This window comes from Hemitrygon akajei, chromosome 17, assembly GCF_048418815.1.
Source record: "Hemitrygon akajei chromosome 17, sHemAka1.3, whole genome shotgun sequence".
In the NCBI taxonomy this organism is placed as follows: Eukaryota; Metazoa; Chordata; class Chondrichthyes; order Myliobatiformes; family Dasyatidae; genus Hemitrygon; species Hemitrygon akajei.
The window spans coordinates 86249991-86312374 of NC_133140.1; the positions used below are offsets into that span (position 1 = coordinate 86249991).

The 62384-nt window shown below is 49.6% G+C and overlaps 1 protein-coding gene across 1 annotated transcript; it reads left to right on the plus strand.

Moving 5' to 3' along the window:
• Positions 1-16007: 16007 nt before the first annotated feature.
• gpib (glucose-6-phosphate isomerase b) lies at positions 16008-60453 on the plus strand. Its single transcript, XM_073070477.1, has 18 exons — positions 16008-16234; positions 22752-22842; positions 24129-24197; positions 26850-26969; positions 33929-34012; positions 36260-36406; positions 36673-36744; positions 40455-40499; positions 42413-42466; positions 44094-44154; positions 44967-45010; positions 46066-46218; positions 49910-50039; positions 51950-52026; positions 55559-55687; positions 57937-58012; positions 59163-59229; positions 60030-60453. The coding sequence occupies exons 1-18, from the start codon at positions 16110-16112 to the stop codon at positions 60151-60153; spliced, it is 1668 nt and encodes a 555-aa protein (XP_072926578.1). The 5' UTR covers positions 16008-16109; the 3' UTR covers positions 60154-60453.
• Positions 60454-62384: the final 1931 nt, after the last annotated feature.

Consider the following 62384-nt stretch of genomic DNA (forward strand, 5'->3'; position numbering starts at 1 on the left):
GGGAGCTCTGAGGATTCCTGGTCCCAGTGGGTCTCTGAAACCGTATCCACCAGCACTGGGTTCAGTAAGGTGGGAGTGTGCAGGTTAATGGAACGTCAAACAGTACAGCACAGGTACAGGCCCTTCAGCCCACAATGTCTGTGCTGACCATGATGCCAAATGAATCTAATCCCACCTGCCTACATGAGATCTGTATCCCTCCATTCCCCATGTCCATATGTCTCTCTCTCTATGCCTTTTAAACCTCATATTCATATCTGTCTCTGCTACCACCCTGCAGTCCATACTGGGCACGCATCATTCTCACTGTAAAAAAACTTGCCCCACACACCTACTCAGAACTTGCCCTCTCTCACCATAAGTACATGTTCTCTGCTGTTGCCCTTTCTAGGCTGGAAAAAAGAACTCCTACCGTAATACCCTGTATTACTTTACTAACCTCTATCACAGGGGTGCTGATAGTGTGTGCCCAAAATGCTAATAATCCTCTAAAAATTCATTTTGTCAAGGTAATTTTGAGCAGAGATTATAATTGATGACTAAACTTGAACTTAATTCATTGTCATCTGATGGTACATGTACACAACCATACGAAAGAAAGTTCCTCCGGATCACAGTGCACCCACAAAACGTATATCACACACAGCACATCAAACAAAACTTTCCCATAAATAAATCAATATGGGTGGCAGGGTGGAGATATGCCTCTACCAAAGGAGGTGTGAGGTGCTGCTACCCTGCAGGTCACCCTTGGGCAAGGTGAGGCAGCTGCTTAGACCCTCCCCCCTCCCCCAGATCAGGGTCATCTCAATCCACGGGAGTGGGTGGTGGATGGTCGTATGAGCAGCTGGTGCATGTCACAAGTCCTGGTTATGTGACCAGTGATGCCAGGCAGACAAGCTCTGGCAATGGCAAAATACTTATGTAGAAAAATTTACCGAGAAGAATTGCAGTCTGGAAAGACCATGAACACCCACGTCATACACATAACAAATGAACAAAGGTAATAAATATAATTCAAAATGAATAAATGAACAGGTAAAGGGTAAACACCTTGCTGCCGTAGTGACGAGACCTCAGTAGTGGCAAGATATTCAATACGTAACAATAATTTGTCACACCTTGAACTGGCCACCAGAGGGAGGCAGAGATGATGAGGCCAACCCCTCCTGCTCACTTCCATATTAAGCTAATTATTAGTCCATTGTTACTATCTGTGCCTTATTGTAACCCTATAGAAGTTCCTTGTCCCCTTGTTTCTTTGCTCATTCGGAGTTGTCTGCATCGGAGGGGCCACTGTGTCGGAGATGTTACTGAAATTCTGAGATTTATGGCTGGACTAGATCATCGAGGCTGCTTTCAGCTCTGTTTTTTTGTGTTTCTTGTGGATTGGCGGGCTGGGGTTTGGGCGATCTGTTTTTTGTGCAAGGGAGGGGTGGGGTGTTTGGGGTTTGTGAGTTTCATCTCTTTTTCTTTTCGAGGGGGGATTGATGCCTTTCAACTACTTGTATGGTTTTCTGTATTCCTTGGCTGTCTGGAGAAGAGACAAGTTTCAGAGTGGTATTCTGCATAGATCTTTGATTTTTTGTAAGTGAAGCTTTGCCTTTGTTTGTAGGAATCTCTAGTTTCTGAAATTTTAGTTCATGCTTTTTAAATTAATTTTGACTTTGCCTGTGAGTTTGTTTGGACCTTCTGCCCGTACCTTGTCTGCCAAGGAATCCAGTGAATCCTCATTGAATTTTTTCCTCGAATTTTGTGTGACTTTTCTCAGCAATTGGGTTCACGCTGTCCAGTGTGAGGGAAGTTAAAAAGTGAAGGAGCTACCTAGTCAGCTGTGACAGAGGTATAGGTTTTTTAAGGAAAAAGGATGATCCCTGTTGTTTATTTATTCATATTCATTGTTTTACTGTTAATAAAAATAAAACAGACATTGAAATAAATAAAGCATTTTAGAAAACCTGTTCTAAACTTAATAGTCATCTTTTTAAAAGATAGTTATTGTTCATGGAGGTGCTGAACTACACACAGTATTTGCTGTTATGACCACATTGTTGTACACTATCCTCACATCCTGCCCCATACTTTGTAATTGGCAGGGTCTGTCCTGTGTGCGTCTAATGTGCTTATCCACATCTCGTGTGTGTGTCTTGCTGTTACTGTCCATCCACTCTCCTCCGGTGACTCATACCCTCTTAGATGAATGGCCGTTTCTCACCTTTTTCATTCTTCACTCCTGATGTTTTTTGCCCTCCCACTTTCCTCTTCTTCAGTTCCCCACTCTGGCCTTTCACCTCTTCTCCTCACCTGTCCTATCAGGTTCCTTCTTCTCCAACCTTTTATCTTTCCCGCCGATCACCTCCTAGATTTTCACTTCATTCGCTCCACCTGGTGATACTTATCACCTTCTAAATTGTCCTCTTTCCTCTCCCCCCCCCCCCCACACATCCCCACTCCTTCTTGGCCAGGGTTCTGTCTTCTTCCTTTCCTGTCCTGATGAACGTGAAACGTTCACTGTTTATTCCTCTCCATAGATCCTGCCTGATTTACTCCAGAATGTGTTGTGTTGCTCTGGATTTCCAGCACCTATTGTGTTCAAGTCGGGAACTGTGTTGGGCCGTTTCCCGAGCTTTGCCCCACCTGCCCTCAGCCTGTAATAGCTGCCATGCCCACCAGATGGCAGTGTCAGCCAGCAGCAGGGGTAGGGTGTTGTGTGAGTGCAAATGCCCACCAGCCTCAGCTGCTTGGCTTATTTATCTTATTTTTCTTACAAATAAATCTTATTATGAATCTTCTCCATGGATTGACACCTTGTTGTGGTGGAGAAGCTTGTGTAGTCCTGAGATCCCGAGAGCGATGCCGTCTGGAGATATGCCCCTGGTAGGGTCACCCATGGCGGTAAGGTCGAGGGTGAGGTCCCTGACAAAGAACAATCAACCAAGACCTCAACGGTGGAACAAGCCGACCAAGACCTCAATGGTGGAACAGGCGAACGAAGTTACTTCAAACTCAACGGCTGTGAAGGCGGATGAAGGCTGCAACAAATCCATCAGCTCCAATCGTCGTGGTTTCCATGCCATTGGAATCAGTTGGTTGATTTGTGAAGTATCGTGTACTTCTTGGAGTGTGACATCGAGTACACGTTAAACAAATACACACACAGGCGTCTTCACTCTGTGGAAACGGAACAAAGACCATCATCCTTGACCTCGAGGGATAGCCACGACGACAATTTATGAATCAGCACACTTTAGAGCGTTGACCCACAACAAAGAATCCTAAAGTTCCACACCACCAGGTTCAAGAACAGTATTTCCCTTCAACTGTCCAGTTCTTGAACCATCCAGCACAACTCTCATCACTACAGATCAGCAACACTATCTGCTTTGTCCATCTTGACCTAAAATAAACATTATTGTTCTAACTGTGTTTTCTTGTCAAAACCGTCTATAATTTATGTTTAATATATATTTTTCTGAATGCTGCTCAAGTGAAATATATGCTTACTGATGCAATTACAAAGAAGGCACAACAGCAGCTATATTTCATTAGGAGTTTGAGGAGATTTGCTATGTCACCAAAGACTCTCACAAATTTCTGTAGAAGTACCGTGGAGAACATTCTAACGGGTTGCATCACCATCTGGTAAGCGGGGGGTGGGGGGGTCACTGCATGGGCTTGGGAAAAGCTGCAGAAGGTCGTAAACTCAGCCAGCTCCATCATGGGCACTAGCCTCCCAGCATCGAGGACATCTGCAAAGGGCAATGCCTCAAAAAGGCGGCGTCTGTCATTAAGGACTCCCATCACCCAGGACATGTCCTCTTCACATTGCTACCATCAGGGAGGAGACACAGGAGCCTGAAGACACACACTCAATGATTCAGGAACAGCTTCTTCCCCTCTGCTGTCAGAACAGACAATGAATTCATGTACTCTACCTCACTACCGTTGTCTTTTAGGCTCTTCTTGCACTACTTTTTAAAATTATACTATATATATGTTTCTTACTGTAATTACCAGTTTTTATGTTTATGTACAGTATTGCAATGCACTGCTGCCACAAAACAACAAATTCCACGACAAGTGTCTGTGATATTAAACCCAATTCTGATTCTGATGCCTGTTTTTCATTAGACGGACAAACACATGGAAACGTATTTGTATATCTGACAATAACCGTGACTGTAATCCACTGTATACAGCAGGGATTGTATTAGGGCCCAGCTATTCACAGTGCACATTGGATGAGGGAACAGATTTGAATGTTTTACTCCTGTTGAAGGGTCATCGTTGTTCATTCCTCTCCATACAAGCTGCCTCCTCCAAGAGGACCACAACCCTAAGCCTAACCCTGATGTATGGTTTAGGGGCATGTGCCCCAATGACCCAGAGAGCTATGTTGGCTGGAGTCAGGGCTTGATGCTCTGGCTCTTAGTAAGGTCACCCATGCCAAACAGGTGAAAGGGTAGAGGCCAGACTAAGAGGGGTTCACCGGTCTTGCAGGATTGGGGATTCAGTTCAAGGCTCACAACCCTGACTGGCCAAGGACAGATAAAGTTGGAGGACCTTCATTGCTGCCCTAAAGATCAGAGAAATAACAGGGAATGAATTAATAATAGATGCTGCCTGACCTGCTGAGTTTCTCCAGCATTTTGTATGCGTTGCTCTGGATTTCCAGCATTTGCAGAATCTCCTGTTTTTGTAACTTTGGCTTTGAAATGTTGAACATTTTTTCTTTTCACACTGTCTGGGTTGTACTGTTATCAAGTCACCTCTCACAGAAGCTTCTGTCCCAGGGTGATAAGATGGACTCGTGAGCTCTCAATCTACCTCGTAGTGATCTTGCACCTTCATCATAGGCTCATAATGTCAGATAATAAATACAAAAGACAGCAATCCAGAGTGTAAATTTTATTTAATTTTTGTTATTCTTTTCAATGTTGCTTATCAAATGTCACACACACAAACTGCTGGAGGAACTCAGCAGGTCAGGCAGCATCTATGGAGAGGAATAAACAGTCCATGTTTAGAGCTGAGACAAATCCTGATGAAGTGGCCAAAATGACAACTCTGGTCCTCCAGGGACTCGAATCAGGTTTGTCTGATGAAATCTCTGTCCAATTATCATCAGCATATCACTTACAGCACCAGGGGTCCCAACACACTCAATAACTGCTAAACTACCATAAGAAATGCCTACCTTTCAATCCCTGGACTGCATTTTTGGGAAAACTCATCATTTGGCTGACCTCCTCCTAGGTGCATACAGGCAGAGGCTAAAGAGCAAGGCTCCTGAGATTAGGACAACAAGAAGGTGGTCATGAGGGGCAAAGGAACATGGGACTACTTTGAGTCAGTGGACTGGGCTGCATTCAAGAACTCATCCAAAGGCTCTAAACAGAAACCAGGAAATTGTAGGCTGGGGAGTGTGACATCAGTTGTGGGAAAACTATTGGAAGGGATCAGATACTTGGATAGATATGGGTTGATTAAGGATAGTCAGCATAGCTTTGTGTGTGATAGGTCATGTCTAACCAATCTCATAGTTCTTCAAAGAAGTTATGGAAAGTGGATGAAGGCAAGGCAATGGATGTTGTCTTCATGGGCTTTAGTAAGACACCTGACAAGGTCCCACATGGGAGGCTGGTCAAGAAGGTTCAGGTGCTCACACTGAGGATGGGTTAGTTAATTGGATTAGACATTGGCTTTGTGGGGGAGGTCAGAGAGTGGCAGAGGGTTGCTTCTTTGACTGGAGCCTGTGACTAGTGGTGTACTGCAGGGTCTGGTGCTGGGTCCTTTGTTGTTTGTCGTCTATATCAATGATCTGGATGACAACAGGATCAGCAAATTTGCAGATGACAAGACTGGGGGTGTGGTGGACAGTGGTGAAGGCTATCATGGATTGCAATGGGATCTGCATCAGCTGGAAAAATGGGCTGAAAAATGACAGATGGAATTTACTGCAGACAAGTGTGAGGCTTTGCAATTTGGTAGGAGCAACCAGGGTAGGTCTTACACAGTGAACGGTCTGGCACTGAGGAGTGCCGTAGAGAAAGGGATCTTGGAATACAGGTACATAATTCATCACAGGTAGATAGGGTCGTAAACAAAGCTTTCTGCATATTCGCCTCCATAAATCGATGTACTGAGTACAGGAGATGGAATGTCATGTTGAAGTTGTGTAAGACATTGGTGAGGCCTAATTTGGAGTATTGTGTGCAGTTTTGGTCAGTTTTGTTTACAGGAAAGATGTAAACAAGGTTGAAAGAGTGCTGAGAAAATTTAAAAGGATGTTGCTGGGTCTGGAGGCCCTGAGTCATATAAAAAGACTGAACAGGTTAGGACCGTATTCCTTGGAACATAGAAGGTTGAGAGGAGATTTGACAGAGGTATACAAAATTGAGGGGTATAGATAGGGTAAATGCAAACAGGTTTTTTCCACTGTGGTTGGGTGGGACTACAACCAGAGGTCATGGGTTAAGGGTGAAAAGTGAGATGTTGAAGAGGAACATGAGGGGAAACCTCTTCACACAAAGGGTTGTGAGAGTGTGGAATAACCTGCCAGCACAAGTGAGCTCGATTTCAACGTTTGGTTAGGTACATGAATAGTAGGGATGTGAAGGGCTGTGGTCCCAGGGCAGGTCAATGGGAGTAGCAGTTTAAGTGCTTTTCAGCATGGTCTAGATGGGCCAAAGGGACTGTTCCTGTGTTGTACTTCTCTATGACTCTATCAGAGGATCTGAATGAACACACCACAGTTGTCACAGACTTTATTAAAACAGTCATTGATGAGTCTGTCCCCACCTTCTGAATCCAGAGCCTCTGGATGAACTCAGTGTGCTGGGGGCCAGATCAGTGGTGTTCAGGTCTGGCGACCAGAAAGCCATTTAGCATACAAATTGACAATTCTGGACCAAACTTGATCACAGCTGTGACAGGGCCTAAAAGTTATCAGTGAAAGCAGGCGATAGTGGTGACTCCCAGGTGAGCTCAACGCCTTTTTTACTCGCTTTGACTCAAAACGTGGAGGCAATGAGCCTGTGATTTCCGTCTCTGAGGCCGATGTGAGAGCATCCCACCCTGTCAATGTACCTGGCCAAGTACTAATGACCTGTGCTGACCAACTGTCCGGGGTGTTCACCTCTCATTCCAGCAGTCTGAGACACTCACCGGCTTCCAGCAGGCCCAAGAGAAATGGTAACCTACCTCAATGACTCAACCAGTAGCACTTACATCCACAGTGATGAAGTGTTTTGAGCAGTCGGTGATGAAACATATCAGCTCCTATCTGAGAATGACTTGGATCTGCTCCCACTGGAGGAAAATACAGCGGGGATGGCAGATGTAGATGTTTTTAAACAGAGTGGTGGGTGTGTGAATCACTCTGCCAAGGGTGGTGGTAGAGGCAGAAACTAACTGAACCGTTCACACAACCTATGGATTCACTTTCAAAGACTCTTCATCTCATTTTCTTAATGTTTATTATTATGATTTACTTTTTTTTTCTTATCTGCTTTGATGGACATCTGATGAAGAGTTTCAGCCTAATACATTGACCATTTCCTTTTTTTCATGGATGCTGCCTGGCCTGCTGAGTTCATCCAGCATCTTGTGTGTGCTGCTTTCCTTTTTGTTTACCTGGATGGCATACTTGTCACCAGTGCATCCAAATCGGAACACGTATCCCATCTCCGCACACACCGCACTTAAACCAACACGGGTCGATTATTAACCCTACTAAATGCCAGCTTGGGTTGTCAACCGTTGACTTTCTCAGCCATCTGCAGAAGATGCGAAACCCCTCCCAACAAAAGTAGCTGCTATTATGGATTTCCCACCGCCTTACACCTTTAAAAAAAACTGCAGGAGTTTTGAGACATGGTGAATTTCTATCACTGCTTCATTCTGCAAGCTGCTGAACTTATGCTTCCCCTGTTTTGTGCGCTTGAAGGCAACACCCCTAATCACATGCTTGACTGGTCAGTGGGCATGACCGGGGCATTTGCTGACACCAAACGAGCTTTCTCTGGTGCACCCGCTCCGCAGTGACCCACAGCCGTTACTACTGACGCTTCAGACTCTGCTGTGGGTGCTGTGCACGAACAGAGGCTCGGAGGTGGGTGGCAGCACTCGCCTTCTTCAGCCGGCAGCTCCGGCCCCAAGGAATTGCAGCATATTTGACCGTGAGCTTCTTGGTCTCTATCTGGCTCCACCATTTTCATTTTCTTTTAGAGGGTTGCCATTTCCCAGCGTTGGTCGACCCAAACCCCTCGTGCATGCGATGGCCAAAATATCGGACCTTTGGTATGCAGAGCAGCAATAGCAAATGGCCAATGTATCAGAGTTCACAACTGATATACAACACATCAAGGGGAAAAATAATGCCGTGGTTGATTGTCTCTCACGGCCAGCCATTGACACCATACCCACGGGGGCTGTCAATGTCGGCACAGCATCCGACCAAGCTACTGACCCGGAGGTCCAGGCTCACCGGACAGTAGTCACGGGCCCGTGGTTGGCTGACATTAAGTTCAGGGAAGCAGGGGTTTCTCTCCTGTACAATGTCCCAACTGGTTACCATCGCCCCATCATTCCCGCAAACTGGAGACGGACAGTTTTTGACTCCACACATGGCCTCTTGCATCCAGGCCAGAAGGCCTCACGCAGACTGGTACTCTAAAGTTTGTGTGACACAGCCTTCGAAAGGACGTGCACGATGGACTGCAGCCTGTGTGGAGTGCCAGCGGGCACAAACAAACCATCATGTTCAGGTGCTATTGGCACCTTTTGAGGTCCCTGAGCAACAGTGTAGGGCAGGTGTAGCACTTACACGATAAGTGCCAGGAGGTAGATCAGGTGGATGTACAAGAGAGTCAGATACGAAGAAATCCCTGCAGAAAGTGGGGTGGGCGGAAAGATGTGCTTGGTGGTGGGATCCCATTGGAGATCGCAAAAGTATGGAGAATTATGTGCTGGACGTGGAGGTTGGTGGGGTGGTAGGTGAGGACAAGAGGAGTCCTACCTCATCTTTTTTTTCCAATCTTGATGAAGGGTCCTGGCCTGGAACATTGACTGTTTATTCTTTTCCATAGATGCTGAGTCCTACATCATTTTGTGTGTGTTGCTAAGAAATAATGTGCTAGCATTGGAGAGGGTCCAGAGGAGGTTTATGAGAATGATCCCAGGAATGAAAGGGTGAGGAGCCTTTGAAGGCTCTGGGCCTGTACTTGCTGGAGTTTAAAAGAATGAGGGGGATCTCAATGAAACCTATCAAATATTGAAAGGTCTAGATTGAGTGGATGTGGAGAGGATGTTTCCTATAGTGCAAGAGTCCAGGACCAAAAAGCACAACCTCAGAATAGAAGGATATCCCTTCAGAACAGAGAGCAGGAGGAATTTCTTTGGCCAGAGGGTGGTGAATCAGGAATTCATTGTCACAGACAGCTGTGAAGCCCAAATCATTGGATATATTTAAATCAAAGATTGATAGGCTTTTGATTAGTAAGGGCATCAAAGGTTACGGGGAGAAGGCAGGAGAATGGAGTTGGGAGGAACAATGGATCAGCAATGATGAAATGTCAGAGCAGACTAGATGGGCCAAATGGCCTAGTTCAGCTCCTATGTCTTATGGTCAATAAGATGGACTCTTGACCTCACAATGACCTTGCATTTTCTCTATAACTGGAACAATTACTTCTGCATTCTTATTTTCCCTCGTACTCCCTCAATGCACTGTTGTAAGACAGTGAAAAGCACAAAGTTCCTTGGTGTACACATAACAGATGATCTAACCTGGAGTCACACCACTCACTAGTCAAGAAGGCACAGCAGCTTCTACACTTAATAAGCACAAGAGATACTGCAGATGCTGGAAATCCAGAGCAACACACACACAAAATGCTGGAGGAACTCAGCAGGCCAGGCAGCATCTACGGAAATGAATAAACAGTCAACGTTTCGGGCTGAGCCTGGAAAGGAAGGGGACAGAAGCCAGAATGAGGTGGGAGGGGAAGGAGGACAGCTGAGAGTGATAGGTGAAGCCAGGTGGGTGGGAAAGGCAAAGGGGTGGAAGGGAAGGAATCTGATAGGAGAGGAGAGTGGACCGTGGGAGAAAGGGAAGGAGGGAAGGAGGAGACCCGGGGGGAGGTGATAGGTAGGTGAGAAAAGGTAACAGGCCAGAGAGGGGATTAGAGGAAGAGGGGAGGGATATTTTTTACTGGAAGGAGAAATCAATATTTATGCCATCAGGTTAGAGGCTACCCAGATGGAATATAAGGTGTTGCTCCTCCACCCTGAGTGTGTCCTCATCTTGGCACAAGAGGAGGCCATGGACTGACATGTTGTAAAGGATATGTGAATGGGATTTAAATTGTTTGGCCACCAGGAAGTTCCACTTTTGGTGGATGGACACTTTATGAGGAGATTGAGGCTTGCAAAGCACCCATTCTAACAACTTTCTACAGGAGCACCATCGAGAGCATCCCGTTTGGCTGCATCTTTGTTTTGTACAGAAGCTGCAAGGCATCGGACTGTAGACCCGACCCGATGGTAAAAACCACTGGGGTCTTCCTTCCCCCTATTAGTGACATTTACCGGAAGCTTTGTATGCAAAGGGCTGGAGCATTGTTAAGGATCCCCACCATCCATCCCACAGTCTCTTTGACCCACCACCATCAGGAAGGAGGTACAGGAGCATCAGGACTGGGACTGCCAGACTGGGGAACAGCTTCTTCCCTCAGGCTGTGAGACTAATGAATACCCTGCCACCACTGAGGTCTCGTCTATAGGACTGTGAGCTGTTTACTGTTTACCTGTGCTACACGCTACATGTATTTTGAATTATTTTTATTATTTGTGGTAATCTTTTGTTCTATGTATTGTGTGTGTTATATGTTTTGAGGCTCATCATGGACTGGGGGAATGTTGTTTGATTTGCTTGTGTCTGTGTACAGTCAGATCACAATAAACTTGAACTTAATGAATTGTTCTGTGTGAACAGAATGCACAAACAGTTTTTCATTGTACCTCAGTTCATGTGACAATTATGAACCAATTCCAATATCTGGAGCACAGAAGAGGCTGAGTGCCCATCCCTGCTGAGGAATGTGCTTATAGAACAGTGCACACCAAGCCCCGGACACTGTCAGATTGATGGATGTGAGTTGCCTCATGGTCGAACGGTCAGTCCAAACTGTCTGGCTGATTGGAGAGGTCAGGGAGTACCAGCTCTGCAGGATGTTAAAATGTTTGCAGGGCATGGACAGGAACGTGTGGAATGTTAATTTCTGCCAGAAACTAGTGAGGCTTGCAAGCAACACAGCCCTGTTCAGTCAGGAGCAGGCTTGGTCACCTGTGGGAATTCTGCAACTCTGGCTGACACTTAAATCTTCACAATCAGAATCAGGTTTCATATCACCGGCATGTCTTGTGAAATGTGTTCTTTTGCAACAGTACTACTTTGCAATACATAATAGTAAAAACTGTAAATTACAGTAAGAAACAATATAATTGTTCATTTATTTATTGAGAAAAATTATCCAATATTACATGTATTTGTTGGAAAAAGTACATGAACCTTTGCTTTCTGTAACTGGTGTGACCCCCTTGTACATCAGTAACTTCAACCAAATGTTTCCGGTAACTGTTAATCAGTCCTGCACATAGGCTTGGAGGAATTTTAGGCCATTCCTCGTTTACAAAATTGGTTCAACTCTGGGATGTTGGTGGGCTTCCTTGCATGAACTGCTTGCTTCAGGTCCTTCCACTACATTCCTATAGGATAAAGGCCAGGAGTTTGACTCAGCCATTCCATATACAAATTTTCTTCTTTTTAAACTATTCTGTTGTTGATTTATTCTTGTCTGTCGGATCGTCTTGTTATATCATCCAACTTCTATTAAGCTTCAGATGATGGACCGTTACCCTGACATTCTCCTCTAAAATGTTGTGATGCAATTTTCAATTCATTGTTCCTTCAATGATCGCAAGCTGTCCAGGCCCTGAGGCAGCAAAGCAGCCCCAAACCGTGATAAACACAAAGTTCACTGCAGATGCTGTGGTCAAATCAACACGTACAAACAAGCTGGATAAACTCAGCAGGTCGGGCAGCATCCATTGAAAGAAGCAGTCAATGTTTCGGGTTGAAACCCTTCGTCAGGACTAGTCCTGCTTTTTTGTACGTCCCAAGCCATGATGCTCTTTCCACCATGCTTCAGAGTTGGGATGAGGTTTTGGTGTTGGTGTGCAGAGCCCTTCTTCCAAACATAGCCAAAAGAAGTTCAACTTTTGTCTCATCTGCCCACAGAACATTGTTCCAACAGCATGGTAGAACATCCAGGTGGTCTTTTGCAAACTTGAGGAATGCAGCAATATTTTTTTGGACTGCAGTGGTTTCCTTTGTGGTGTCCTTCCATGAACACCGTTTTTGTTCAGTTTTTTTTATCGTGGACACATGAACAGAGACTTTAGCAAGTTATGGAGATTTCCGCAGGTCTTTTGCTGTTACCCTTGGGTTCTTTTTCACCTCCTTGCACGTTGTGCTCTTGGCGTGATCTTTGCAGGATGCTCACTCCTAGGGCAGTAGCAACAGTACTGAGTTTCCTCCATTTGTAGACTATTTCTCTTACTTTTCTATTTATTCAGTTACGGGACGTGGGCATGGCCAGCTAAGTCAGCATTTATTGCCCATCCCTAGATGCCCGAGGAGGTGGTGATGAGCTGCCTTCTTGAACTGCTGCAGTCCCTGAGGTGTAGGTCACCCACAGTGTTGTTAGGGAGGGAATTCCATGAATTTGACCCAATGAAGGAATGGCGATACGTTTCCAAGTCAGGATGGTGAGTGACCTGGAGGGAGATTTCTAAGTGATGGTTTCCCAGGTATCTGCTGTTTTGTCCTTCTAGTTGATCGAAGTCATGGGTCTGGAAGGTGCTGCCTTAAGAACTTTGGTGTGTTGTTGCAATGCATCTTATTGATGGCACACACTGCTGCAACTGTTCATCGATGGTGGGGGGATTGGATGCTTGTGGAAGGGGTACCAATCAAGTCAGCTGCTTTGTACTGGATGGTGTGAAGCTTCTTGAGTGTTGATGGAGCGGCACTCATCCAGGCGAGTGGCAAGTATTCCATTACACTCCTGACCTGAGCCTTGTAGATAGTGGACAGGCTTTGACACACCACGGGATTCCCAGCCTTTGACCTGCTCTGGTAGCCGTAGTGTTTATATGGCTAGACCAGTTCAGTTTCCAGTGGACCGATGAACACTCAGATTTTTAGAAATGCTTTTGGAGCATTTTCCAGCTTGAGGTCCTCTGAAAGTTTTTTTTTTAAATCAAGGCATGGTGCACATAAACAGATCTTTCTTGAGGAAAGCAGGTCCTGTCAGTAACCTGACTTTGTGTCTTTTTCACAGGGCAGGGCACCTCTGCAACCCACATCTCCAATCTCATCTCATTGATTGGAACACCTGACTCCAAACAGCTTTTGTAGAAGGCATTACCCCAGAGATTCACATACTTTTTGCCAAAAAAACATGTAATATTAGATCATTTTTCTCAATGCATAAATGAACAAGTATAATGTTCATTTTGTGTTAATTATTTAATCGGGTTCTCTATCTAGTTTTAGGACTTTCATGAAGATCTGATCACATTTTAGGTCATATTTATGCAGAAATGGAGAAAACTCTACAGGGTTCACAAACTTTCTAGCACCACTGGACGATGTGTGCATATACCTATGATAATAAACTTGACCATTGCAGACAATCTACCCACTTTTATCTTGCCAGGCAACTCCTGTCCGTTTTGTGGGAAGTTTGCAGTTCCCACAGTAACTTCAGGCACAATTCCTCTGCTACAACAGATGCTGTATAACCAGTTGAGCTCCTCCAGCAAGTTTGTGTGTTTGCTGCAAGGAAATCCCCCTCAATCTGGAGGATCTCAAAGCAAATTTATTGTCAAAGAACATGTATGTTACAGTGAGATTCACTTTCTTGTAGGCAAGAGAATAAATAAAGAGAATGTAATGTACAAAAGCAAAGACATAAAAAGCTAATGTGCAAACTGCACAAATAAATACTGAGAAATCTATTGGGCGGCAAGGTAGCGTAGTGATTAGTGTTCAATTGCTGCTGCTGTTTGTCAGGAGTTTGTACGTCCTCCCACATACAGATTTGGGTTAGTAGGCGTACTACATGGTGGCACCTCTGGGCTGTCCCCAGCACGTCCTTGGAGTTAGGGTTAGTAGGTTAGGGTTAGGGTTAGTAGGTTAGGGTTAGTAGGTTAGGGTTAGGGTTAGTAGGCTAGGGTTAGGGTTAGGGTTAGTAGGCGTACTACATGACGGCACCTCTGGGCTGTCCCCAGCACGTCCTTGGAGTGTGCTGGTTGTTGGCACAAACGACATTTGACTGTGAGTTTTGATGTTCATGTGACAAATGAAGGCAATCTAATTTAAATAGTCTTTTAGGTCATAGAATCATTTCAGAGTAGTTCAGAGTGCAGATAATTTATAAACAGTATAACATCATCTCATGAGTGAGAGTGACCTGGCCGGGGTGGGGGGGGGGGGTGCATTTGAAAGGTGACTCACAGGAGTGGAACGACTGACAGGAGAGAACTGCTGGACTCTGCCATGATTCCCGGATCGCAGGTTGGGAACCCCTTTGCTAGAGGAACTCTATAGGTCAGGCAGCATTGGGGGGGGGGGGGGGGGAGATATACAGTGCACATTTCAGCTGCTGGCCTGATATCTGAACTACATGGAAACTCTATGTGTCACATTTACATTGAAGCATGTGAAATGCGTTGTTTGCATCAACAACCAACACAACGATCTGCAGTAAATGTTGCCATCCTTCCGGCGCCAACATGCTTCGACCTTGACATCCTTTATTTAGAGAGCCAGCACAGTGACACTCCAGGCTCAATGCACACCTGCACCGCTCATTGACCAGTTACCCTACTGACCCATATATCTGTGGACTGTGGGAGGAAAGCCATGACAACCAAGCTCCTTGCGGACAGCAGCAGATGGGTCGCTGATGCTAACCATTATCCGACCGTGTTGCCCTTTACTGGCACAGTTGACAAGGTATGCCCTGAGTTCCCCCCACAGTCCAAAGACACCGGTTAGTATGTCAATTGTCCCATGATTAGGCTAGGGTTAAATCGGGGATTACTGGGAGGTACGGATTGTTGGGCTGGAAGGGCCTACTCCGCGCTGTATCTCTAATTAAAATAGATACATAATTTTTTCTCCTTGAGGAGGTATCAGTATTTTGCGTTAAGACGCGAAGGTGCCAATAAATGCAACCCCTTTGGTATTTAGACAGGCGATGAGGATCCTCCGTCGTATCAGATTGTGTTTCCTTGTTTGACCTCCTTAGCAAAGGTTACGGAGCCTTGCAGTCTGCTGAGAGTGAGTGGGGGGGGGGGACTGTTAACGCACGTAACCCTGCTAGCCATGGGAGGGGTAGTGAAGGGCTACTCCCCAGGACAAAGAAGACGTGGGCGGGGTTTGGAGAAGATGGGCTACCTCCCTCCCGGGGACAGGATAGAGAGAGGGATGCCTAGGTAGAGGGGGCATAAAGAGGATGTTTCCGACAGTGGGGGGTGGGGGGGGGATTTCTTTAGCCAGAGGGTAGTAATTCTGTGGAATTCATTGGTATAGACGGCTGTGGAATCCAGTCATGGTGTATATTTAAAGTGGAGATTTAAAGATTCTTGATTAGCAAGGGCATCAGAGAAGGCAGGAGACTGAGGTTGAGATAAGTGGGGTGGACTACCTCCCTGGGACAGAATGGAATGGGAAGAACTTACCCCAGCCCTCCCTCCCGGGACAGGATAACCCCGCTCGGCCGCCACCACTACATCCCTGCCGAAGCGGCGAGACCCGACCTGCAACTTCGGCAGGGGCTCAGTGACGTCAGAGGCTGCGCTGATCCGCCATTGGCTGAGAGCGCCGGCAGCCTGCTAGGCCGCCGCTGATTGGCTGGGTCCGGGGTAGCAGCCAGATACACTGTAGCGGTTTGCGGGGTATCACCGTTCGTTCGTGTCCCGAGCGCAGCATCAGGTCCTCCCGCCCGCCGGCTCCGCTCAGCTCAGCTCAGCTCGCCATGGCTCCCCCTCTCGCCGCCGACGCCTGCTTCAAGGCCCTGGCCGACTGGCACAAGCAGCACAGCTCCTCTCTCAACTTGCGGAAGCTGTTCGAAGCCGAGCCCGACCGATTCAGTCGCTTCAGGTGAGCGGAATGGAATGCCGGGGCTGCAGAGTGAGGTGGGTGGGTGGGCGGACTCTTTACCCTCTACGGGGGCAGGCGGCGTTACACTGTACCGGAGTGTGGGTTCTGTTCTCGGTCACGGCCCGTCTAGGCACTTCTCAAGGTCGAGGTGTCCGACTCATCGACCCCACCCCAGGGGAAGGGAGGGGGTAATTTACCCACTGTTCATTAAGCCGGGGAAATCGCTTTGGGAGGCTGGGCCGGGGTGGTAGGGGGAAGCCCCTCGCACAGCCCGGCCATGTGTACGTGCTTCCTGGCACGGCGTTCACTTTCTGCTTCGTCACTGGCGCTGTCTCCCGGCCATGCAGCCGGTAAGGGTTCGGGTCGATGGACCCCTAGCGTCCCCAGAAGATACACTAGCCCAGGAGTGAGGTCCGCACACCCTTCCTGCTAATGGGGGTGGATCGTGGGAGCAGTCCCGCAGGAGAATCCGCAATCGAGGCTGTATCTAATTCCCGGGGCCAATCGGCAGGTGGATCTCTTACAATGAACTTCCAAAGTGGAGTCGCTTGTAAAGTTTCTTTTCAAGTTTAATATTACTGGTATATGTCGTGAAATTAGTTGTTTTGCGGCAACAGTACAGTACAATGTATAATAAAATATGTATTACAGTCAGATTAAAAATTAGGCAAGTAAGAGCAGGAAGTACTGAAGAAGGATTCATTGGCCATTCAGAAATTTGGTGGTTGAGTGGGTCTTCAGGCTCTCCTGTATCAATGAGAAGAGAGCATGTCCTGGGTGACAGGAGTCTTTAACCATGGACACGGTTTGAGGCATTGCCTTTTGAAGATATCCTAGATGCTGGGGAGGCTTGTGCCCATGAGCTTGAGCAGACTGGATGGGCCAAATGGCCTAATTCTGCTCCTAAGCCTTACGATGCAGCTGGCTGGGTTTACAACTTGACACGTAACCAAGGAAGGATTGTAGCATATTGTGTTGTATGGTGTGAGTGAACATGGTCTACAAAAGTGGTTTGCCATTGCCTTCTGGGCAGTGTCTTAATGAGACGGGTGAACCCAGTCATTATCAATACTGTTCAGAAATTGTCTGCCTGGTGTCAGTGGTCGCATTACCAGGGCTTGTGATGTGCACCAACTGTGGTGAATCTGTGGAATTCGTTGCCAAATACAGCAGTGGAGGCCAAATCATTGGATATATTTAAAGCTGAGGTTGACAGGTTCAGGATTAGTCAGGGCGTGAAAGGTTGGGAGGAGAAGGCAGGAGAATGGAGTTGAGAGGAATAATAAATCAGCTGTGGTGGAGCAAACTTGATGGGTTGAATGGCCAAATTCTGCTCCCTGTGCCTTATGGTCTTACCCCGTCACCTCCAGGGGGTCTGAACTGCTGCCGTGAGTGTCGTCTGATAGCTGGGTCAAGCCCGGGGCCTTCCACTCAGAGTAACAGTGGCAGAGGGCTTCAACACACTCTAGTCATTGTGGAGGGCTTAGAGGATGCTACATTTCTAAAGTACTGACAACTGTGAGATTATTCTGACTATCTGCATTACTGTCACTCTTTGGCACGGAGGGGCCACTGCACAGGATTGGGAAAAGCTGCAGAAAGGTGTAAACTCAGCCAGCTCCATCATGGGCACTAGCCTCCAAAAGGCGATAACTTAATAAAGCAGCATCCATCGTTAAGGACCCCCATCAGCTAATATCTGCTCTTTTCTCTTGCTACCACTGAGAAGGAGGTACAGGAGCGTGAAGGCCCACACTCAATGTTTCAGGAACGGTTCCTTCCCCTTGGCCATCAGATTTCTGAATGGACAATGAACTCTGTGTGTGTGTGTGTGTGTGTGTGTAGATCAGCCTTGCTGCTTGGGGAAAGTAACTGTTTTTGAGTCTGGTGTGGACGCTATGTAGCCTCCTCGCTGATGGGAGTGGGACAAGCAGCCTTTCAGCCAGGGTGAACGCTAATCTTTCTTTCATCGCTGAGATGTTATCCCTGCTTCATCACGGTCAGCAGATCTAAATCCCGGAAGCCCCTCCTCAAAGGCACCATCATCAGGAGGACTGCTGTGGCTCATGGGCAGTACACAATGGCCTTGCCCGTGACCCGCCCAGGTCCCACGGATGAATGAAATCACAAGCCACAGGTTTTCTCAGTCGTTTCTGAATGAGGAATTGGCACCGCAGTAACGCAGCAGTTAGTGCGACTCTATTACAGCCCAGAGTTCGATCCTGTCACCCTCTGGAAGCGAGTTTGTTCGTCTTTCCTGTGTGTGCCTGGGTTTCCTCCAGCTTTCAACATACTGCCTAATAGGTTAGTTTGTGATTAGCTGAGGGTTAAAGCAGGAGGTTGCTGGCTGGTGCAGCTCGTAGGCCTGCACTGTCTCTCCAATTAATGACCATTGAGAGAGGAGATCACCTTTACAGAGAAGGGCTGGCATTCATGAATTATATAGTGTCGGAAACTCGAGTCAAGTTTGAATGTACTCGGTAGCGTTTAGTCATACAAATCTGCTGACTGGTACCATTATCAGACCAATGTGCACTGGAGCAGAATTAGCCCATTTGGACTCTGCTCCTCAGTTCCATCATGGCCAATCCCTCAGTTGCACTCTCTGGCCTTCTCCATAACCCTTCACACTTTGACTAATCAAGAGCCTGTCCATGACTTGCACTACACAGATTCACCACCCTCTGAAGAAATTCCTCTGTTCCAAATGGATGTCCCTCTATTCTGAGGCTGTGCCCTCTGGTCCAAGACTCTCCCACCATGGGAAACATCCCCTCCACATCCACTGTCGAGGCATTTCAATATTCAATAGGTTTCAGTTAGATCCCTCTCGCTCTTCTCAACTCCAGTGAGAACAGGCCCAGAGCCATCAGGCACTCCTCACATGTTAACCCTTTCCTTCCTGGAATCATTCCCAGAATGAGTTTGTCCCTACTACCCTCCGCAAATCAAGCGGGGGAGACAGTGAGGTATTTTTCTCAAAATTTCCAGCCCAGACTGAAACATATTCTGCCCAGTACATCAGATATCACTTGCCAAAGGTAGGGCTGGACAAGAATCTGCCAGCTCACCTTGACTCCGGATATTTCAGATAACTTCTACAGAATTCTTGTTGCAACATTATCTTCCACTGCACAGAGGAATCCTAAGGATCTGCAGAAATTTCATCAGGGAAACTAACCCCACTGTCTCCTCTACCACCCCATGCACCATCTGTCCCCCCAGTAGTTATCATTTCCTGTCAGTTGCCTTATGTACAGACAGTCCTGTGTCTAGCGACACTTTATGGCCATACAATCAATCTGTGTGTATAGGTTAATTCATGTATTTATAACTTTTTTAAGGATTATTATTGTGTTCTTTATCTTACTGCTTTTTTTTGCGTTGCATCGGATCCTGAGTAACAACTGTTGATCTCCTTTACACTTGTGTACTGGGAATTACATTAAACAGTCTTAAATCTCTATTTGTCGCATACACATTGAAGCTCACAACGAAAAGTGTTGATGTGTCAACAGCCAGCCCAGAATGAAGGTGTGCTGTGTCATCGTGTTTCCAGCACCAATGCCCTTCATCATCGGTATAAGGTGTGACGAAGGGGAACCTGCTGTGGTGCTTCTAAGTTCCTGCCCTTACTGGGGGAGTCTCAGGGAGAACTGATACCCTCCCACCTCCTGAGTTCTGTACCAGATTTTATTATCAATTTCAGTTCGAGGTACATCATGGTACCAGGCACTTCCGGCAGGGGTGGACCAGAGAGCACAGCCTCAGAATAGAGGGACAGAGATCAGAGGAATTTCTTTTGCCTGAGGGTGGTGAACCTGGGGAATCCATTGCTGCGGCGCCCATTAACCTGCTAATCCTTGTGTTTTTGGATAGAGCTGAGAGATAGTTTGTATTCCCCTAGTGAGCAGGCTAAGTATAGAACTGAATAACTGCCAGAGGAAGTGGTTGAGGTAGGAACACTGATGATACTTGGGGTTCAGAGGGATGTGGGCCAAACAGGCAGATAGGTCAGCAGGGATGAGTTGGGCCAAAGGGCCTGTTGCTGTGCAGCTTCGTCAGCCCCTCGGGTAGTGTAAGCATCAACTTTATTCACCACGTACGTTCGGAATTCGCTGTGCTGGTGTCGCCGGTCTGTGATGTGCAACAGCAGACAACATTTAATTATGAAGAACTTTTAAAAATAACTTTATATATAAAGGTTAGAGAATGGATATGATATAAAATGGGCATAAATACTAACATATATTTACACTGTAAGTAGTGGCTTGCAGTATTAGTTGGGGAGGCAGGGGCTAACTAGAATGGTTGATCAGATTTAACTGCCTGGGGGGAAGAAACTTTTAAAGATGGAGTGAAGTTTTTTTTGTTTTAGTGCTTTCCAGAAGAGAGCTTTTGGTGAGGGCAGTGTTCAGGGTGGGTAGTGCTAAGTTGTGTCGAATATTCTGTGTGCTGGTGACAGAAATGGGGCTATTTCTGAGGGTGGACGAGCGGTTCTGGGTCAGTGTGAGCTCCAGTCCATTGGTGTGTCTGTCCAAAGCTGGAGGGTGCTTGTGTAAGTGTTGGTTCTGGCCCCACTGTGCTGACAGCCTGTACCTCCTGTCTGTCAGACACAGAATCAGTTAGTTCCATAAAGCCATCAGACATTGGAGCAGAATTAGGCCATTTGGCCCATCGAGTCTGCTCCTCCACTCATGGTTGATCCATTTTCTCCCCTCGTCAGCTCCACTACCTGGCCTTCTGCCCTTGACCTTTGATGCCATGGCCAATCAAGAACCTATCAATCACTCCCTTAAATACACCCAAAGACCCGGCCTCCACAGCTGCCTGTGGTATCAAATTCACCATCCTCTGGCTGAAGAAATTTCTCCGCATCTCTGTTTTAAATGCAGCCCCCCCCCCCATCCTGAGGCTGTGCCCTCTTGTCTTATACTTACTCAACCATGGGAAACATCCTTTCCACATCTACTCTGTCCCAGGCCTTTCAAAACTCAGAAGGTTTCAATGAGAGCCCCCGTCATCCTGAATTCCAGCGAGTACAGACCCAGAGCCATCAAATGTTCCTCATATGATAAACCTTTCATCCCTGGAATCACTCTCTGGACTCTCTCTAATCCCAGCACACCTTTTCTTAGATAAGGAGCTCAAAGCTGTTCACAATACTCAAGCTGAGGCCTCACCAGCACCTTATAAAGCCTCAGCATCACATCCTTGCTCTAGACCTCTTGAAATGTAGGCTAACATGGCATTTGCCTTCCTCACCACCGACTCTACCAGCAAGTTGACCTTTAGGATGTTCTGCACAAGGTCTCCCAAGTATCTCTGCATCTCACATTTTTGGATTTTCTCCCCGTTTAGAAACTAGTCTGCACATTTATTTCTTCTACAAAAGTGCATGACCATGCATTTTCTAACGTATTTCATTTGCCACTTTCTTGCCCATTCTCCTAATCTGTCTAAAGCCTTCTGCACCCTACCTGTCTGTTCCTGGGGGCTGTAGCTGGGAGCAGGGGTATTTTGTGGGTCCACGCAGTGACAGGGCTCACAGATGTCCATGGGGTTGTGTCCTACATTGCTGATTCACAGCAGCATCACCATTCATGGTTGTTTGTGATGAGACGGTGGAGTCATGTGATTCACTCTTCAACCCCCTCCTCCCGCCTCAACTCCCATCTCTGTTCTGTTGACTCTTACCAAAACACCATAGAAAGAATTCAGATAAAGGGTCTCGGCCTGAAATGTCAGCTGGTTATTCCTCTCCACAAATGCTGTCTGACCTGCTGAGTTCCTCCAGCATTTTGTATGTGTTACTCTGGATTTCCAGTATCTGCAGAATCTCTCGTGTTTATAGAAAGCTTCCTATCTGAGCACATCACGTTTGGTATGGCTATTGCTCTGCCTGTGAGCACAAGAAACTGCAGAGTTGTGAACATTGCTCAAAATACACGGAAGTGTCTTTAGAACAGGAAGGAGGAGGAATTCATTTTGCCAGAGGGTGGCGAATCTGTGAAACTGATTACCACAGATGCTGTGGAGCCCAGGTCATTGGGTAGATTTAAAGCACAGATTGCTCGGTTCTTAATAGACACGGTGTCGAAAGTTAGAGAGAAGGCAGGAGAATGGGGCTGAGTGGGATATTAAATCAGCCGTGATAGAATGGTGGTGCCATCTGATTGGTCTGATATTGATCCTTTCTCTTACAGACAATCAGGTGGACTGCACAATCTGCCTTTTTACGACCTTGTCTCTTACTGTCGTGCCACATTGGATTATCTCTAAACTGTAACACTTCACTCTGCTCTGTTAGTAGACCAGAAAGCATGGGAGCAGAATTTTCACATCTGCCAGTTAACCAATCTTATCGTTTTACCTTGTACTATCTCAGTGCACTTTTATAACGAGTTGTTCTGTGTCAGCATTAAGTAAGGTAAGCTGTTCACTGGGTTATGACTGGATCAGCAGGCAGGCGTTTCCACACCAGTCTGTGCTCTAACTGTGCCTCTCCTCTGCTCAGTCTAACACTCAACACTGACGATGGTGATCTGCTGCTCGATTACTCCAAGAACCTCATCACAGAGGAGGTGATGAAGCTGCTGGTTAACCTGGTGAGTGGATGCACCCTGACCTCTGCACTCCCCTCCCCACCCCGTACTGCCCCTCAGTACTGCACCACCCACCATGCCACGTCTTCACTACATCGCCTGTGCGGCCAGTGGGAGCTGCCAGACCAGGCCCCCACAATCAGCAGCTGGTGCCCCCAATGGTGATGTGTTTCCAATTGCACCAGTCACTTCTCTCAACCCCCTCGCCAGCCTACCACAACCTCCCCAGGGTGGGAGGACCATCATTATGTGCCATGTTGTATGACGTGGTCAACCGTGATCTTTCCACGACCATGGTTGTTCATGGCAAATATTTCTACGGAAGTGGTTTGTCATTGCCGCCTTCTGGGCATGTCCGTTCGATGTATTTCCCATTGGCTACTTGCCTTGTTAAGCAGCCTCATGTGGCATCTTGTCAAAGGCTTTCTGAAACTCCAAGTATGCAACATCAACCAATTCTCCTTTGTCTATCCTGCTTGTTATTTCTTCAAGAATTCCAACAGATTTGTCAGGCAAGATTTTCCCTTGAGGAAAGCATGCTGACTACGGCCTATTTTATCACATGCCTGTAAGTAACCCTAAAACCACATCCTCAACAATCGACTCCAGCATCTTCCCGACCACTGAGGTGAGTTCCTCAAACTCTGCCAGTGATTCAGCCGTGTTTTTAATGACTGGGGACGCAGCCAATGAAACTGTGCCTACTGACCAGCCCTGCACAAACAGTCCTTCAGGGCCTATGGTTCTATCATAGACACAGAGCACTACAGCACAGAAGCAGGCCCTTTGGCCCATCCAGACTGTGCCGAGCTGTTACTCTGCCTAGTCCCACTGACCTGCATCCAGACCAGAGCCCTCTATACCCTTCCCATCCATGTACCTATCCAAATTTCTCTTAAACATTGAAATCAAACCCGCATCCACCGTTTCTGCCGGCAGCTCATTCCACTCTCACCCCCTCTGAGTGAAGAAGTTCCCTCTCACATTCCCCTTAAACATTTCACCTTTCACTCTTAACCCATGACCCCTAGTTCTAATTTCACCCAAACTCAGTGGGGGAAAAAACCTTCTGGCCTTTACCCTATCTGTGCCCTCATAATTTTGTCTCTGCTCATTCTACAACACTCCAGGGAATAAAGTCCTAACCTTTCCCGGTAACTCAGCTCCTCAAGTCCTGGCAACATCCTTGTAAACGTTCTCTGCGTTCTTTCAGTATTGATATTTTTCCTGTAGGTAGGTGACCAGAACTGTCAAGGGTTTTAACTTCTCTTGTACACTTCCTCTCCCAGGCGAAGTCTCGTGGCGTGGAGGAAGCAAGGAAACGCATGTTCTCTGGAGAGAAGATCAACTTCACAGAGGTAAGGGTGAAGGAATGTGGATGTATCGCCAGGACGGGTGGTGTGTGTAAAGGGGAAGGGGAGTGCACATGCCCTGCGGAGGAGTGGATGGGTGAATCCCACTGCTGCCAGGAGTATTGATCTTCACAACACAGCACAGTGTAGGCTCTTCGGTCCACAGTGATATTCAACCTCTGACTAATCACAAACCTAGTCACCATTCTCTGGCGAAAGAAATTCCTCCTCATCTCTGCTCTAATGAATGTCCTTCTGAAGCTGTGCCCTCTACCTACACTCTCCGTATTCACTCTGTCCACACCTCAATACTCGGTAGGTCTCATTCTTCTAAACTCCAGAGAGTACAAGCCCAGAGCCATCAAACACTCTCATACATTAACCCTTTCGTTACCAGAAATACTCACAAAAACCCCTCCGGACCCTCTCCAATGCCATCTTTCCTTCAATAAAGGGCCCAAAACTGCTTATAGTGCTCCAAGTGTATTCCGACCAATGCCTTCTAAAGTCTTAGTAATATTTCCTAGTTTATATATTTTAGTCCCTTGAAATGAATTTGCCTTCCTCACCACCAACTCAACCTGCAAATGAACCCTTAGGGAATCCTGCAGACATCCCCCACCTTCCTTTGTACTTCCAATTTCGGAATTAGCACCATTCTGTGGCCCTAAGCCTTGGGCTGGTACTACAGTTCAGCACAGGCTCTTCAGCCCACAATGTTGTGCTGACCCTTTAACCTACTCTGAGCTCAATCCAACCCTTCCCTCCCCCGTGGCACTCCATTTCTCTATCACACATTTGCCTATCTAAGAGTTTCTTAAATGTCCCTAATGTGCCTGCCTCTATCACTCCACTGGCAATGTATTCCATGGGTCCATCACTCTGTGTGTTATTTCAAAAAACAACTTGCCTAGGATACCCCCTCCCCAATGCATTACTCCAATTACCTTAAAATGATGTTGCCTTGTATTAACTGTTACTGTTCTGGGAAAAAGTCTGGTCTGTCTACACATTCTGTGCCTTTTATCTTGTACACCTCTATCAAGTCCCCTCTCATCCTCCTTTGCTGCAGAGAGAAAACCCCAGCTCACTTAACCTCTCCCCTGCACCCTCTAATCCAGGCAGCATGCTGGTGAATCTCCTCTGCACCCTCTCTAATCCAGGCAGCATCCTGGTGAATCTCCTCTGCACCCTCTCTAATCCAGGCAGCATGCTGGTGAATCTCCTCTGCACCCTCTCTAATCCAGGCAGCATGCTGGTGAATCTCCTCTGCACCCTCTCTAATCCACGCAGCATCCTGGTGAATCACCTCTGCACCCCCTCTAATCCAGGCAGCATGCTGGGGAATCTCCTCTGCACCCTCTCTAATCCAGGCAGCATCCTGGTGAATCTCCTCTGCACCCTCTCTAATCCAGGCAGCATCCTGGTGAATCTCCTCTGCACCCCCTCTAATCCAGGCAGCATGCTGGTGAATCATCTCTGCACCCTCTAATCCGGGCAACATGCTGGTAAATCTCCTCTGCACCCTCTCTAATCCAGGCAGCATCCTGGGGAATCTCCTCTGCACCCTCTCTAATCCAGGCAGCATCCTGGGGAATCTCCTCTGCACCCTCTCTAATCCAGGCAGCATGCTAGTGAATCTCCTCTGCACCCTCTCTAATCCAGACAGCATCCTGGTAAATCTCCTCTGCACTCTCTCTAATCCAGGCAGCATGCTGGTGAATCTCCTCTGTACCCTCTCTAATCCAGGCAGCATCCTGGTGAATCTCCTCTGCACCCTCTAAAGCTTCCACACCCTTCCTATTGTAACACTTACCCAACAGGCTGGTATATGTCTAGGGGAAAAGGAGATCCAGCCACACACCAACCCACCTCCCGTACACGCAGGTGCTGTGAGAATCGAGTTTATGCCTCGCGCCACCCACCGTATCAACTTCACACCAAATACCGTTATGAAATACACTTTATAGAGTTTACTAACATTAACTAAAGAAGTATTAGGCAATACAATATATATATACAAGGAAAGAAAAAAACAAAAGGCGCCAACTTATCAAAGTTCAGTCAGTGTAGTGCACATCGTAGGAGCTCAATCAACGAATCATCCGACAGCCACGTCGTCACCCCTGGGACCACCCGGTGGTCTTACGAGCCATCCAGCGCCCGTCGCGGTGGTCCTACGAGCCGTCCAGCGCCCGTCCACCTTCCTCGTCCGTCTCTCCTGCCGACTCCTCACACCCCCAAGCCCACGCAACCCCTCCCCCAAGTTCCCAGCCTCACAAAACACAATAACATTCCCCATTGATTAACAAATGAATACAATTACCATATCAGCCATTCTAAAGCTAAACAACGGCGAGAGAAACATTTAACAGACAAAGAAGCATTCCTACTCGTAACAAACCAAAGAAGCCCTTTTTAGTAACATACACAGGACATTGTACACTATGATGTGTATACAATATTCCAAGTGTGATCTAACTAGGATTTTATCCTGCTGTAACTCTTGAATTTGACCAATGAAAGTCAACACGCCATACATCTTCTGAACGACCCTGTCAACATGCACTGTGACTTTGAGGGATCTCTGGGCATTCTCTGCTCTCCACTCTCCCTCCTGTAATATGACTCCCATTGCTTCCCTCCCTCACACCCCAGAACCGGGCTGTCCTCCACGTCGCGCTGAGGAACCGGCCAGATATTCCGATCCATGTCGATGGCAAGGACGTGATGCCAGAGGTGAAGGCCGTGCTGGAGAAGATGAAGGCTTTCTGCCAGGTACCAGGGAAATGGAGGCTGTGGGAACCCAGTGTAGCATGAACACCACAGCACAGGATACTGTGTCTGCCGGGACATGTCCAGTGTTGGAGGGCTCCTTCCACCAACCCTTCAGCTCTCCCAGCCCCCATGAGAATGCATCACGATCATGTTCATTATTTAGAGATGCAGCACAGTAGCAGGCTCATCAAGCCCACTTACATCCATGTAATCAGTTAACCTACTAACCCGTGTGTCTTTGGAGTGTGGGAGGAAACCCACACAGCCCCAGGAAGAACACACAGACAGCGGTGAGAATTGGATCCAGTTCTCTGGGCTGCCCATTACACCACTGGCATTTCAGGCAGCAGTGTTCAGGCCTCTCAGTGACTCCCGTCTCATCTCTGTCAGTCGTGCAAGTCCTGGGTGGAGACCGTCACACTCAGATGTGGAAGGATTCTTCATTGCTGTTTCTGTAACAGTTTTGTTTTTACCAGTCAGGGTTGTTACCCTGAGCTGAACCCCCGAACCTGGAGGACCAGTGGGTCATTCTTAGTCTGGCCTCTACCCTTTGACCTGGGTGACTCTTCCAAGAGCCAGAGAATAAAGCCCTGACTACAGCCGACATAGCTCTCCAGGTCAGTGAGGCACGCAAGCCTCCGAACCCTATGACAAGGTTGTGGTCCTCTTGGAGGTGTACCAGGTCACTGACCACAAACCTGTTTCCTCAGTAAAACCGTCACCTTCACCTCTCCCAGTTCCTGTGGGAATTCATCCTGTTAATTTATTGGATTATCTTTATTTAATGATACAACACAGTAACAGATCGTTCCGTCCTAATGAGCCCACGCTTCCCAGAGTAGACAACTCAACGGTATGTCTTGGAATGTGGGAGGAAAACAGAGCACCCAGAGGAAATCCCACGCAGTCGTGGGGAGAACGTACTACGGACTGTGCCAGTTGCTGGAGTTGCATTACTGTAGTGCAGCAGTTAGTGCAACACTATTACAACTTGGGGCGTCAGAGTTCAGTTCTGTTGTCTTCTGTTCGGAAGTCGTCTGTCCCCCCTGGGGATTGTGTGGGTCTTCCCACAGTCCAAACACCTAAAGGTTAGTGAGTTAATTAGTTTCTGTAAATTGTCTGATGATTAGGTTGGGATTAAATTGGAGTTGTTGGGGTTGTCAGGGTCGCTGGGCAGCCAAGAGGACCTGTCCGACGCTGTATCTCTAAAAAAATAAATTATGTGACCGCCAGGCTATCGTGCTGCCCTGCTTACTCAACGGTTCCTTAACGGTTCCTCAACGGTTCCTTAAAACCATTGTCTCTTCCCCTTGCCCAGACCCCTTGAAAATGTATCATGTTTCAGATAAGTTTCACCTAATAGAAAACCTGGTGGGATGAGTCACACTGTGGGTGTGTTTGGTTCACCATGGGGGTCTGGGTGAACCGTGTGGACTGTGAGTGTGTTTGGTGTACGATGGGGGTCTGGGTGAACCGTGTGGACTGTGGGTGTGTTTGGTTCACGATGGGGGTCTGGGTGAACCGTGTGGACTGTGAGTGTGTTTGGTTCACGATGGGGGTCTGGGTGAACCGTGTGGACTGTGGGTGTGTTTGGTGTACGATGGGGGTCTGGGTGAACCGTGTGGACTGTGGGTGTGTTTGGTTCACCATGGGGGTCTGGGTGAACCGTGTGGACTGTGGGTGTGTTTGGTTCACCATGGGGGTCTGGGTGAACCGTGTGGACTGTGAGTGTGTTTGGTGTACGATGGGGGTCTGGGTGAACCGTGTGGACTGTGGGTGTGTTTGGTTCACGATGGGGGTCTGGGTGAACCGTGTGGACTGTGGGTGTGTTTGGTATACGATGGGGTTCTGGGTGAACCGTGTGGACTGTGGGTGTGTTTGGTGTACGATGGGGGTCTGGGTGAACCGTGTGGACTGTGGGTGTGTTTGGTGTACGATGGGGGTCTGGGTGAACCGTGTGGACTGTGGGTGTGTTTGGTTCACGATGGGGGTCTGGGTGAACCGTGTGGACTGTGGGTGTGTTTGGTGTACGATGGGGGTCTGGGTGAACCGTGTGGACTGTGGGTGTGTTTGGTTCACGATGGGGGTCTGGGTGAACCGTGTGGACTGTGGGTGTGTTTGGTGTACGATGGGGGTCTGGGTGAACCGTGCGGACTGTGGGTGTGTTTGGTGTACGATGGGGGTCTGGGTGAACCGTGTGGACTGTGGGTGTGTTTGGTTCACGATGGGGGTCTGGGTGAACCGTGTGGACTGTGGGTGTGTTTGGTGTACGATGGGGGTCTGGGTGAACCGTGTGGACTGTGGGTGTGTTTGGTGTACGATGGGGGTCTGGGTGAACCGTGTGGACTGTGGGTGTGTTTGGTGTACGATGGGGGTCTGGGTGAACCGTGTGGACTGTGGGTGTGTTTGGTGTACGATGGGGGTCTGGGTGAACCGTGTGGACTGTGGGTGTGTTTGGTGTACGATGGGGGTCTGGGTGAACCGTGTGGACTGTGGGTGTGTTTGGTGTACGATGGGGGTCTGGGTGAACCGTGTGGACTGTGGGTGTGTTTGGTGTACGATGGGGGTCTGGGTGACCCGTGTGGACAGTGAGTGTGTTTGGTTCATCATGGGGGTCTGGGTGAACTGTGTGGACTGTGAGTGTGTTTGGTGTACGATGGGGGTCTGGGTGAACCGTGTGGACTGTGGGTGTGTTTGGTGTACGATGGGGGTCTGGGTGAACCGTGTGGACTGTGGGTGTGTTTGGTGTACGATGGGGGTCTGGGTGAACCGTGTGGACTGTGAGTGTGTTTGGTTCATCATGGGGGTCTGGGTGAACTGTGTGGACTGTGAGTGTGTTTGGTGTACGATGGGGGTCTGGGTGAACCGTGTGGACTGTGGGTGTGTTTGGTGTACGATGGGGGTCTGGGTGAACCGTGTGGACTGTGAGTGTGTTTGGTTCATCATGGGGGTCTGGGTGAACCGTGTGGACTGTGGGTGTGTTTGGTGTACGATGGGGGTCTGGGTGAACCGTGTGGACTGTGGGTGTGTTTGGTTCACGATGGGGGTCTGGGTGAACCGTGTGGACTGTGGGTGTGTTTGGTGTACGATGGGGGTCTGGGTGAACTGTGTGGACTGTGGGTGTGTTTGGTGTACGATGGGGGTCTGGGTGAACCGTGTGGACTGTGGGTGGTTTTGGTTCACGATGGGGGTCTGGGTGAACCGTGTGGACTGTGGGTGTGTTTGGTGTACGATGGGGTTCTGGGTGAACCGTGTGGACTGTGGATGGTTTTGGTTCACGATGGGGGTCTGGGTGAACCGTGTGGACTGTGAGTGTGTTTGGTGTACGATGGGGGTCTGGGTGAACCGTGTGGACTGTGGGTGTGTTTGGTGTACGATGGGGGTCTGGGTGAACCGTGTGGACTGTGGGTGTGTTTGGTGTACGATGGGGGTCTGGGTGAACCGTGTGGACTGTGGGTGTGTTTGGTGTACGATGGGGGTCTGGGTGAACCGTGTGGACTGTGGGTGTGTTTGGTGTACGATGGGGGTCTGGGTGAACTGTGTGGACTGTGGGTGTGTTTGGTGTACGATGGGGGTCTGGGTGAACCGTGTGGACTGTGGGTGGTTTTGGTTCACGATGGGGGTCTGGGTGAACCGTGTGGACTGTGGGTGTGTTTGGTGTACGATGGGGTTCTGGGTGAACCGTGTGGACTGTGGATGGTTTTGGTTCACGATGGGGGTCTGGGTGAACCGTGTGGACTGTGAGTGTGTTTGGTGTACGATGGGGGTCTGGGTGAACCGTGTGGACTGTGGGTGTGTTTGGTGTACGATGGGGGTCTGGGTGAACCGTGTGGACTGTGGGTGTGTTTGGTGTACGATGGGGGTCTGGGTGAACCGTGTGGACTGTGAGTGTGTTTGGTGTACGATGGGGGTCTGGGTGAACCGTGTGGACTGTGGGTGTGTTTGGTTCACGATGGGGGTCTGGGTGAACTGTGTGGACTGTGGGTGTGTTTGGTTCACGATGGGGGTCTGGGTGAACTGTGTGGACTGTGGGTGTGTTTGGTGTACGATGGGGGTCTGGGTGAACCGTGTGGACTGTGGGTGTGTTTGGTTCACGATGGGGGTCTGGGTGAACTGTGTGGACTGTGGGTGTGTTTGGTGTACGATGGGGGTCTGGGTGAACCGTGTGGACTGTGAGTGTGTTTGGTGTACGATGGGGGTCTGGGTGAACTGTGTGGACTGTGGGTGTGTTTGGTGTACCATGGGGGTCTGGGTGAACCGTGTGGACTGTGGGTGTGTTTGGTGTACGATGGGGGTCTGGGTGAACTGTGTGGACTGTGGGTGTGTTTGGTGTACGATGGGGGTCTGGGTGAACCGTGTGGACTGTGGGTGTGTTTGGTTCACCATGGGGGTCTGGGTGAACCGTGTGGACTGTGGGTGTTTTTGGTTCACGATGGGGGTCTGGGTGAACCGTGTGGACTGTGGGTGTGTTTGGTGTACGATGGGGGTCTGGGTGAACCGTGTGGACTGTGGGTGTGTTTGGTGTACGATGGGGGTCTGGGTGAACTGTGTGGACTGTGGGTGTGTTTGGTGTACGATGGGGGTCTGGGTGAACCGTGTGGACTGTGGGTGTGTTTGGTGTACGATGGGGGTCTGGGTGAACTGTGTGGACTGTGGGTGTGTTTGGTGTACGATGGGGGTCTGGGTGAACCGTGTGGACTGTGGGTGTGTTTGGTTCACCATGGGGGTCTGGGTGAACCGTGTGGACTGTGGGTGTTTTTGGTTCACGATGGGGGTCTGGGTGAACCGTGTGGACTGTGGGTGTGTTTGGTGTACGATGGGGGTCTGAGTGAACCGTGTGGACTGTGGGTGTGTTTGGTGTACGATGGGGTTCTGGGTGAACCGTGTGGACTGTGGGTGGTTTTGGTTCACGATTGGGGTCTGGGTGAACCGTGTGGACTGTGGGTGTGTTTGGTGGACGATGGGTGTCTGGGTGAACCGTGTGGACTGTGACTGTGTTTGGTGTACGATGGGGGTCTGGGTGAACCGTGTGGACTGTGAGTGTGTTTGGTGTACGATGGGGGTCTGGGTGGACTGTGGGTGTGTTTGGTGTACGATGGGGGTCTGGGTGAACCGTGTGGACTGTGACTGTGTTTGGTGTACGATGGGGGTCTGGGTGAACCGTGTGGACTGTGAGTATGTTTGGTGTACGATGGGGGTCTGGGTGAACTGTGTGGACTGTGGGTGTGTTTGGTGTACGATGGGTGTCTGGGTGAACCGTGTGGACAGTGAGTGTGTTTGGTTCACCATGGGGGTCTGGGTGAACCGTGTGGACTGTGGGTGTGTTTGGTGTACGATGGGGGTCTGGGTGAACCGTGTGGACAGTGAGTGTGTTTGGTTCACCATGGGGGTCGGGGTGAACCGTGTGGACTGTGACTGTGTTTGGTGTACGATGGGGGTCTGGGTGAACCGTGTGGACTGTGAGTGTTTGGTGTACGATGGGGGTCTGGGTGAACTGTGTGGACTGTGGGTGTGTTTGGTGTACGATGGGGGTCTGGGTGAACCGTGTGGACTGTGGGTGTGTTTGGTTCACCATGGGGGTCTGGGTGAACCGTGTGGACTGTGAGTGTGTTTGGTGTACGATGGGGGTCTGGGTGAACTGTGTGGACTGTGGGTGTGTTTGGTGTACGATGGGGGTCTGGGTGAACCGTGTGGACTGTGGATGGTTTTGGTTCACGATGGGGGTCTGGGTGAACCGTGTGGACTGTGGGTGTGTTTGGTGTACGATTGGGGTCTGGGTGAACCGTGTGGACTGTGGGTGTGTTTGGTGTACGATGGGGGTCTGGGTGAACCGTGTGGACTGTGGGTGTGTTTGGTGTACGATGGGGGTCTGGGTGAACCGTGTGGACTGTGGGTGTGTTTGGTGTACGATGGGGGTCTGGGTGAACCGTGTGGACTGTGGGTGTGTTTGGTGTACGATGGGGGTCTGGGTGAACCGTGTGGACTGTGGGTGTGTTTGGTGTACGATGGGGGTCTGGGTGAACCGTGTGGACTGTGGGTGTGTTTGATGTACGATGGGGTTCTGGGTGAACCGTGTGGACTGTGGGTGGTTTTGGTTCACGATTGGGGTCTGGGTGAACCGTGTGGACTGTGGGTGTGTTTGGTGGACGATGGGTGTCTGGGTGAACCGTGTGGACTGTGACTGTGTTTGGTGTACGATGGGGGTCTGGGTGAACTGTGTGGACTGTGAGTGTGTTTGGTGTACGATGGGGGTCTGGGTGGACTGTGGGTGTGTTTGGTGTACGATGGGGGTCTGGGTGAACCGTGTGGACTGTGACTGTGTTTGGTGTACGATGGGGGTCTGGGTGAACCGTGTGGACAGTGAGTGTGTTTGGTGTACGATTGGGGTCTGGGTGAACCGTGTGGATGTGGGTGGTTTTGGTTCACGATGGGGGTCGGGGTGAACCGTGTGGACTGTGGGTGTGTTTGGTTCACCATGGGGGTCGGGGTGAACCGTGTGGACTGTGGGTGTGTTTGGTTCACCATGGGGGTCTGGGTGAACCGTGTGGACTGTGGGTGTGTTTGGTGTACGATGGGGGTCTGGGTGAACCGTGTGGACTGTGGGTGTGTTTGGTGTACGATGGGGGTCTGGGTGAACCGTGTGGACTGTGGGTGTGTTTGGTGTACGATGGGGGTCTGGGTGAACCGTGTGGACTGTGGGTGTGTTTGGTGTACGATGGGGGTCTGGGTGAACCGTGTGGACTGTGAGTGTGTTTGGTGTACGATGGGGTTCTGGGTGAACCGTGTGGACTGTGGGTGTGTTTGGTGTACGATGGGGGTCGGGGTGAACCGTGTGGACTGTGGGTGGTTTTGGTTCACGATGGGGTTCTGGGTGAACCGTGTGGACTGTGGGTGGTTTTGGTTCACGATGGGGTTCTGGGTGAACCGTGCGATGATACCTACTGGCCTGACTGTTGCAGAAAGTGAGGAGTGGAGACTGGAAGGGATTTACTGGCAAAGCCATCACAGACATCGTCAACATTGGGATTGGAGGATCTGACCTGGTGAGTGAACATCGTGATAACAGCATCTGTGTGGCCTGAGCTGGACAGAGGGGGTTAGGTGAAGTGGTGCTGGGGTCCCTGAGAAATCCTACTCGGGTTGTAAATGATGTTTTGTGTGCAAACTGGTTTCAACAAAATTTGGTTATAGTCACAGAACACTACAGCACAGAAATAGGCCCCTTGGCCTATTTAGTCTGTGCTGAGCTATTAATCTGACAAGTCCTGTCAACCTGCACCCAGATCATAACCTTCTGTACCCCTCCCATCCATGTCCCTATCCAAATTTTTCTTGAATGTTGAAATCGAGCCACATTCACCACTTCCGCTGACAGCTCATTCCACACTCTCACAATCCTCTGAGTGAAGAAGTTCCTCCAGATGTTCCCGTTAAACTTTTCACCCTTAACCCATGAACTCTAATTGAAGTCCCACCCTACTTCAGTGGAAAAAGCCTGCTTCCATTTACCCTATCTATACCCCTTGTAATTTTGTATACCTCTATCAAACCTCTTCTACACTAGAGGGAATAAAGTCCTAGCCTATTCAACCTTTCCTATAACTCAGGTCCTCAAGACCCAGCAACATCCTTGTAAATTTTCTCTGTAGTCTTTCAGTCTTGTTTATATTTTTCCTGTAGTAAGTGACCAACACTACAAACAATACTCCAAAATAAGCCTCACCAACACCTTGTACAACTTCAACATAACATCCCATCTCCTGTAGTCAGTGCTTTGAGTTATGAAGGCCAACGTGCCAAAGCCTCTCTTTACGACTCTATCTACCTGTGACGCTACTTTCAATCAATTATGGACCTGTATTGCCAGACTCCTCTTCTTCCACACTCCACAGTTCCCTACCACTCACTGTATAAGACCTGCCCTGGTTGGTCCACACTCCACAGTTCCCTACCACTCACTGTATAAGACCTGCCCTGGTTGGTCCAAACTCCACAGTTCCCTACCACTCACTGTATAAGACCTGCCCTGGTTGGTCCGACCAGGGTGCACTTGTCTGCATTAAGTTCCATCTGCCATTCTTCAGCCCATTTTTCCAGCTGGTCCAGATCTGGCTGCAAGCCACGATAGACTTCGCTGCCCGCTACACCCGCAATCTTGATGCTACCGCTCTCTGGCTTCACCGACAAAGCCAATGTCTAATGTCAATGGGGACAGGTCTGTCGCTGTGTGACACCGGGGTACGGTACCGGTGGGGAAATGTCTGTCACTGTGACACCGGGGTACGGTACCGGTGGGGACGGGCCTGTCACTGTGTGACACCGGGGTGCGGTACCGGTGGGGACGGGCCTGTCGCTGTGTGACACCGGGGTACGGTACCGGTGGGGACGGGCCTGTCGCTGTGTGACACCGGGGTGCGGTACCGGTGGGGACGGGCCTGTCGCTGTGTGACACCGGGGTACGGTACCGGTGGGGACGGGCCTGTCGCTGTGTGACACCGGGGTGCGGTACCGGTGGGGACGGGCCTGTCGCTGTGTGACACCGGGGTACGGTACCGGTGGGGACAGGTCCGTCACTGTGTGACACCGGGGTACGGTACCGGTGGGGACGGGTCCGTCACTGTGTGACACCGGGGTACGGTACCGGTGGGGACGGGTCCGTCACTGTGTGACACCGGGGTGCGGTACCGGTGGGGACGGGTCCGTCGCTGTGTGACACCGGGGTGCGGTACCGGTGGGGACGGGTCCGTCGCTGTGTGACACCGGGGTGCAGTACCGGTGAAGACGGGTCTGTCGCTGTGTGACACCGGGGTACGGTACCGGTGGGGACGGGTCCGTCACTGTGACACCGGGGTGCGGTACCGGTGGGGACGGGTCCGTCACTGTGTGACACCGGGGTGCGGTACCGGTGGGGACGGGTCTGTCGCTGTGTGACACCGGGGTGCGGTACCGGTGGGGACGGGTCTGTCGCTGTGTGACACTGGGGTGCAGTACCGGTGAAGACGGGTCTGTCGCTGTGTGACACCGGGGTACAGTACCGGTGGGGACGGGTCCGTCACTGTGACACCGGGGTGCGGTACCGGTGGGGACGGGTCTGTCGCTGTGTGACACCGGGGTACGGTACCGATGGGGACGGGCCTGTCGCTGTGTGACACTGGGGTGCGGTACCGGTGGGGACGGGTATGTCGCTGTGTGACACCGGGGTGCGGTACCGGTGAAGACGGGTTTGTCGCTGTATAACATCAGTCTGTTCTGTGGCTGCTGAACCACTCTCGGCTGCTGCTCGGTTCCAGGGGCCGCTGATGGTCACGGAGGCACTGAAGCCGTACTCCGAGGGTGGTCCGAAGGCCTGGTTCGTCTCCAACATCGACGGCACCCACATGGCGAAGACCCTGGCTGAGCTGAAACCTGAGACCACACTCTTCATCATTGCCTCCAAGGTGAGGGCTCCCCTTCCCCTTCCTTCCGGCTCTCTCACTCCAAATCCCTCCTTGTCCTCCTTTGCTGTCTCCCATGTCTCGTGCCCTTCCCCGTTCCCCTCTGGGTTCCTGACTGTGGAGTCCCACCAAGGATCATTGGTTTTTGTTTGGGGATCTAGGAGTGTGGGTGTGTTTTTTGAGCGAGGGCGGCCTGTGTGTGGGGGGGGAGGAGGGATCTGGTGTGGTGGGCTGGGCTGGGCTGCCACTGACCATCTCTGTGTTTGTAGACATTCACCACCCAAGAGACAATCACCAACGCTGAATCTGCTAAAGAGTGGTTCCTAGAGAAGGCCAAGGACGTGAGTCATACCAACGAGCGCGTGCGGGCTGGGGTGGGGTCGATGGGGAAATACGCGCTGGAGGGAGAATGACAGGGGAGCATGCACTGGAGGGGGAACGAGACAGAGCAACGAGGAGATTGTGTGCGGGATGGGACGATGGCGGATGTCTACGTGGGATGGGTGACGGGTGTGCCGAAAGGTTACATTGGGTAGAGGGTCTGCGGAGGGAGCAGAGTGGCTTCTGAGAGGGTGGAGGATGTGGGGAGAGTGGAGTGGCATCTGAGGGTGAGGTGAGAGGAGGGAGTGGAGTGGGTTCTGAGAGTGAGGGGAGGGAGTGGAGTGGGATCTGAGGGTGTGAGAGGAGGGAGTGGAGTGGGTTCTGAGAGGGTGTGAGGGGAGGGAGTGGAGTGGGTTCTGAGAGGATGTGAGGGGAGGGAGTGGAGTGGGTTCTGAGAGTGAGGGGAGGGAGTGGAGTGGGATCTGAGGGTGTGAGAGGAGGGAGTGGAGTGGGTTCTGAGAGGGTGTGAGGGGAGGGAGTGGAGTGGGTTCTGAGAGGATGTGAGGGGAGGGAGTGGAGTGGGTTCTGAGAGTGAGGGGAGGGAGTGGAGTGGGATCTGAGGGTGTGAGAGGAGGGAGTGGAGTGGGTTCTGAGAGGGTGTGAGGGGAGGGAGTGGAGTGGGTTCTGAGAGGATGTGAGGGGAGGGAGTGGAGTGGGTTCTGAGAGTGAGGGGAGGGAGTGGAGTGGGATCTGAGGGTGTGAGAGGAGGGAGTGGAGTGGGTTCTGACAGTGTGAGAGGAGGGAGTGGAGTGGGTTCTGAGAGTGAGGGGAGGGAGTGGAGTGGGATCTGAGGGTGTGAGAGGAGGGAGTGGAGTGGGTTCTGAGGGTGAGGTGAGAGGAGGGAGCGGAGTGGAATCTGAGGGTGAGGTGAGAGGAGGGAGTGGAGTGGGATCTGAGGGCGAGGTGAGAGGAGGGAGTGGAGTGGGATCTGAGGGCGAGGTAGGAGGAGGGAGTGGAGTGGGTTCTGAGGGTGTGAGAGGAGGGAGTGGAGTGGGATCTGAGGGTGTGAGAGGAGGGAGTGTAGTGGGATCTGAGGGTGTGAGAGTAGGGAGTGGAGTGGCTTCTGAGAGGGTGGAGGATGTGGGGAGAGTGGAGTGGGATCTGAGGGTGAGGTGAGAGGAAGGAGTGGAGTGGGATCTGAGGGTGAGGGAGTGGAGTAGTTCTGAGGGGAGGGAGTGGAGTGGGTTCTGAGAGGGTGTGAGGGGAGGGAGTGGAGTGGGTTCTGAGGGTGTGAGAGTAGGGAGTGGAGTGGGTTCTGAGAGTGAGGGGAGGGAGTGGAGTGGGATCTGAGGGTGTGAGAGGAGGGAGTGGAGTGGGTTCTGAGGGTGAGGTGAGAGGAGGGAGCGGAGTGGAATCTGAGGGCGAGGTGAGAGTAGGGAGTGGAGTGGGATCTGAGGGTGAGGTAGGAGGAGGGAGTGGAGTGTGTTCTGAGGGTGTGAGAGGAGGGAGTGGAGTGGGATCTGAGGGTGTGAGGGGAGGGAGTGGAGTGGGTTCTGAGGGTGTGAGAGTAGGGAGTGGAGTGGGTTCTGAGAGTGAGGGGAGGGAGTGGAGTGGGATCTGAGGGTGTGAGAGGAGGGAGTGGAGTGGTTTCTGAGAGGGGGAGGGAGTGGAGTGGTTCTGAGAGGGGAGGGAGTGGAGTGGTTCTGAGAGGGGAGGGAGTGGAGTGGTTCTGAGAGGGTGAGGTGAGAGGAGGGAGTGGAGTGGGATCTGAGGGTGTGAGAGGAGGGAGTGGAGTGGGTTCTGAGAGGGTGTGAGGGGAGGGAGTGGAGTGGGTTCTGAGAGAGTGAGGGGAGGGAGTGGAGTGGGTTCTGAGAGAGTGAGGGGAGGGAGTGGAGTGGGTTCTGAGAGAGTGAGGGGAGGGAGTGGAGTGGGTTCTGAGAGAGTGAGGGGAGGGAGTGGAGTGGGATCTGAGGGTGTGAGAGGAGGGAGTGGAGTGGGTTCTGAGGGTGAGGTGAGAGGAGGGAGCAGAGTGGGATCTGAGGGTGTGAGAGGAGGAAGCGGAGTGGTTTCTGAGAGAGTGAGGGGAGGGAGTGGAGTGGGATCTGAGGGTGTGAGAGGAGGGAGTGGAGTGGGTTCTGAGGGTGAGGTGAGAGGAGGGAGCAGAGTGGGATCTGAGGGTGTGAGAGGAGGAAGCGGAGTGGTTTCTGAGAGGGGGAGGGAGTGGAGTGGTTCTGAGAGGGGGAGGGAGTGGAGTGGTTCTGAGAGGGTGAGGTGAGAGGAGGGAGTGGAGTGGGATCTGAGGGTGAGGTGAGAGGAGGGAGTGGAGTGGGATCTGAGAGGGTGGAGGATGTGGGGAGAGTGGAGTGGGTTCTGAGAGGGTGAGGTGAGATGAGGGAGTGGAGTGGGATCTGAGGGTGAGGTGAGAGGAGGGAGTGGAGTGGGATCTGAGGGTGAGGTGAGAGGAGGGAGTGGAGTGGGATCTGAGGGTGAGGTGAGTGGAGGGAGTGGAGTGGTTTCTGAGGGTGTGAGGAGGGAGTGGAGTGGGATCTGAGGGTGTGAGAGGAGGGAGTGGAGTGGGATCTGAGGGTAAGAGGAGGGTGGAGTGGGTTCTGAGAGAGTGAGGGGAGGGAGTGGAGTGGGTTCTGAGAGGGAGAGGGAGTGGAGTGGGATCTGAGGGTGAGGTGAGGGTGGAGTGGGTTCTGAGAGAGTGAGGGGAGGGAGTGGAGTGGGTTCTGAGAGAGTGAGGGGAGGGAGTGGAGTGGGTTCTGAGAGGGGGAGGGAGTGGAGTGGGATCTGAGGGTGTGAGAGGAGGTAGTGGAGTGGGTTCTGAGAGAGTGAGGGGAGGGAGTGGAGTGGGTTCTGAGAGGGGGAGGGAGTGGAGTGTTGGAGATGCGTCCAGTAGACATGACTTGGTGAGAGGAAGGGGTAGGTGGGCAGTGAGGGGGGAAGGTGTGGGCTTGGTGCCTCACTACAGCCACATTCAACTGCAGCTTGCTCCTCTGCACTGGAGTGGAAGCCCCCGGGAGGGGAGTTACGGATGATGGGTATTCTGCGAATCTTGGACTGTCTGTGTGGGTGAGGGGGTATGGGGGTGGGAAGGTGGCATGTTTTGTTGTCGTCGTTGCTAGTGTTGTGCTGAACTTTGTGGACATGCCATGTTGGCACAGGAATGTGTGACAACACTTGTGGGCGGCCCCCAGCACGTCCTTGGGTTCACAAAGAACACATTCACTGTATGTTTCAACGCACAAAGATGCGATATATACAGTAGCATTGTGGTTAGCCTCACTCTGTTAGCGCTCAGGACGTTCCAGAGTGCAGAGTTCAATTCCGGCACAGTCCGTACGTCCTTCCTGTGTGAGCGAGGGTTTCCTCCCACAGTCCCCAGGCCTACTGTTCAGTAGATTAGTGGATCCTTGCAAATTGTCCTGTGGTGAGATGAGGGGTAAATCAGGTTGGCAGGTTGGGGATAAGTCGGGGGTTGCTGAGGGTCATGGCACATCGGGCTGGAAAGGCTTGTTCCATCCTCTTTCTCCACATTAAATAAATGAGAAACTGCCCCTCGTATGGTTCCCACCGAGTGTGTGGATGTGCAGGTGCCTGCAGCCCTGCCGGTGTAACGTGGACTGACTGTGGGGATGGGTTGTTAGCTCAGGGTGGTGTCACCCCGACGATGGGGAGATTCTGTAATGAGCTTCCGTACTGATTATATTTCCTGTTCTTCCGTCAGCCCGCTGCTGTTGCAAAGCACTTTGTCGCCCTGTCAACCAACGCGGTGAGTAGCGTTCGATCCTGATTTCTGGCAATCCGTGGGTTCAGAGGTCAGGAATGAGGCAGAAAATTTGTCGCTTAAAATTGTTTTATTAAGTAGAACAAAATGGTCGATAGGAGCCAGCACTGACTGAAAAGAGAACAATGTTCCAGAGATGACAATGGAATGAAAGTGGGATTGTTGTGGGGATGCGTAGGCCGGCCGGTAACGTTAGCACAATGTGGCAGCATAGTGCTTAGTGGCACATTGTTACAGCTTGAAGTGCCAGTTCGCAGTCGAATTCCAACACTGTCAGTAAGGAGTTTGTTCTACCCATCATCGTGTGGGTCTCTTCTGGGTGCTGTCCAAATGTGTACCGATGTGGAGGATAGTTAAATCGGTGGGTTACCAGCCAGTTACTGTGTGACTGACCCGTATCGGGATGGTGTCTGTTCTGACCGGTTACTGTGTGACTGACCCGTATTGGGATGGTGTCTGTTCTGACCGGTTACTGTGTGACTGACCCGTATCGGGATGGTGTCTGTTCTGACCGGTTACTGTGTGACTGACCCGTATCGGGATGGTGTCTGTTCTGACCGGTTACTGTGTGACTGACAACCTGTCTCTTAATGTGAACAAAACAAAAGAGATGGTTATTGACTTCAGGAGGGCACGGAGCGACCATTCTCCACTGAACATCGACGGCTCCTCAGTAGAGATTGTTAAGAGCACCAAATTTCTTGGTGTTCACCTGCTGGAGAATCTCACCTGGTCCCTCAACACCAGCAACTACCAGCTGGCAGTTCATCCCATGTACTCCACCACTCTCTGTGTGGAAAACTTACCCCTGATATCCCCTCGGTGCCTGCTTCCGAGCACCTTAAAGCTGTGCCCACTCATGTTCGTCATTTCAGCCTGGGATAAAGCCTCTGGCTAACCACATGATCAGTGCCTGTTGTAGATTGTTCTGTGATTAGGCTAGGGTTAACTTGGTGGGTTACTGGGTGGTGCAGCCTATTCTGTCCTAACCAGGCTCACCCTTCCCACCTACATAGTCCTCACTGTTCTCATCTGTCTCCTAAATACCCCAACTGTATCATATCTGCCTCTCCCACCATCTCTGGCATGGTGTTTCATACTCTCACATCTGTGTTTTAAAAAAAAATTCAAATCTCCCCTGTAGTTTCCTGCAGTCCCCTTAAAATTATGACCCCATTTATTAACCATTTCTGCCTGGCAAAGTCTGGCTGTCTGTGACTTGTCATCTTGTCCATCTCTATCAAGAGAAAAGCCACAGCTCCCTCTACCTGTCCTCTCTGATCCAGGCAGCATCCAAGGAAATCTCCTCTGCACACTCTCTCCACCTTCCTTGCACGAGGTGACCAGTATGGAGCACAATATTCCAAGTGTGGTCTAAGTGGAAGCTTCCAGCAGAACCTGGCAACAGCCTTGAAAGGAATTGTTGATGAGAGGAAAAATAAATCAGCCGTGATGGGATAGCAGAGACTTGATGGGACAAATGGCCTGATTCTGGAATGTGCTACTTGATGTGGTAGAGGTGAAAACATTAGACACGTTTCGATGAACACATGAACGTGAGGGAAATGGAATGATATGCACATTAGTTTAGTTGGTCATTCGATTACCAGTTTAATTGGATCAGCACAACAGTGTGGGCTGAAGGGCCTGTTCCGGTGCTGTACTGGTCTGTGTTATGGCTTAGGGTATTTCAAATCCGAACTGTGTCAGGGTTTGGTCCCAAAATGTCGACAATTCCTCCCCTCTTCCTGATGCTGTTTGACCTGCTGACTTCCTGCAGCAGACGGTGAGTCATTCCAGGGAGAGGACACCCGACCGGGGGCAAGCCTGTGTAAAACCCCTTTCCCCCTGTGGATTTACCCCTCCGTTTTCTCACTGAACCTTCGTTCACTCCACAGGGCAAAGTGAAGGCGTTTGGAATCGACCCTAACAACATGTTTGAGTTCTGGGATGTAAGTACGAGAAAGGGGTTGTGCTGGTTCTGACCCGTCTGGGTGATCGATGGGTGTGGGTGGTGACACTGGCAGGCAGGGGTGTGTATGGATGGGTTGGTACTCAAAGCTCAGCCATTTTCTTTGTAAAAAAAAAAAGGTGTATTTCAAGTGACAATTATGTCACCGTAACAAGTCCTAATTAAATTGAGATATAGTGGATTCCTGTTAATCGGGACCAGTACATTCTGGCCCAATTAAGTGGCTGCCCCAATTAGCTGAACTGTCATGGAAATAATTAAATAATGAAGATGACGAACTGTAACTAATTATATATTTAAATGAATACTGAACAAATTAAAACTTGAATAATACTTGGGGTGACTGAGGTTGAGTGAAGTCTTCGCCTGTGGTTCAAGGCCCTGATGCTGAGGGATATGAACTTGCTGGTGTGAGTCCTGAGGCTCCACCAGCTCCTTCCTGGGAAGAGAGCATGAGCTGGGGGTGGTGTCCTGTTTTCCTGCGACAACGCTCCTGTGGATGTGCTCAGTGGTGGGGACGGTTTTACTTGTGATGGAGTGGATTTTCTATTCAGCGGCATTGGTGTTTCCACACCTGGGCATGATGCAGCCAGTCAGTATACTCGATTATAATAGTTATAGGCAGAAGAATTAATCCACTGTGCACTGTGAATGCACTTTTGATTGACTGTAAATGAACAAAATCAGTGCAGATAATGGACTGCCTTATACAATACATTTGACGATTGCATTCTCCAAATCTTCATTTTCATTGTAACATTCAAGATGATTGTCTTCACCTTAATTCTTTGTAGTTCCAACTTGAAGTAGTGAAATTGTTTCAATTTCACTCCTGGCAGTTTCTGGCATCTCCAAGCCTGAAAACTTGAAATTGTAATGAGCAAAATAATTCTGAATTGTCTTATTACTTATTTCTTGCCAACTATCAGTGACAAAAATCGCTGCTTTTTGAACACAAGCACACGTAACCATTTTATAACTGTTTGTTCTAAGCACGGTGTAATGTGTAACAGAAACACAAGTGTACGTGACTGACGCTCATGAGAAACACCAGCAGCAGTCTCCTGTCCCGGTTAAGTGGCACAGAATCCCAACTACTTTCTTGATTAGACTTTGTTCTTTTCAAGATGACTCAATTAACTGGAATCCACTGTAATCCAATCTTCCTTCATCCCCTGCTGTGCCCAGCAGTACCGGAACTCCTCCACGATGCCTGGCTTCTGGCAGCAACAATGGACTGCACGTACTTGTGGATGGTGGGCTATGCAGTTGTGGAGATGAGGTGTCTCTGCATCGACCGCTTGCTGGACCTCCTGCCAGCTGCTGTCTCTGCTTCCCAGGGCCGGAGGCTATTTTGGTGTCCGACCTTTGGAAAGTTCAAAGGTGCCTGGTGCTGAACGCACTGTTGGCATCTGTGGTTTGGTGATCAGGTTACCTGGCAAAGAGCCGTGTTTTCCTCTCCTTCCATTCTCCCATGTCCTCTCCCCTCTCCACGCTCTGTCTCTCTCGGGGTGCAGACCCTGGCAGAGAGACCTCTAGCCCGCTGGGCTGGGTGTGGTGTGGTGCCGCGTACCTCAGACTCTCATCTGTGCCTTTCCTTCCTACAGTGGGTTGGTGGACGCTACTCGCTGTGGTCAGCCATTGGACTCTCCATCGCCCTACACATAGGTAGGCCTTCCTGGCACAGGATTTCAGCCCTCCTCTCACTGTCTCACCCTCATGTTTCTTTTGTTATCAGCCAGAATCATGTTGTGAATCTTGTTTCTCAGCAGCTGTACATAAAAAATCACCATTAATTTCAATAAGACTATATTTAAAAATGTACAGAAAGAGCAAGAAAGTACTTTTCCTGGGATCATGGAGGGGAACAGGCAGTTCTTCAAACATTTTCAGGCTCCTGTCCCTCCTCCCTGATGGTAGTAATGAGAAGAGGGCATGTCCAGAGGGGTGAGGGTCCTTAATGAAGCATTGCCTTCTGAAGCTATCCTGGATGGTGGGGAGGCTGGTGTCCATGGTGGAGTTGCTAGAGTTTACAATCTTCTGTAGCTTTTCTCAGTCCTGAGCATTGGAGCATTTATACCAGAAGCTGATGCAATCAGTTAGAATTCTCTCTATGGTAAATAGTAGAAATTTGTGAGAGTCTTTGGTGACATACCAAGTCTCCTCAAGCTCCGAATGAAATATAATCACTGATGTGCCTTCTTTGTAATTGTATCGATATGTTGGGCCCAGGATAGATCCTCAGTGATGTTGACAACCAGGAACTTGAAACTGCTCACCCTTTCCACTGCTGATCCCTCGATGAGGACTGGTGTGTGGTCCTTTGACTTCCCCTTCCTGAAATCCAAAATCAGTCCCTTGGTCTTACTGCCGTTGAGTGCAAGGTTGTCTCACTTCATCCCTGCGCAAGCCCCCCCCCCCCCGCCCCAAACCCAGGGCCTGACACTGTTGCCGTGGTAACTCCTGTTTTTGTCTTCCAGGTTTTGAGAACTTCTGCCAGCTGTTGAACGGAGCCCACTGGATGGTGAGTAGGTGGGACATCACTGTCACACTCCCCTCCCACTTCACCCCCTTGAAGAGCACAGGGTATACCCCTACAACAGTTTTCTGTGCCCAGGACTGGTCGTAGCTAGATCTGAGGGGGAGGGGTGGCCTAGTAGCACAGTGATCAATGTTCAATTCCTGCTGCTGAGTGTACGGAGTTTCTGCATTCTCCCTGTGACCGGGTGTTCTGATTCCTCCCCCTGTCCGAGGACGTGAGATAGCATGCTGCGTTGGCACCAGGTGCACAGTGACACTTGTGGCCTGACCGTACCACATCCTCAGACTGCGTTTGCTGTTAACGCAAGCGACACATTTCACTGTATGTTTCGATGCACGTGTGACAAACTTAATCTTTAATCCCACCAGTTTAGCCATGCAAGAAGTTCAGCAGGCGCAGGAAATCCAGAGCAACACACGAAATGCTGGAGGAACTCAGCAGGTCAGGCAGCGTCTATGGGGAGGAATAGAGACGAGGCCCTTCATCTGAACTGCTTATTTTCCTCCATAGATGCTGGCTAACGTAGTGACTTTCCCCTGCAGTTTGTGTGTGTTGCCAACTGGTTGGGTGGTTTCTAAGACAAGGACTTGTCAACGTTGCTACTCCCACAGCCCAGGAATGAAACGGGCTCGTCTTGCTCTTACTCTCCAGAGCAACACCTGATTAATGAGGCCAGTCTCCAAGCACATGAGAACCATTAATGTTTGTCCCCACGTTCCTCTCAGGCACCACCATGGTGTTTCTTCCCTTGGGCAAGACCTCTTTGCTCTTGTCTTGCCGGCCCCTGGCAGCCTCTCGCTACTGGCGCTGCTCCCTGTCCGGCCTCTTGAGCATCCTGGATTTCTGTCACTATGCAGGTGGGGTCTGGGCACCACCGCTCGAATTCAGTCCCCAAGTAACCCTCTTCCGCTGTTGTTTAAACCTTCCTCCAGGGGTGTGTTCTAACATCAGCTCCTAAGTACGTCACTGTTGTGATTCTCATCATCCAGTTAGATGACAGAACCTACCTCAGTCTCACTCTCACTCTCATTCTAAAGGACAAACACTTTCAGTCGTCCCCACTGGAACGGAACGCTCCTGTCCTGCTGGCTTTGCTGGGCGTTTGGTACATCAACTTCTACAACGTGGAGACCCACGCTCTGCTGCCCTATGATCAGTACATGCATCGCTTTGCTGCCTACTTTCAACAGGTACAACTGCCTCCAACTTTCTGCATTGGGTATGGTGGTGGAGCATGTGTCCTCGACTCTCATGTGTGTGTGTGTGTGTGTGTGTCGTGGAATCAGACTGTTCGAGGTGATGTAGGATCAGATGATGTTGAATCCTTGTGGGTAGAGTTCAGAAACTGCAAGGGTGAAAAGACCCTGGTGTGAGTTACTCACTGGCCTCTGAACAGTAGCCAGGGATGTGGTCTGCAGACTGCAGCAGGGAACGCCAAAAGGGCAACGCTACGGGGATTTCAATATGTACGTAGAATAGGAAAATCAAGTGGATGCCAGATCCTGAGATAGCTTTTTGGAGAAGCTTGTGGTTGAGCCCACTAGGGGATCACCTGTTCTGGATTGGGTGTTGAGTAATGAACCGGATATGTTATAGAGCTTAAGGTAAAGGAACCCTTGGGTCACAATGATTATAATATGATAGAATTCACCCTGAAAGTTGAGAAGGAGAAGCTAAAGTCAAATGTATCAGTGTTACAGTGGAGTAAAGGGGATTACAGAGGCATGAGAGAGGAGTTGGCCAAAGTTGATCGGAAGGGGCCACCAGCAGGGAGTACAGCAGAACAGCAATGGCTGGAGTTTCTGTGTGACGTATCTATACTACACTTTCCAAACTGCTCAGAGAAGAGGAAGTATTCTAAAGGGAGGGTGGTGCAACTGCAGCTGACAAGGGAAGTCAAAGCCAACGAGACGGCATATAATGGAATAAAAATGGAAGCTAGAGGATTGGGAAACTTTTAAAAACCAACAGAAGGCAACTAAAAAAATCATAAGGGGAGAAAAGTGAAATATGCAGCTAGCCAATAATATCAAAAATGATACCAGAAGTTCTTTCCAGATATATAAAGAGTAAAAGGCAGGCGAGAGTAGCTGGAAAATGACACTGGAGAGTTGGTAATGGGGGACAAACTGAATAAGTATTTTGCATCAGTCTTCACTGTGGAAGACACCAGCAGCATGCTGGAAGTTTGAGAGTGTCAGGGATCAGAAGTGAGTGAAGTTGCCATCACTAGGGAGAAGGTCCTTGGGAAACTGAAAGGTCTGAAGGTAGATAAGTCACCTGGACCAGATGGTATGCACCCCAGGATTCTAAAAGTGGTAGCTGAAAAGATTGTGGAGGCATTATTAATGAACTTTAAAGAATCGATTGATTCTGGCATGGTTCCAGAAGACTGGAAAATTGCAAATGTCACTCCATTCGTAAAGAAGAGGGAGGCAGAGGAAAGGAAATTTTCGACCAGTTTGCCTGACTCCAGTAGTTGGAAAGATGTTGGAGTTAATTGTTAAGAATGTAGTTTCAGGGTGCTTGGAGGCACAGGACAAAATAGGCCATAGTCAGCATAGTTCCCTCAAAGGAAAATCTTGCCTGACAAATCTGTTGGAATTCTTTGAAGAAAGAACAAGTAGGATAGATCAGAAAGGAAAATCGGTGGATGTTATGTGCTGGATTTTCAGAAAGCATTTGACAAAGTGCTGTTCACGAGGGTGGTTAACAAGAGAAGAACCCGTGATATTACAGGCAAGCTACTAGCATGAGTAGAGCTTTGGCTGACTGGCAGGAGGCAAAGAGTAGAAACAAAGGGAGCCTTTCCTGTTGGCTGCTGGTGACTTGTGTTCCGCAGGGGTCAGTGTTGAGACCGCTTTTTACATTGTATGTCATGATTTGGATGATGAAATTGATGGCATTGTTTCAAATTTTGCGTATGATATGTAGATAGGTGGAGGGGCAGATTGTGTTGAAGCAGAGAGGCTGCAGGTACTCTTAGATCAGGAGAAAGGGCAAAGAAGGGGCAGATGGTAAACACAAAGTGCACTGCAGATGCTGTGGTCAAATCAACACGTAAAAACAAGCTGGATGAACTCAGCAGGTCGGGCAGCATCCGTTGAAATGAGCAGTCAACGTCTCGGGCGGAGACCCTTCGTCAGAACTCATTAGTCAGTAATAGTGTCATGAAATGTATGGTCATGCCCTTTTGTAGAAGAAATTAAATATAGACTATTTTCTAAATGGAGAGAAAATACAAAAATCTGAGGTGCAAAGGGACCTGGGAGTCTGCAGGATTCCCTAAGGGTTAATTTGCAGGTTGAGTCGGTGGTGAGGAAGGCAAATGCAATGTTGGCATTCGTTTCAAGAGGACTAGAATATAAAAGCAAGGATATAATGTGGCTATATAAGGCACTGGTGAGACCTCACTTGGAGCATTGTGAGCAGTTTTGGACACCTCATCTTAGAAGGGATGTGCTGATGTTGGAAAGGGTTCGCGAGAATGATTCCAAAATTGAAAGGGTTATCATATGAGCAGCGATTGGGGGCTCTGGGTCTATATTCACTGGAATTTAGAAGAATGAGGTGTGGGGATCTCATTGAAACCTATAGAATGTTGATAGAAAGAGTGGATGTGAAGAGGATGTTTCCTTTGGTGGGGGAGTCTAGGACCAGGAGGACACAGCCTCAGTACAGAGGGACGTCCATTTGCAACAGAGAAGAGAAAGGATTTCTTTAGTCAGAGGGTGGAAAATCTGTGGAATTTGTTGCCACAGGTGGCTGTGGAGGCCTGGTCTTTGGGTGCATTTAAGGCAGAGATAGATAGGTTCTTGATTAGCCAGAACATGAAAGGTTATGAAGGCAGGAGAAGGGGATTGAGAGGGAAATGGATCAGCCATGATGGAGTGGTGGAGTGGCCTTATTCTGCTCCTTTGTCATGTGTTTTGTGGAAGAAGCTTTTACCCAGTCTGGCAGTCCTAGTTCTGATGTTCTTGCATCTCCCTCCCGCTGCTCAAGGCTCAAAGAGATTGTGGGATGGATGGTAGGGACAATACTTTGGGGCCCTTTGTCTGCAATATTCCTGGTAAATATTAATAATAACATTTAGAGCACTTTTCATACAGGTGATGTAGTTCAAAGTGGTTTACAATGGAATAAAAGAACAGATATGAAAATAAAAGACAAAGTGTTTGTTCAAAGCAAGGTTTAATAAATCGATTTTGAGCTGGTGTTTAAAAGTGTCAACTGAGTCTGCAGCCGTTATACTTTTAGATATTGAGTGTAGCTCAAAAAAGCTGACCTGCCAATTATCCATCGAGGGAGATAGTTTTAAGTTTAAGAGGCTGGTGGAAGGAGACCAGAGAACTTGAGCAGGATTATAAAACAAAAGTGATTCTGTCATGTACTTCAGTCCAGACCATTGAGAGCTTTAAAATCAATTCTAAAAGATAGAGGAAGCCAATGTAAATCAGCTCGTATGGGAGTGACAGGTTCCCTCACCCTGGTTTTGGTTAAGAATCTAGCAGCGGTGTTCTGAATAAGTTGAAGTTTGACAATAGATTGCTTTGGAAGGCCATTAAAAAGTGCACTGCAGTCATCTCATCTGTTCGATATAAAGGTGTAAATTAGTTTTCCAGTATCAATTTGTGACGAACATACCTTTGCAATATTTCTTAAGTGGAGAAATGCCGTTGGTCACTTTTTTGTCTGTGTAAGGGTAGGGTTGGGCTGAGCTGGTGCCTGTCAGACACACACGTCAGCGTGTCGTCAGCTGGGGTTACCTGCGGCTGCTGATAGGTGCAACAGTTTCTAATGTCCCCCACTCCCAGTCGATGCCTCGTTGGCACTGAGCTATTGTGATTGGCTAATTCCCAACCCTCTCCTCCCTGTTTCCAGGGTGACATGGAGTCCAATGGCAAGTACGTCACCAGCACAGGGACCCGGGTGAACTACCAGACCGGGCCCATCGTGTGGGGGGAGCCTGGAACCAATGGACAGCATGCTTTCTACCAGCTCATCCACCAGGGTGAGTCTCCACCACGTCTGGGCCCGGGAGGGGGGGGGAATGGTGCTGGGGAGGATGTGATTCACTGGCCTAGGGTAGGTATGGGTGCCTCAAGGTTGTAGCCAGGGGGGGTGGGGAGAGATAAGCTCCCACTACCTTTTAAATGCTCCGAGTGGTGTGTGTTTCAAATAACCTCTGACAAACAAATCCAGCCTTTCCGTGTGGCTTAGCCACTAAGCCCAGCGGAACTGTATCTACTAAAAAAAGGGAGCAAAGATGGGTTACTGACACATTAAAACCAGCCACTTTGGGCAAATGGGGCTCATCAGCCAAGGTTGACAATTCGTCTAGGAGAAGGAAAACTCTGATTTCAAACCTCCGCTGCCTTGTAGCTATCTAGTAAAGGAATGGATTTCAAAGGTGGGGGAGAGGTCACATACTGAGTTCAGTGCTCCCAGTGTGGCCTCCTGTATATCGGTGAGATCCGACGTAGATTGGAAGACCACTTCACCGAGCATCTACGCTCCGTCCGTCAGAACAAGTGGGATCTCCCAGTTTAATTCCACTTTCCATTCCCACTTCGATATGTCCATCTATGATCTCTCTACTATCGTGATGAGGCCACACTCGGGTTGGAGGAACAACACCTTGTATTCTGTTTGGGTAGTTTTCAACCTGATGGCAAGATTTCTCAAACTTTCCCCACCCCCTTCTCCATTTTGCCTCCCCTTTCTCCTCTCTCGCCTCGTCTCCTTGCCTGCCCATTGCCTCCCTCTGGTGCTGCTCCCATTTTCGTTCTTCCATGGCCTTCTGTCTCTTTCACCAAACTTCCCAGCCCTTTGCGAAGGGTCTCGGCCCGAAACGTCGACTGTGCTTCTCCCTATAGATGCTGCCTGGCCTGCTGCATTCCACCAGCATTTTGTGTGCGTTGCTTTATTTTTAAATGTTATTTATTGAGAGAAGCAAGGTGGACTAGGCCTTCCAGCCCTTTGAGCCACGCGGCCAGAAACCCACCCATTTAACCATGGGATCATCGCGAGGCAACTAAAATCTCCCTCTCTCTCAGTGAGCGAGGAGACCAACAAAGAAAACAACTCGCTGATTATGATGTTATGTCGCTTCTGTTCTGAGTTCTTTGACTCGGCAGCAAACTCTCCCCCACTATTGAGAGAGAGAGAGAGAGAGGTTGCCCCAGTACAGAGGCCTCTGACAGCCAATCCGCTGTTTGTGATGTTCCGTTTTTCTCGCGACGTCTCTGTTAGTGACGCCAGCGTGGAATCAGCCCGTCTACAGGCACTTGCCCCCAAAGGCACGTACGTCGTCCATCCAGGCCACGTCCTTGAGATATTGAAAAATGGCGGGTCAGTGAGCCCCAGGAGTGGGAGCCACCGCTGTAAAGAACTGCATTTGAGTGCAGCTGTAGATCACGAGCTCCAACAGAACCCCATCACCTTGAAAAGGAGAAAAGAAATGTGAAAGGGGATTCCCTTTCGCGGATGAGGTCGAAAAGCCGCCGTCTGGTGACGTCTTAGCTCTGTGAGAAAACCGGAGCACTCGGAGACTGAGAGCGGTTTTGGGCCTGTTGTCAATATTTCTGATGTAACCAGGTGATTATTACCTGGGACTCTCTTTATGAGCCCTGAATTCTTCCATTTATGGCCTTTTTTTAAAAAAAACACTCAACACCTCTCTATGTGCTGGCATTGGAGAGAGCCGAGCAGAGTTTCACGAAATGATCCGGCGACTGCATGAAAGGGTTAATGTATGAGAAACGTTTGATGGCTCTGGGTCTAGACTCACTGGAGTTTAGGAAGAGGACGGATGTGGGTGTGGGGGGGGGGGGGTAATGTTGCTACTCACTGTTTCAGGCTGGATCCGTGTGTCGTGTCAGTGTCTGATCTCAATGCAATGTTCCTCTCCCCACTCCACAGGAACACGGATGATTCCCGCTGACTTCCTCATCCCAGTGCAGACCCAGCACCCAATCAGGAACGGACTACATCACAAGGTACGTCAGAGTCTGATGGTCCTCTGTGGTATCCTTATCTGATCATGACAAGAAAACTGAGGTGGAGAGTTTTTAAAGTGGGGCAGTTCCACTCTGGACATCGGAAGTCCGTTTCCAGTGGTAGGAGTCGTCGTCACGACTGCGATGACCATGACGTCCTGTGTGCAGTCATTCCCTTCGCTGTCCGCGGGGCATTGCAGAACCACCTTCCTGGCCATTGGATCTCACTGTAGATCTCCTTTGCCCAGTCTGCTGGAGCTGACTTCACATAGAAACATGCCTGTCCTCGCATCTCACCTGGTGTAGCCCGCCTGTTGATGTGGTGTACCGGGGTGTGGACGCTGTCACGTGCAAACAGCTACTCGGAGCCACAGGTGAGAGCTGAGTGTCTGGTGGGGCCCAAAGGTGACTGAGCTGTCCCAGCGGAGACATGTCCAGCCCCTCACTGGACACCCCTTACAGCACAGAAAATGGGCCCTTCGGCCCATCTAGATCATATCAGCCAGTTATTCTGTCTAGCCCCATCAACACACACCATGGCCCTCCATACCCCTCCCGTCCCTGTTCTTATCCAAGCTTCTCTTAAATATTGAAATTGAGCCCACATCCCCCACTTCCACTGGCAGCTCGTTCCACACACACACCACCCTCGAGTGAAAAAGTTCCCTTAAAAATTTCACTCTTAACCAATGACATCTAGTTCTAGTCTCACTCAACCTCCGTGAAAATGCCTGCTTGCATTTACCCTATCTATACCCCACAGGGTGTGCCCTCTTCTCATTGCTCATCGAGGTACAGGAGCCCAAAGACACACACTCAATGATTCAGGAACAGATTCTTCCCCTCCACCATCAGAACTCTGAATGGACAATGAACACATAAACATAGCCTCTCTTTCTGCACTCTGTATTAATTTTTATATTTCTTAATAAGCTTAGTATTTTTTGTTTTGCTTTGTACTGTTGTCACAAAATAATGACCTACAGTACTGTGGAAGAGTCAGGCAAACACTGGATATGTAGCTAGGGTGCCTAACACTTCTGCACAGTATTGTAGTAATTTTAGGTATTGCACTGTACTGCAAACTTCATGACGAGTATTGATAAACCTGATTCAGACATGGGTCTCTATTGTGGACTGAGCAGGAAGGGGGAGGGAGATGGTTGGGAAGAGGGGGAAGGAAGCAGGGAGTGGGAAGCACCAGAGAGACATTCTGTAATGATAACAGGTTTATTGTTTGGAATCAAATGACGTTGCCTGGAGCCTCAGCATCTTTTGAGGATTCCCAACATCCTATGCTCCCACCAGATTTACAAACCTGCACTCCGCTCCATGTTGATCAGTACAGTACTGTGCAAATGTCTTGGGCACCATAACTATACACGTGTGCCTAAGACTTTTGCACTGCATGTCAGTGTTAATAAACCTGATCCAGATTAAAGAAATCTGATTGGCTAAGAAAAAAAATGTATCTTACTTCCAACCAATCAGTAGAGGGTGCATCACCACTGGGAGGGCTGGTTCCAGATGGTTAAGCTGTTCCAATAAGACAGGCAGAATTAGGCCTTTTGGCCCATCGAGTCTGCTTCGTCATTCCATCATGGCTGATTTATTATCCTGTAGCGATGTGCTACACACAGCGCTGAAATAACGACACAGAGTCGGTAAGTCGTTTCGAGACTAGTTTATTTGAACTTCGCGGCGCTGGCATTTAATCCCTAGTGCCCGCCCTCTCTGGGCAGAAATGACGTCAGAGGTGCATTACCAAAGTCTCCCCCCGCGCGCTGGCTATTTGTGAGCTGGTTCGCCTGCGCAGAAAGTGGGTCGCCACGATCCCTCTCAGTCCTGTTCTCCTGCCTTCTCTCCATAACGTTTGACACCCTGAATCCACCACCCTCTGCTTTGACTATACCCAGTGACTTGGCCTCCACTGCTGTCTGTGGCAATGAATTCCACAGATTCACCTCCCTCTAGCTAAGGAAATTCCTCCTCTGTTCTAAATGGATGTACCTCTAATCTGAGGCTGTGTCCTCTGGACCTAGCCTCCTCCACTATAGGTAATGTTATCCTCTCCTTGTCCACTCGTTCAAGGCCTTTCAACATTCAATAGGTTTCAATGAGATTTCAGTGTTACAGCTTTTTGGACCCTGGTCAGATCCCACTTGGAGTACTGTGCTCAGTTCTGGTCGCCTCACTACAGGAAGGATGTGGAAACCATAGAAAGGGTGCAGAGGAGATTTACAAGGATGTTGCCTGGATTGGCCTTATGAGAATAGGTTGAGTGAACTCGGCCTTTTCTCCTTGGAGCGATGGAGGATGAGGGGTGACCTGATAGAGGTGTATAAGATGATGAGACACATTGATCATGTGGATAGTCAGAGGCTTTTTCCCCAGGGCTGAAATGGCTAACACAAGAGGGCACAGTTTTAAGGTGCTTGGAAGTAGGTACAGAGGACGTACAAACAAGCTGGATGAACTCAGCAGGTCGGGCAGCATCTGTTGAAATGAGCAGTCAACGTTTTGGGTCGAGACCCTTCGTCAGGACTCGTCAGGTCTTGTACACGCTGGAATTGAGATTGAGAGGGGATCTGATTGAAACATATAAGATTATTAAGGGATTGGACAAGATAGAGGCAGGAAATATGTTCCAGATGCTGGGAGAGTCCAGTACCAGAGGGCATGGTTTGAGAATAAGGGGTAGGTCATTTAGGACAGAGTTAAGGAAAAACTTCTTCTCCCAGAGAGTTGTGGGGGTCTGGAATGCACTGCCTCGGAAGGTAGTGGAGGCCAATTCTCTGGATGCTTTCAAGAAGGAGCTAGATAGGTATCTTATGGATAGGGGAATCAATGGATATGGGGACAAGGCAGGAACCGGGTATTGATAGTAGTTGATCAGCCATGATCTCAAAATGGTGGTGCAGGCTCGAATGGCCGAATGGTCTACTTCTGCATCTATTGTCTATTGATAGTAGTGGGTCAAAGCGAGAGTGGGAGATGCCTGGAATGCCCCATCAGGCCATACAGTAAGAGAGGCATATAGACAGACAATGAAGGGATACAGACCATGTGTAGGCAAAACAGATTAATTTTTGCCCATGATGGGCTAAAAACTAAGTGAAACAAAGGCTATTCTGGGTAAGAGTTCAAAATCCAATGAAAAGAATTTTCATGTCTGAGTAACCTTGGAATTTCAGGATGTTTGTCTGTTGATCATCTGTCCAAATCAAATATTTAATGATTGAACACAAATCATTTGGTTTTAGGTTTTTAAAAAAATCATTGGTGCTTAATGTATGGTGGTTGTCCATCATGTTCGATGTTCCCCCCACTCCAGCCGAAAGGCATCAAACGCTCCTCGTACATTAACCCTTTCATTGTGGGAATCACTCTCCTGAACCCTCCGGATGAGCACTGTATCTAGCACCCCGGTTGCTCCCAGCCTTCCGCTGTGGGATCTTTCTGTGTGGGCATTGGTGGATATCTTTGGCTGAATTAGAATGACATTCCTGAACTCTCTCCGTTCCTTTCCCAGATCCTGCTGGCAAACTTCCTGGCACAGACGGAGGCGCTGATGAAGGGGAAGACGACGGAGGAGGCTAAGAAAGAGCTGCAGGCAGCTGGGCTGAGCCCAGATGCTCTGGAGAAACTGTTGCCCCACAAGGTGAGGCCAAGGGTCTGTGCCATTCAGATACAGGGATATATCCTATTCTCCCCTCACTTCCTTTCCACCTCCCTCCACCATCTTTTCTACCTCCCCTCCCCACATCCTGCAGTAGGAGATGTTCTACTGTCCATCTCCCTCCCGTACCCCACTGCCACCGGAAAATGTGTCTGCTTCTCCCCATCTCTCTGCTGCAACCCCCTCCCCACCTAACCACCCACCTCCCTCCCTCCCGTACCCCACTGCCACCGGGAAACGTGTCTGCTTCTCCCCATTTCTCTGCTGCAACCCCCTCCCCACCTAACCACCCACCTCCCTCCCTCCCGTACCCCACTGCCACCGGGAAACGTGTCTGCTTCTCCCCATCTCTCTGCTGCAACCCCCTCCCCACCTAACCACCCACCTCCCTCCCTCCCGTACCCCACTGCCACCGGGAAACGTGTCTGCTTCTCCCCATCTCTCTGCTGCAACCCCCTCCCCACCTAACCACCCACCTCCCTCCCTCCCGTACCCCACTGCCACCGGGAAACGTGTCTGCTTCTCCCCATCTCTCTGCTGCAACCCCCCTCCCCACCTAACCACCCACCTCCCTCCCTCCCGTACCCCACTGCCACCGGGAAACGTGTCTGCTTCTCCCCATCTCTCTGCTGCAACCCCCTCCCCACCTAACCACCCACCTCCCTCCCTCCCGTACCCCACTGCCACCGGGAAACGTGTCTGCTTCTCCCCATCTCTCTGCTGCAACCCCCTCCCCACCTAACCACCCACCTCCCTCCCTCCCGTACCCCACTGCCACCGGGAAACGTGTCTGCTTCTCCCCATCTCTCTGCTGCAACCCCCTCCCCACCTAACCACCCACCTCCCTCCCTCCCGTACCCCACTGCCACCGGGAAACGTGTCTGCTTCTCCCCATCTCTCTGCTGCAACCCCCTCCCCACCTAACCACCCACCTCCCTCCCTCCCGTACCCCACTGCCACCGGGAAACGTATCTGTTTCTCCCCATCTCTCTGCTGCAACCCCCTCCCCACCTTCGTTACTCTTTGCCCCTCCCTCTTTCCTCCCACGTCTAAACCTCTTTCATGAACTCCCAGCCCCTCGTACCATCTGCACCCCGCTGAACTGCCTGCAAGCACGTACCACCAGGCGCAATGGCAGCTTCTACGTGGCTGTTATCAAACTCCTGCCATTCCCTAGTAGAACACGATGGATCCGTGAAACAGGATCTACTGCTTTCCTGGGGGATATGATGAACAAACTCTTCTCAGGCTTCTAACCAGATACAAGTATCAATTTTAGCTGACGTTTCGATGACCAACTCTGCCATCTTCATCAGGGATGATGCCGGACTTGCTTAGTCCTGTGGTATTTATACTCAACTCCCATCGTGGCGCAGTGACATCAGCACCGGACTCCGGAATGGAGGTTCCCGGGTTCGAATCCAGTCGGGCCCTTCCCGAGTACACTTTTCATCCATGCCGGGTTGAGTGTTGAGCTCACAACTCAACCTCGTAAAATAAAGAGAAGTCCTGTGCAAAGTCTGTGTGAGGAGCGACGCGCCGCACAGTCTTTCGTTCCGCGCCTTGTAAGGCATGAAAATGCCCGATGCTGGCCTCTCAGGCCTGAGTCGATGTCATCATCATCATCGTCCCTCACTCCTGATTGGATAGTCCTCATCCAATCAGGTGTTTGCTGTCCCACCTTGTTTATAATCGAATCCCAGTTCTTACTTACAGCGAGACCTTCATCTTTGTTAAAATTCTTTCCCTTTAGGTTTATTTCAATGGCTTCCTTTACCAGGTGGTCCCAAAAACCACTGGCATGGCAGTTTTTTGTGCCGTTGAAGTAAATCCTATGGCGATTCCGCATGCAGTGTTCAAGATGGATTCTGGACTTCACAATCTGCCTCTTGCACTTTATTGTTTACCTGCACTGTACTTCCTCTCTAACTCACACCTCGGCCCCAAACATCAACTGTTTATTCCTCTCCATAGATGCTGCCCGGTCTGCTGAGTTCCTCCAGCATTTTGCGTGTTTTGCTTTGAATTTCCAGCATCTGCAGAATCTCTGCATTTGTAACTTTATTCTGCATTCTCTTATTGTTTTTGCGTGTACGCTGCTGTGATGACCTGGTTTGTATGGACAGTAGCTCAGTAGATGTGGTGATAATCAGTCGATTCCGGTGCTATCCGCCGACCCTCAACTTCACCCACATAGCCATTTACCCCCTCGGATCTGCTCTCTATTCTAGGTCTTCGAGGGGAATCATCCCACCAACTCCATTGTCTTTAAGAAACTGACTCCGTTCATGCTGGGAGCCCTGATCGGTGAGTGCTTCTGACCGTGTCTAGGGTGCCGGTGGGAGTGGAGAGCCCCATACTTTAGAAAAGATGTACTGGAGGTTCCTGAGAATGATTCCGGGAACAAAAGTGTTAACATATGAAGAGCGTTTGGTTCTGGGTCTGTGATTGCTGCAGTTTAGAAGAATGAGGGGGATCACATTGAAATTCCTTGAAAGGCCTAGACAGAATGGATGTGGAGAGGTTGTTTCCTATAGTGGGAGAGTCTAGGACCAGAGGACACAGATAGAGTGGATGTGGAGAGGTTGTTTCCTATAGTGGGGGAGTCTAGGACCAGAGGACACAGGTAGAGTGGATGTGGAGAGGATGTTTCCTATGGTGGGGGAGTCTAGGACCAGAGGACACAGATAGAGTGGATGTGGAGAGGTTGTTTCCTATAGTGGGGGAGTCTAGGACCAGAGGACACAGATAGAGTGGATGTGGAGAGGATGTTTCCTATAGTGGGGGAGTCTAGGACCAGAGGGCACAGATAGAGTGGATGTGGAGAGGATGTTTCCTATAGTGGGGGAGTCTAGGACCAGAGGACACAGATAGAGTGGATGTGGAGAGGATGTTTCCTATGGTGGGGAAGTCTAGGATCAAAGGACACAGATAGAGTGGATGTGGAGAGGATGTTTCCTATAGTGGGGGAGTCTAGGACCAGAGGGCAGAATAGTCTCAGAATAGAGGGATATCCATTTAGAACAGATAAGGAGGAATTTCTTTAGCCAAGGGGCAGTTAATGTGTGGAAGCCAGGTTATTGGTATATTTAAAGCAGACATTGATAGGTTCTTGATTAGTCAGGGTGTCAAAGGTTGTGGGGAGAAGGTAGGAGAATGGGATTCAGAGGGATAATGAATCAGCCATGATGGAGTGGTGGAACAGACTCGATGGGCCGAGTAGATTAATTCTGATCCTGTGTCTTGTCGTTCGGTGAGGGGTGAGGAACGCGTGTGGGAGTGTTTTCCCTGTGATATCGGGGAGGGGTGTGTTGGGCTAGGGATGGCAGTTTTTTAAGTGGGGTTGTTGTGGTGGGGGCAAAGGGGGTGATGGGGGGCAGCGGAAGATTTTTTTGGGTGGGACGCCATGTTTCCCATCATGTCTCCTGACCTGACGACATTGACTTTCTCCCGGCAGCCATGTATGAACACAAGATCTTCGTCCAGGGAGTCATCTGGGACATCAACAGTTATGACCAGTGGGGGTGAGAACATCAACGGGGAGGGAAGGAGGGAGGGACTGTGGGAGGGCTGGGTCCCGAGCAAGGAGAGTGAAACCGCTCATCAGACAAGGGGCCAGAGTATTTATTATCCATCTGGAGATTCGACACAGTAACAGGCTGCTAATGCAACACAATTACAGCTCAAAGTGTTGGCATTGAATTCGGGTGCCTGCTGTAAGGAATTTGTACATCCTCCCACAGTCGAAAGACGTACTGGTTAGTAAGTTAATTGGTCATTGTCCTGTGGTAAGGCCGGGGTTAAATCGGTGGGCTGTTGGCGGCTCGACTCAAAGGACCAGAAAGGGCTGTTCCTTGCTGTATCTCTAAATAAATAAGACCCTTCCTGCCCAACAAACCCACATCATCCAGTTACACCCGTCACCAATTAACCTCCTAACCCATATGGCTGTGGAACACCAGTGACCCAGATTGTGAACATTAGTTTAAAATAGTTAGCAAGTAGAGTTGGATTTGCTTTGTCACTTGTACATTGAAACGTTGCTTTTCATTAGTGACCAACACAGTCCGAGATTGGGCTGGGGGCAGCCCACATGCATCGCCATGCTTCCAGCACCAACATAGCATGTGCACAACTTGCAAACACAGTCCGTACATCACCGGACAGTGGGAGAAGCCCACGCGGTCGCAGGAGAATGTACAAACTCCTTACAGCAGCGTGAAGTGAACCCTGGTCACTGGGAGTGTAAACCATTGAGCTAATAGCTATGGTACTATGCCATATGTCTCCGTCTGGACCACTGACTGACTTTGGTTTATTACAGCGTGGAGCTGGGCAAACAATTGGCTAAGGCGATCGAGCCTGAGCTTGTCACCGCTGACCCTGTGACCTCACATGACTGTTCCACCAATGGGCTCATCAACTTCATCAAGAAGAACCGTGCCTGAACTCGGAGCCATGGAGAAATCCGTAGATCACCTGTCTGTCTGATGGACCTGTGAACAGTGTGGGCTCCTGTGTTTTCCCCCACCCCTCCGTGTGTCCCAAGTTGCTACACCTCGCCCCTTTGGTGTTCTTGGTGACTGTTTCACTGTGAGGCAGTAACCTGTTGTAGTGAAGTTACAGGTGTCAGGCTGACTAACTGTCCTCTGTCTGTGTGTTCACTTAGAGCCAGCTTCTAACCCTGGGACACGGACTCCATGTAGAAACTGGGAAAACGTTTAAAATAAAACTTCACATATCTGCTGGTCTCGTCTCTTCAGTCTTCTGTTTCGAGCCAGCAATGTTCAAAAGCAGCATCGTGTTTATCATTTTGCATTTTTGATGTATAATTTGTTATTTTGTGACAGCAAGACAAAAATATATAAATGACAACAGTGAATAAACAGTGCAGGAAAACCAATAAAACAGCTTTCCTCCAGACCAAGGTGCACAACACAATACATATAACTCACAACTGTACATGTGTATACCACTGAACAAAACAATGTTCCTCCGGACCAAGGTGCACAACACAGTACATATAACTCCCACACAACCGTACACGTATATACCACCGAACAAAACAATGTTCCTCCGGACCAAGGTGCACAACACAGTACATATAACTCCCACACAACCGTACACGTATATACCACCGAACAAAACAACTTTCCTCCGGACCAAGGTGCACAACACAGTACATATAACTCCCACACAACCGTACACGTATATACCACCGAACAAAACAACTTTCCTCCGGACCAAGGTGCACAACACAGTACATATAACTCCCACACAACCGTACACGTATATACCACCGAACAAAACAACTTTCCTCCGGACCAAGGTGCACAACACAGTACATATAACTCCCACACAACCGTACACGTATATACCACCGAACAAAACAACTTTCCTCCGGACCAAGGTGCACAACACAGTACATATAACTCCCACACAACCGTACACGTATATACCACCGAACAAAACAACTTTCCTCCGGACCAAGGTGCACAACACAGTACATATAACTCCCACACAACCGTACACGTATATACCACCGAACAAAACAACTTTCCTCCGGACCAAGGTGCACAACACAGTACATATAACTCCCACACAACCGTACACGTATATACCACCGAACAAAACAACTTTCCTCCAGACCAAGGTGCACAACACAATACATGTAAGAGCCAAGAGGTAATGTTATCCTCTCCTCGTCCACTCGTTCAAGGCCTTTCAACATTCAATAGGTTTCAATGAGATTTCAGTGTTACAGCTTTTTGAACCCTGGTCGGACCCCACTTGGAATACTGTCCTGACGAAGGGTCTCAGCCCGAAACGTCGACAGTGCTTCTCCCTATAGATGCTGCCTGTCCTGCTGTGTTCCACCAGCATTTTGTGTGTGTTGTTGCGAGTACTGTGCTCAGTTCTGGTCGCCTCACTACAGGAAGGATGTAGAAAGTATAGAAAGGGTGCAGAGGAGATTTACAAGGATGTTGCCTGGATTGGGGAGCACGCCTTATGAGAATAGGTTGAGTGAACTCGGCCTTTTCTCCTTGGAGTGATGGAGAATGAGACGTGACTTGATAGAGGATAAGATGATGAGAAGCATTGATCGTGTGGATAATCAGAGGCTTTTCCCCAGGACTGGAATGTCTAGCATGAGAGGGCACAGTTTTAAGGTGCTTGGAAGTAGGTACAGAGGAGATATCAGGGGTAAGTTTTTTTTTACACAGAGTGGTGGAGGCAGAAATGACAGTCTTTTAAGAGACTCCTGGATGGCTACATGGAGCTCTGAGAAAGAGGGCTGTGGATAAAGCCTAGGTAGTTTTAAGGTAGGCACAGCTTTGTTGGCTGAAGGGCCTGTATTGTGCTGTGGGTTTTTTTTGTACATAAAGTAATATACCACCACTGGTGTTTGATATGTGACAAGTTCTTGAAAGGAAAAGAGTTACTGGTGGTTTTTCCTTGGTACAGGCTAGAATGAAATGAAAGTTGCAGACGTGTAGTCTCACAGCCTGGGGGAAGAAGCTGTTCCCTAACCCTGTCCTTGTCCTGATGGTAGGAGCCCAGGTTACTGGATGGATCACTGACAATGATACGGGAGGGCCCCGGTGCTGATAAATATCTCCGATGGGTCGGTCACTGACAGTGATACGGGAGGGCCCCGGTGCTGATAAATATCTCCGAT

Bases quoted from the DNA above. Each gene is read 5' to 3' on its own strand.
- gpib (XM_073070477.1), top strand. From the start codon at position 16,110: ATGGCTCCCCCTCTCGCCGCCGACGCCTGCTTCAAGGCCCTGGCCGAC. The intron at 36,745-40,454 runs GTGAGTCATACC...TTCTTCCGTCAG, and splicing joins TCCTAGAGAAGGCCAAGGAC to CCCGCTGCTGTTGCAAAGCA. The intron at 44,155-44,966 runs GTAGGCCTTCCT...TTTGTCTTCCAG, and splicing joins CTCCATCGCCCTACACATAG to GTTTTGAGAACTTCTGCCAG.